Raw genomic sequence first — 72,089 nt, forward strand, 5'->3', positions numbered from 1 at the left:
CAGCAGCTCTCCAGGTTTTTAGTTTCAGCCATCTGGTTGCTAGGGTCCACATTACCCTAGCAACCGTGCATTGGTTTTAATAAGGGAATGACATATGAATAGGAGAGATCTGAATAGAAAGAGGAGTAATAAAAAGTAGCAATTACAATACATTTGTAGCCTTGTAGAGCATTTGTTTTTTTCTTTCTAGATGACCCCAGTTTGAAAGCTGGAAAGAGTCGGATGAAGAAGGCCAATAATTATAAAGCCGTTAAAAAGAAAAAAACATGAAGACCAGTTGAAAAGTTGCTTAGAATTGGCCTTTCTGTAATATATTAAAAGTGAACCAACTGATGGGAGTTGTTTCTTAACAACGAAAAGCAGAATCTTGGCTATTTTTATTGAAGGGGAAATCATGGAAAGATTCTTTTCTCTGGCGAAGCAGAGTTTTATTTAAGGATTTTATAAATAAGTTGTGGCTGTGATGTGGGGGTTAATCCTTTATTTCATGTGCCGACCAACGGATAATTCCCTTAAATTAGCAGCCTATTTGCTCAGGAAAAGCCCTGTATATAGTGGGACAAAAGGCGGAAGTGATGCCGGGGATATGTGCAGTTATCTTTGCCGTACACTCGGCAAATCATGATGACTGCTCCTAATTCTCACTGTGCTCAGACCGGAAACACTCATCTCTGCTGGCTCTGTTCCTGCAGTTGTGGGCCGCCGCTTTCTGTATCTGTGTATTGGCCCCATCCCTTCCCCTGGGCATGAATAGCAAAAGCTCTAACTCTATGAGATGGGGTTAGTGCAGCACAAGGTTGGGTACAAGGGCTGGCCATTTCTTGTTGTTTGGCACAGATAAATAGATTGGCATTGCAAGTTGTAAGACTGGAGTCTTCCCTTCAAGGAACAACACACTTAAAGTCAAATATATGTGTTATAATAATTATATACAGATCTGTTAAACAGAACTCCAGCAATAGAAGGGATAAGTGCTCCGAGCAAAGATTTCCTATACATCATTCTAACTCTCTCCTGAGTTCCATTCTTCTATCTGTCACTGGGCGGCCACTCCAGGATCAGGCACTTTAGGGATATCCCGTTTAGCTTCCCTGATAGGAAACCGCATTGGGTATCAAAGCCTGCGTCTGGGCTCAGAGCTGCTACTCCTATGACTCAGGCCCATCTGCCAGTTTCACTTGCCTCTTAGTGACGGCAAGAGCCATGGGTTCTGTATCTCCATCCGACTCCTCAAGCATCAAAGGCACGGCTCATGGTATTGTTTGGATCCAGATCTGCAGATTATCTACTTGTTATACCTCAAATCCATCAATAACCTGTAAACAATATCCTAATAGTTATAAACAGTGATGTCAGGTTACTCGTTCAAATTTGTATAAAAAATGATGTAATAATGTACAATGTGGGGAGATTTGAAGTCACTTTCTACTTTGTATTTTACAATAGAGGGTATGTTGTTTCCTATGTGACACACAGCTAAATGTATAACTGCTACTCCACAGTCACACTCCCTTCCCAGAGACTATTATCCACTGTTACTATAGGCACCATCTCTCCCTACTATACCTGCTATCCCACAGTCACACTCCCTTCCCAGAGACTATTATCCACTGTTACTATAGACACCATCTCTCCCTACTATACCTGCTATCCCACAGTCACACTCCCTTCCCAGAGACTATTATCCACTGTTACTATAGGCACCATCTCTCCCTACTATACCTGCTATCCCACAGTCACACTCCCTTCCCAGAAACTATTATCCCACTGTTACTATAGGCACCATCTCTCCCTACTATACCTGCTATCCCACAGTCACACTCCCTTCCCAGAGACTATTATCCCACTGTTACTATAGACACCATCTCTCCCTACTATACCTGCTATCCCACAGTCACACTCCCTTCCCAGTGACTATTATCCACTGTTACTATAGGCACCATCTCTCCCTACTATACCTGCTATCCCACAGTCACACTCCCTTCCCAGAAACTATTATCCCACTGTTACTATAGACACCATCTCTCCCTACTATACCTGCTATCCCACAGTCACACTCCCTTCCCAGAGACTATTATCCACTGTTACTATAGGCACCATCTCTCCCTACTATACCTGCTATCCCACAGTCACACTCCCTTCCCAGTGACTATTATCCACTGTTACTATAGGCACCATCTCTCCCTACTATACCTGCTATCCCACAGTCACACTCCCTTCCCAGAAACTATTATCCCACTGTTACTATAGACACCATCTCTCCCTACTATACCTGCTATCCCACAGTCACACTCCCTTCCCAGAGACTATTATCCACTGTTACTATAGACACCATCTCTCCCTACTATACCTGCTATCCCACAGTCACACTCCCTTCCCAGAGACTATTATCCTACTGTTACTATAGGCACCATCTCTCCCTACTATACCTGCTATCCCACAGTAACACTCCCTTCCCAGAGACTATTATCCACTGTTACTATAGGCACCATCTCTCCCTACTATACCTGCTATCCCACAGTCACACTCCCTTCCCAGAGACTATTATCCACTGTTACTATAGACACCATCTCTCCCTACTATACCTACTATCCCACAGTCACACTCCCTTCCCAGAGACTATTATCCACTGTTACTATAGGCACCATCTCTCCCTACTATACTGCTATCCCACAGTCACACTCCCTTCCCAGAGACTATTATCCACTGTTACTATAGACACCATCTCTCCCTACTATACCTGCTATCCCACAGTCACACTCCCTTCCCAGAGACTATTATCCTACTGTTACTATAGGCACCATCTCTCCCTACTATACCTGCTATCCCACAGTAACACTCCCTTCCCAGAGACTATTATCCACTGTTACTATAGGCACCATCTCTCCCTACTATACCTGCTATCCCACAGTCACACTCCCTTCCCAGAGACTATTATCCACTGTTACTATAGGCACCATCTCTCCTTACTATACCTGCTATCCCACAGTCACACTCCCTTCCCAGAGACTATTATCCACTGTTACTATAGACAAGTAAACTTCTATAGAAGTATAGAAAAAGTACAGGTGGAGAGGTGTATATTCTTCATGTAATCCAGAGATGCTGGTATGGGATTAATGTAACCCAGTATGACATGAAAGTAAGTGAAACCAGTAGAAGCGAGTAGAGTTTTTCCATCATTCATGCTGTTATCTCAGAATCCCATTCTTCCTGTGTTTGGCTGAACAAAGGCTTTAGGCATGAGGGGGGCAGAGGGGAGCCCTGATCTAAAACTATTAACAGCTCTCAGGAATGTCAGAAGGAAAGGCCTATTACTGTTCATTGCTCATTGCAGATATTTCCATATAAACCAGCATTTAAACAAATTTTGCAGCAGCCCTTACTGATTGTAGATCAGACTGTTCTGCTGAAGGAATAAAGATGGATTTCAAGTTATTTGTAAAGATAACTGCTGTTCTGATTAGTATCTGTCTGACCCTTTCTGCTTTTGTGGTTCTGACTTTTGAAGCGGGTTGCCTTCTGCTACATTGTTTCAAGAGTCAGAACCTGCAGTAGCGAAATGGACTGCTTTCAATAGCCATTGCATTCACAAATAACCTCCTAAATATGTAATGAATGTTTGTTGAGAGGTTACCTTATTAGGCAAAAATTTATTTTTCAATTTCTATGATCTCTGTGCTACCCCAGTGCAGACTTTGGGACACTTGTTTTGTATATGTTTTGAGCGTAACATAATATTGGATCTCTTTGTTTCCCGGCTCAGTGTTTAACTGATACTAAATGGTTGAAAGTATCACTTAGTAACCAATGAGAATGTTTTATGTGAGTGTTACCCTTTAACACAATGTAGCAAAATCAGTCAGCACTATGAGCTGTAAGTGGGCACAATAGTGCAGTGCAATAGTTGTTGTGTTTGCCTTTTCTTGCTTAACTGACTCATCTGAATTTAGGGAACTGGTGTTTTATTCTTCTCTTTTCCCTGGCGTGTCTGTACCTCATGTAGGGATCTGTTACTTAGGATTTTACAGCCTCGGCTCTCACATTTAGTGGGTTCCTTTATTTGGAAGTCATGAGTATTTCGGTCGTGGGGTCAAGAGCATACTCAGCTGAGCGAGCAACTCGATTCTGCCCGGAATACCCCTCAGCACCTTGATCTTCTACATTCCTCTTTCATCAACACATTTCTGGGCCCTGTTTTAAGGGCACGTCTTAACTTTGGGACAAAGCTTTCTTAAAGGGGTTGTTTACCTTTAAATTAACTGTTAGTTTGAGATAGAGAGTGATATTCTGAAATAATTTGCAATTGGTTTTCATTTTTTATTATTTGTGGTTTTTGAGTTATTTCGATTTTTATTCAGCAGCTCTCCAGTTTCAGCCATCTGGCCGCTCGGGTCCAAATCCCCCTAGCAACCATGCACTGATTTGAATAAGCGACTGGAATATGAATTGGAGAGGCCTGAATAGAAAGATGAGTAAAAAAAGTAGCAATAACAATAAATGTGTAGCCTTACAGAGCATTTGTTTTTTAGTGACCCCCATTGGAAAGCTGGCAAAAAAAAACAAACTATAAAAAGGAATCAATGAAGACCAATTGAAAAGTTGCTTAGAATCAGCCATTCTATAACATACTAAAAGTTAATCCCTTTGAAGAGGTGGTAGTTAAAATTAGGGAATGCGCCGAATCCACTATTTTGGATTCGGCTGAATCCTTCATGAAAGATTCAGCTGAATACCGAATCAAATCCAAATCCTTCTTTGCATATGCAAAGTAGGGTGGAAAGGGGAAAACATTTTTTAATTCGTTGTTTTGTGACAAAAAGTCACTCAATTTCCCTCCCCGCCCCTAATTTGCATATGCAAATTCGGATTCGGTTCATGGGGAATCCGAATCCTGCTGAAAAAGGCCGATTCCCAAACCGAATCCTGGATATGGTGCATCCCTATTTTAAATGAACTTGTAATATGTTTAACAATAGCCCATTTTAAGCAAATTTTCAATTGGTCTTCATTATTTATATTCTATAGCTTCTGAATTATTTGCCTTCTTCTTCTGACTGTTTCCAGATTTAAAATGGGGGTCACTGACCCCCATCCAAAAACAAAAGCTCTGTAAGGCTACAAATGTATTGTTCTTGTTACTTTTTATTACTCCTCTTTCTATTTAGACCTTTCCTATTCATATTCCAGTCTCTTATTCCCATCAGTGCATGGTTGCTAGGGCAATTTGGAGCCTGGCAACCAGATGGCTGAAATTGCAAACTGGAGAGCTGCTGAATAAAAAGCGAAATAAGTCAAAAACCACAAATAATAAAAAATGAAAACCGATTGCAAATTGTCTCAGAATATCCCTCTCTACATCATACTGACAGTTTGTTTAAATGTGAATAACCCCTTTAAGGTGGAATGTAAGTCCTTCGTAATGTTTTGTAGTAACAGTAATAATGAATAAGCCCCAGAGTTGACCTGTAAGAGAGGGGGCAGCAGCACATAGCAGAGCCATGACATGAGGGGGTTACTCTGCAAGGAATTCAAATGAAAAGGTCACTCTCTTGTCCGTCCAGAAAAAAAGAACTGGGAATTTCCGCTTGACGCATGTCCCTTTCCTATCCCAAATGAGCTTTGTATTGTTCTGAGGCCCGCAGGCCAAATCTTGCTTGTGCACTCACTTCCTGTTTCCTGCCTGACAGGAAGTGCAGATTTGGGAGCTTGTGAACCCCATTCATTTCACAAAGCAATAAAACAGCCACAGGCCGACACAGTGTAATGTGCTGCGATTTTATTCTGCTGTGAAATGTTGCCGGCGAGGGGGGATGATAATGGTCCAGTTGGGCAGCACAGGGTTCTTTAAGCCTCTGTTTGTGAGGTTTATTCAATGGGAAATTGGGCAGAGTTTATCAACGGGCGCAGAAATAACCAAAGAACTGTAATCTATTTTGGGTTGAGCTCCTACGGAAAACAGGCTCTCAATTTCCTTTTCCTGACGTTTAGGACATAAAGGAGCCAATTTGTGCAAGAAGAGGCGAATTCCAAAAATATTACAGGCTGTTGTGTTGTTGTTTTTTAGGGAATCAGTGCCCTTACGGGTTGGACTTAATTTCTGGGACCTGTATAAGCCTTAGCCAGGGGTACTTGTAGGGTTGCCACCTTTTCCTGGAAAAAATACCGGCCTTCCTATATATTTATCTTTTTTCCCTATTAATTGGGATCAACCATCATTTTTACCGGCCAGGCCAGTAACATACCGGCCAGGTTGCAACCCTAGTTGCCTGACCCGTTCTTTTCTTTTGAACTAGAATATAGTTAGATAATTCATTGAAAGTGGATGTAAAGTTAAAGGGGTTGTTCACCTTTAAGATAAGTTTTAGTATGATGTACTAAGAGGGATATTCTGAAGCAATTTGCAATTGGTTCTTGTTTTTTACTATTTGTTGGTTTTTGACTTATTTAGCTTTTATTCAGCAGCTCTCCATTTTGCAGTGTCATTCATCTGGTTGCTAGGTTCCAAATGCGCCTAGTAACCATGCATTGCTTTGATTATGAATAGGAAAGGCCTGAATAGATAGAGGAGTAATAAAAAGTAGGAATAACAATATATTTCTAGCCTTACAGAGCATTTGTATTTAGATGGGGTCAGTGACCCCCATTTGAAAGCTGGAAATAGTCAGAAGAAGAAGGCAAATAATTTAGAAACTAACGAAATAGATAATGAAGACCAATTGCTTAGAAGTGGACATTCTATAACATACAAACAGTTAACTTAAAGGGATACTGTCATGGGAAAACATGCCAGTAAAAAAGCTATAAAGAATAAATAATGAAGACCAATTGAAAAGTTGCTTAGAATCGGCTCTTCTTACATACTAAAAGTTAACTTTTAGAACCACCGCTATAAAAAGCTAATTCTTATCAACTTTTCAATTGGCCTTCATGTTTTATAGTTTTTGAATTATATGCCTTCTTCTTCCAGCTTTCAAATGCTCTGTAAGGCTACAAATGTATTGTTATTGCAACTTTTTATTCCTCAGCTCTCTATTCAGTCCTCTCCTATTCATATCCCAGTCTCTTATTCAAATCAATGCATGGTTGCTAGGGGACTTTGGACCCTAGCAATCCTTGCTGAAATTGCCAACTGGAGAGCTGCTGAATAAAAAGCTAAATAACTGAAAAACCCCAAATAATGAAAAATGAAAACCAATTGCAAATGGTCTCAGAATTACAATCTTTACATCATATGAACAGTTCATTTAAAGGCGAACAACCCTTTTAAAGCGAACTCTATAAATAGGAAAAATTCTGGTGTTTTAATGGAAAAGGCAAGGGCTGTATAGTTCAGCCCTGCCTTCACTCTCACCCTATCTGTGTTTATAAAAGATGATATATTTCTATATACACCCACTGTTGGATAAAAGGATCCCCCTGATTAATCCATGAAGCCTACTGAGAAGTATTCAGTCTTATTTGTGATAGGCTGTGAGTCAGCCCCAGGTGGGATTCTAGTTATGGATTCCGAGAGTCTGACAGCACAATGAATGCTCCATAGACATTTCCAAGCCCTCATCTGTGCTGCCGGGGATGACTCCCAAATCAGTTTTTGAGTCTGAGCAGAACATCTGAGTGCTGAGAGTGGGTATTAGAAAGAGAGATAAGCCAGAAACCCACCTACGTTTCCATCAGATCCATTCCGATTGATGTGGAGCCAGTCCCTGCTGCAAATGGAATGGGTTCAGTATTTTACAGGGGGTTTAGATTAGGAAATGTACTGAGGATATTATTGCCTATTAGTCAGGGTGCACAATTAATTACTTACTTGATAGGGGAATGTTATATGACATCATAACTTGGTTTTGTCTTTTTTTTACACGGGCCTGCAGGCTTTCAGCATGATTAAGAATGGAAGCCAATACCTTCTAATTGCACTGATATTCCAGAACATTTCTACCTGTTTTCACTGGCCAGGTGTCACTATCCCCAGCATCATGGGAAATGTAGTTTTTTTTTTTTAAAGTTTTTATTTTTGCATTTTAGATTAACACAAAACAGCGAATTAAAGAGAAGAAAGCAGGAAAAGAAAGAAGGAAGAAGAAGTGGAGCAGGGAGAGGAGAAGGATGTTCATACAGTTATACATCACATGTCAAAGTTGATTATGTTAAATGACAATAGTCGTATTGTTCTCGTCATGAAATGATACCCAAGTGCCCCAAACTGCATCAAACTTCTGCGGGCAACCTCTGGCAAGATATGTCAGTTTTTGGTTAGACAATGAGTTATTTATAAGACTTCGCCAGAAGTTTAGCGATGGTGGGCCAGTAGCTTTCCAGTTTAGGAGAATGGCCTTCTTTGCGTAATAAAGAAGTTGAAGATAACACAGTCTAATGTGGTTATTGATGTCCATGTCCTCTTCAACTCCGAGAAGGCATATCAGGGGCGATAGAATTCTTGGTAAATCAAGGACATCAGATATATAGTGTACAACAGTTCTCCAAAATGACTGGATTAGTGGGCAATGCCAAAACACATGCATGTAGGAACCAATTTCTTGTTCACACTTAATACAAATATCAGATGTCTGGGGGAATATTTTCGAGAGTCTATATGGGGTAAGGTACACCCGATTGAGGAATTTTATTTGAACATACCTGTCATTCAAGGATATTGTTAAGTCAGGTACTTGTTTCAGAGCCTCCTCCCATAAATCCTCAGTCAGGTTTGGAATATCTCTTTTCCATTTCGCAAAAGTTTTTGCCAGGGGGTCTTGGGAGGTCTGCCCTAGGATAGTATATAGGCGGGATAGAGGTTTGGTGAGGTCTTCTCTCCTGAGGTACTTTTCTAGAGTTGTCTCTAGAGTAACTAACGGCCTGGTCGGGAATTGTGCTCGGAAGGCATGAGATAACTGGAGGTATCTGAAGAACATGGATTGGGGTAAATGGTAGGTCTCTTTGAGGGCCTGAAATTGTTTTATCTCCCCTTCCCATACAATATCACCCAACATTTTGATACCTCGCGAGGCCCATACATTAATGTCAGGGAGGGAGGAAAAATGGGGCAGAGACTTGTTACCCCATAAGGGTTCCCATTTGGACCATACCAAAGCCCGCCCTTGTGCTAGTTTAAGAGCCTTTTGAAAGGCTGCGATCACAGTTAACATTGGAGTAGTACAGGCTTGGAGTGGTGGAGGTCCCGGTATGGGAGGTTGGCCAAGGCTTCTAGGGATCCCATTATATTTGCCTCTAGAATAATGGAGGTATTGTCAAGGTGGGGGGATAACCACCAGTGTGCGTATGTCAATTGACTAGCGAGAAAATACATTTTTAGGTTAGGTAGGGCCAAACCCCCACGTGTAACTGGGGCCTGTAGAATCCTGAAATTGAGACGGGGGTGTTCCCCAGCCCAAAGGAATCGTCTAATTATTCTATCAAGGTAATTGAACCAGTGGGATCGCGGGGTTATCGGAGAGTTGTGCAGGGCGTATAGAAACTTGGGGAGAAATACCATTTTAAAGAGATTTACTCTACCAGGTAAGGTGAGGGGAAGTTGTTCCCAGATATCAATCTTTGTGGATAAAGCTCTAACTATGGGTTTAAGATTAGTTTCCTCATAATCTTTGCAGTTTCGTGTAACTATAACCCCCAAGTATTTGAAGGAGTGCACCACTTTTAGTTGGCCTACATTAAGTGTCTGATCAACAGGGAGTTGGTCAACAGGGAAAATTACCGACTTAGTTTGATTGATTCTCAATCCAGAGTAATTCCCAAATGCTTCCACCAAGTTAAGTGCAGAGTCTAGTTCCCCCCTGGAGTTGGCCAGGTACAGTAACATGTCGTCGGCATATAGTGATACTTTTTCCCTCAAGTTACCAACCTGAAATCCTACTATGGTGGGTGAGTTACGGATTAGGATAGCCAACGGTTCAATAGCTAGGGAGAAGAGAAGGGGAGATAAAGGGCAACCTTGCCTTGTGCCCCGATGAAGTGTAAAGGGGTCAGAGAGCACACCATTCACCGATATTCTAGCTGTGGGGTGTCGGTACAAAGCCTTAACCCAAGTGACAAAGCGATACCCAAAGCCAAACAATCGAAGAACTTCCCAGAGATAAGGCCATGAAACAGTATCAAAGGCTTTGGCGGTGTCGAGTGATACTATAATTCTGTTACCTTTATTTTCGTGATTAGTCTCAAGATTATTGAATAGCCGTCTGATATTTATATCAGTGGCATTATTAGGCATGAAGCCCGTTTGATCTGGGTGAACTACTCCCCTCACAGTCCGCTTCAGTCTGTTTGCAAGTATTTTTGCAAATAATTTAATATCACAGTTTAGGAGGGATATGGGGCGGTAAGAGTCGCAACTGTGGGGAGGTTTACCATCTTTGTGAATTAAAGTAATATGCGCCATGAAGCATGATTCGGGTAGTAAGAAGTCCTCTGAAATGTTATTGAACAGAGATTTGAGTTTGGGTGTTAGTGTAGGGGAGTTAGCTTTGTACCACTCGGAGGGGAGACCGTCTGGGCCTGGAGTACGGCCAGTGGGCATCTCTGCTATTGCTCCACCGATCTCTTCCTCAGTGATATCACTGTCTAGGTATTCCAACATGTCTTGTGGAATAGTTGGGAAATCAATATTACCTAGGTAGTCTAAGAGCTCAGCTTGCGGGGGTGAGGGGCGGGCTGCATATGTATCACAAAAATGTTCCTTGAAACATTCAGCGATCCCTATTCTATCTGATATTGTATCCCCATTTACCCCAACAATGTTGGCCACTGCCGTACGAGGGGTGTCTGCTTTTGCAAGTATTGCCAATAGTTTGCCATTTTTATTGCCTTTGTCAAACCAATTCGCTGAGCGATAGAGTTCCTTTTGGGAAAATTTTTCTACAGTTAGTAGGTCTATATTTATTTGGGCATTCTTCATGTCATCCTTTGTTGTGTCATTGGGGTCGTTAATAAGTGCCTGCTCAGCCACACTGAGGGTTGCTTTAGCATTGGCAAGGGCGGCCTCTGTCTCTTTCCTGGCTGCTGCGATAAGGGAAGTATAAAGACCTCTGGTGTGAGCCTTGCAGGCATCCCAGACTACTTGTTCAGGGGCAGAATTTGCGTTCAGTTCCCAGTAATCTCCCAATTGCGTGGCATAGGGATTCGCTACCTTAGGGTTGAAAATCCATTTAGGGGAAAGTCTCCAATTGTTAGGGGGGTTGGGGCCCTCGCCTTCTAGGGTCATCAAAAGGGGGGCATGATCGGAACAGATACGGGAGCCAAAGTATATATTGGAAACTACCTTGAGCAAATCCGAGGTGGTCAGGAAAATATCTATTCTGGATAAGGCCGACGTAGCAGTTGTGTAACAGGAAAAATGCCTGAGGTCAGGATGTTTCCACCGCCATACATCCGTGTAGCTAGTGGAGTCTAACCAGTTTTGGAATATTCTGGTGTCATTATCGTTAGGTTTTAACCTATCCTTGGATGGGTCCGGGACCATATTAAAATCTCCGCCCCACACTGTGGGGAGAGGTCCTAGAGAAGCTACTTTTTGAAACACCTCACTGAGAAAATGGATATCGGCGGGTGGAGGTAGGTAAACATTAACCAAGATGAGGGGAGTGTCATTAAGTCTGCATTTAAGGATTATGTATCTTCCATTTCTGTCAGTAAAGATTTGTTCAAAGTGAAAGTTCAAGGTTTTCCTAACTAGAATGGCCACTCCCCTAGAGTATGTAGAGAATTCAGAGTGGTAATGCTTGGCTACCCAGTATCTATTCAAAGCTCTAACCTTCAGACCTACTAAATGGGTTTCTTGAAGCATAATCAGGTCAGCCCCTGATTTCCTTAACTGTCCCATTACAATTGACCTTTTGATTTTGTCATTTAATCCCCGGACATTCCAGGATAATAAAACAATTTTACCGTCAATCATTTTGAAAGACAAAACATGTTTACCTTGGTGGTGAGAGTAGCCGCCCCGGAGCCGCCTCCCGCAAAGATCGGACATGTATGGGTTATAGAGGTTACCGAGGTGGGTTTCAGGCCCGGAGCAGCGCGTGTCAGTAGTACCTTGGCATGTTCTTTTGTACAGTAGTAGAGTGCTAAAGACCCCCTCTCCCTAAGCTCCAAAAAGAGAAAGATGCAGGTAAGAAAAAAGAGAAAAAGCCAGAAATACAATTCCCCGTCAAAGTTCCCCACCACCCCGTATCCCCCCCCAACCTGGAGATACATATTTCCCAAACCAAACATTTTGCAATCAGGGCGTGGATAAGACCACTTTCAAAAATTTAGGTAGGAATCTCCGAATATCTGGGAGATAAAAGTCCGGCAGTGCCTGCCTGTAGGTGTCCCGTGCCTATTAGAACAACACCTGTCGGGAAAAATGGAATTTGGATTATCAAACAATATCTGTTATATTTCTCTTCTGGGAGAATTTCTCCTCCTCAACTCAAGCCATGAAAAAACCTCTTCTGGTCTTTCAAAAAAGTGTGCTCTCCCTCCCTCTAGGACTCTCAACTTGGCGGGGAAGAGCATGGCGTAGGGCACATTTTGTTGGCGGAGACTCTGCTTGGCTTCGGAGAATTTCGAGCGTAATTTCCTAACTTCTACAGAAAAATCAGGATAGATGGAAATTCTCACATTTTCATGAAGAATTTGCTGTTTTTTCCGGGCTTCCGATAGTATCTTATCTCTATCCCTGTAGTTAAGGAGCCTGGCAATAAAGGATCTTGGGGGAGCTCCTGGAGGTGGAGGTCTGCTTGGTATGCGATGAGCTCTCTCCACGACAAATGAAGGGGAAAAGTTGTCGTTGCCAAATTGGTTGCGTAGCCATTGTTCAAGAAAGAGTTCTGGGTTGTTTCCTTCTGCCCTTTCGGGAAGACCAACAAGTCTGATCTTATTTCTGCGTAATCTGTTCTCTAGATCATCTGCCTTGGATTCTAGAGCTTGGATCTTACGCGTCATAGAGGTTATACTCTCAGGAATAGGTGCAGTTAGATCTTCCAGCTCGCTGATACGACGCTCTGCTTCAGTAGTGCGGTCCCTGACATTTTGCACATCATGTTTTAGGAGTGCCAGGTCAGACTTCAGATCATCGAACTTGCTTATGGTAACTGTGTGGTTGCTGGCTATTAGCTGCATAATTTCAGCAAGTGTGGGCTGAGGAGGAGAGGCCTCCTGTGTGTCTTCTGGTGCATATTGCAGGGGAGGCACGGGGGAGGTATTTGAGGAGCATCCCGGAGAAGCTGCCATCTGTGCGCCCTGACTCTCCGTATTCTCACTTTGGCCCCTGGCGTAACGTTGCAGTTTTTTTGCCACGTCTGAGCCCGCTTTCTGCCTGTCCGCAGAGTTGGTAGTGACGTGATGCGGGTCGGGGTTTCTGGATGATGTGAGTGGGGAGGTTGTTTCCGCACTTTTCTTGGAGAATGTGGAAGAGGACCCCGCACTTGGTTTGTGGGTCGGAGCTTTGTTTCTTTTCATGTCTACCCCTATGAAGATGGATGCAGGTGGGGCCTTGTAAATAAAGGAGACAGGAAATAATGTTCCCGGTAGAGTGCAGGATGATAAGCAGGATAATGAGGGCACGGGCACTAAGTCAGGCTACAGCACCGCCATATTACTTAGGCCATTGCTTAGATGGAAGTCTTGAAATTGGGTTGAGCATGCAAGATCCGAAAGTCACTGTCTGTGCTGCCCCTATACTGCCGCCGCGCCAACACAGTGGGCCAATAGGCAGTCGATCCAGCTAAAGAGTTAATTTGCGGCCAGACTTGTGGGTAACGGTGGATCAGGTGCAAAACTGTTTGCCATATGTGGTAAAACAGGGGTCAGGTATGGATGCTGAGTTCAGGAATCACCTGGGTGCACATCCACATTAGCAGTGGGTCAAAGTCTCTAGCACAGGCCTGTGGCTGATTAGTATATAGGGCCCTGGGTACAGCACCGTGGCCGTGGTATGGGCTGCAAAAGGGGTCCCAGGGCTCCAACTCCACTCACCCCTCTTCTGGTGTCCCCTGCCGGATCAGCAGCAAAGTCCTCTGTGCCTTCCGTGTGTTCTTGTAGGGAACCGCGCCAAAGGTATCGCGCAGGCGGGAGTCGCAAGTACGCGAGGCCGCGGCTCCGCACGTTGTACTAGGCCGCAGTAGGAACTCAGGCCGGCGACGTGCTGGGAGACCGGGGATTGCTGCAACAGGTGGCGGACAGCGTTCCAGCCCTCGTGGGCTTACTTAGCAGTTGGGGATTTGAGCCTGTGTGGGTGGATGGGGCGCCGGGGTGGTTGGAGCCCCAGGAGCGCCACGAGATGCGTCTTGCCAGCAGACCAGGCCAGCCACGCCCCCGGAAATGTAGTTTTAATGTGTGGGTTCTATATAGCATGTGCTGTACCTGTGCCCAAGCCCTCCCTGCTACACCTGCCCACACTGCTAAACAAGTCAGTAGTTGTATCACGCTGCTTGGCTGGAATACACAAGATTCTTGAGAAAATAATGGCAGGAATGTCAGCCGGAGAGCGTTTAAGGGGGGGGGAGTTTCACCTTTTAGTTAAAATGTAGTATGTAAGCAACTTTTCAATTGGACTTCAGTATTTATTTTGTTATAGTTTTTGAATTATTTGCCTTCTTCTATTTCCTTTTCTCAAAAGAGCAAACACATTTTTTATATTTAAATTTGTGTCATGTGACTTGTGCCTGCATGGAACTTCTTTCTGGCAGGCTGTTATTTCTCCTACTTAGTTTAACTGAATCAGTATCAGTGGGACTTGAGCACAAGTCACATGACTGGGGGCAGCTGGGAAACTGACAATATGTCTAGCCCCTTGTCAGATTTTAAAGGGATACTGTCATCGGAAAACATGTTTTTTTCTCAAAACACATCAGTTAATAGTGCTGCTCCAGTAGAATTCTGCACTGCGATCCATTTCTCAAAAGAGCAACCCACTGGGTACTCGACCCGCAGCAGGACTATGAGCACGGAGTAGGGTTGCCACCTCACCCCTTTAAAACTGAACACATATGGAATCTACATACTGCATGGCTAAAAAGCTGGAAAGTGGGTTTAGCAAATGTAGGCAAGGCTGCATTGTATTTGGGTGGGCATGGTTAATAAAGGAGTAAAAAGGGGATGGACAAGGCTGCACTCTATTTGGGTGGGCATGGTTAATAAAGGAGTATTAAAGAGTTGAGCAAGGCTACTATACATATTTAAAACAGGTATTCATAATAATCAGGGGTATGAGGCTAATGAAACTCTGATCTAGAATTCTACATACCCTCCTGGAGTCAACGTGCCATTGCCCATAACTATACAACTCTAGGTGCCATCTTGTTCTGAAAAGTAGAAAAGGATTAGGAGCACTGGTTGTTTTAAGGAAGACTTGGGCCATTACTTTGTGATCCTGGGCTTTCTTCTTCTAGTATCATCCAACAAGTCTTCCCTTGCTCTGTAGGGGATTCTACCAATCTGTGTGCCAAATGATGGGCCAAGAGACCTCTGCCATTGACTCCTACATGGCCTCGACAGGTTTTAGATGGTGTGTTTATGGATTCCAGCTATTTCCAGACCATCCACAGACCTACAGGAATTGTGGAGAACGGGTCGCAATGAGAGGAAAAAATAAGTGATGAAATGGCAGAGACGGTGGAGAAACTCATCAGCAAGCCCATGAATTCTGCTACCATCATGGAGGTCCTGCAACTTGATACAGACTCACCACTGCAGCCATCGGTAGAAGCAACTCCAGAGGAAAGTCAGCTTCCACCCAACGTGGGAGGAGGAGACCCATCTGACCAGAGTGGTAATGTATAATGGTAACGCCAATGAAAAATAAAAGAATAAACCTCGAAAACTTGAGTGAAAACACAACTCAATCCTTAATAATTCTGCGCCATAGTATATGTAGAGAGGGATATTCTGAGACAATATGCAACTGGTTTTCTTTTTCTTGTATGCATGTATGGTTGCTAGGGTTACTAACACTTGCACAGAGCAACACACAATGTGGATTCTGTCCATCCCATCCCAGAAGCTCTGTCTATAATATATAGTGGTCCAGGCAACATTGTCTCACTCTTGGTTTAGAAGTGTTGCCTAGACCCTAGGATTCTATACTGGACAGTGAATAAAATGTCATCACTTATCAGTTGTATTATTGTAAATGTAGTCATGGGGGAGTGGCCCCTCTGTGTGTATAAAGGATTGTCCATGGGGCTATGGGGAAAGATTGAGCCTATGGGAACCACTAAGGTCTGTAAATCCTGGTACAGTTACAACCAACACAAACCTTCTGTGGTCCATCTCCAAACATGCAACATGCAACCTATATATTATTATTATTATTATTATTATTATTATTATAGTGCCAACAAATTGCGCAGTGCTGTAAATCAATGTGTTTATACAAAGAAATCACATGAATTACATATATAGAACATACAGAGTTACATACATAATGACCAGTACAAAAGGCCCTGTGCAAAAGAGCTTACAATCTAAAAGGGGAAGGGAATGAGAGAAAGGTGTGGGAGTGGCACAATCAGAAATAAGCAGGTGAGAGATGTAACGTATGGTATTGTATTTGGTGGCTAAACAGAGTGAGGGGAGGCTTCTCTAAATAAGTGGGTTTAAGAGATCATTTGAAAGCAGAAAGATGGGGAGAAAATCAGATTTAGATTGTAAGCTCCATTGGCACAGGGGCTGATGGGAAGTTGTCTGGAAGCAGCACAGGACACTAACTTTATTACATATCACTGGCGGCAACAATAGAAACAAAGTCAGTGTAACCCTTTCATTAGGCAGAATAGTGTCACTATTAACCTGTTCAGTGCTGGTGCACTCCACCACTGGGCTGAGCAAGGGAGGGACTGGCTGGACAGGTTAATAGTGAGGCTAAGCAGGGAGTAGGGCAGCAGTCAGGGGGTACTGGGAGTTGTAGGTGGAAGAGCTTTTGGATAAGCATTAGTCAAGCTAAAGGTGCAGCTAAGGGCTAAAGTGAAACAGTGACAGGAGTGAGGCTACAGATGGGCTAATAAGTCGGGGCCCAGTCACCTTTTTACCTTGTAGCCCTAGAGACTTATCAGCTCTAGACTGGGACTCAAAATAGGCCCTGGCATTTCAGCTACACAGAGGCCCAAACACCCCCCAATAAATAGTGACTGACAACTTACTGCAGCCCCTCTGGCATTTGCCACAACTCACACATTGCCAGTCCAGGCCTGGTTGTTATTACACAGAGCAAAGCAGAGCTGGCACAGCCCCAGTCAGACTGGCCCTAAACTAAATAGCCATTCATTCTCCATGTTGCACTCGTTTCTCTGCAGCCCGTCACTACACATAGTCTATATTAAAAGATCAGTAAGACCAAAACATGACTATTTCTATCCAATGCACTGGTAATAACTGTGTGTTTGCTTCACCAGCACTGCTTCAATTTATTGGCTCCCACAGTAAAGTCCGTTTAGTTTAACCAATAGGAAAATAGCTTGTACTGTGTATATATACATATGTATTACAATGGAGCGGATTTGGGGGCATAGAGGTGAGCCAACAAAATATTAAATATATTCAATACCACACAAGCTTTAGCAGCCGGTGCCTCTGGCCTAATTCAGAAGCTGTAACTATTCTGTGGGCCGGAGAGGGAGTAATTAATTTCTCTGTTCCATGAGTTGTTCTGCTCACATGCTGTGGGAATCCAGACTCCAGTAATATTCCATATTCCATCGCCGACTTATTTGGGGAAACAGCTAATTGAAATAACATTGATATTTGCACTGTATACGTGAGCGTGTGTTTAACCAGCAAATAAAATGGGAATTATACAGACAAACCAGATTAGAACTTGTACGCGGCGGTTACACGGGTTCTGTTCCACTAATGAAACTCATTGGAATTCCATTGTTCCTCTGTAATCAGGATCAGGGGGGACTTTAAAGACACTTAACTGGAGGGTGGGGAACAATTAGCGCACAGAGAGGGGAAATTGATTGTAGTAAAGCAAGGGCCGAAATATTGTACTCTGGAATTCCTGTTTGTGGGAAACGGAAAGGTCTTTCTTAAAGAGAACATACACCCAAGGGTTCATTCTTTGTTTCCTTTAAATAGACTTTAAATACAGTACTCGGGTAAAGCTTATAATGTCCACAGAACACGTTTTCTCCTTTGCTTTCCCATACACAATGTGCAATATATTTAGGACCTGCCTTGGCGAGCATGCTGAGATTTGTAGTTCATCTAACAAGCTGCAAAGCTGACTTTGTATATGTAAAATGTTTCTCAGGTCACTTGTTGTACTCTGGGATAATCAGACATTTAATAACCAGTATCTGTGGGCCTGTATTAGAACACCATCGCTGAGTCCAGCTTGGAACTGTAAAGGAATAACAAACACATTCCAACAAATAACTCCCATAAATCAGCAGTGAGCCCTGTAACCACACGCAGTCCCATCCATTCCTCCGCTGCTCATCCGTGCCTCTGTTAGTCTTGGGAAGAGAGGGGAAAGTTAATAGGCTCCAAAAATCTAATTTCAGAAGCATGTAAAGTGTTTTGGTTGCCAAGTCCAAGCTAAACATATGTTCCAGCTCACCTCTTTCCTCCTCCTTACCTATTGTACTGAAAATTTTCTGTTATACAGATAGCTAGAATCTCAGCTGCCATAAAGCAGGACAGGACTGCTGCTTACAATGGGGATCAGATAGGATCTGTGCAGCCACTGGGACAGAATGTTCTGTTATACAGATAGCTAGAATCTCAGCTGCCATAAAGCAGGACAGGACTGCTGCTTACAATGGGGATCAGATAGGATCTGTGCAGCCACTGGGACAGAATGTTCTGTTATACAGATAGCTAGAATCTCAGCTGCCATAAAGCAGGACAGGACTGCTGCTTACAATGGGGATCAGATAGGATCTGTGCAGCCACTGGGACAGAATGTTCTGTTATACAGATAGCTAGAATCTCAGCTGCCATAAAGCAGGACAGGACTGCTGCTTACAATGGGGATCAGATAGGATCTGTGCAGCCACTGGGACAGAATGTTCTGTTATACAGATAGCTAGAATCTCAGCTGCCATAAAGCAGGACAGGACTGCTGCTTACAATGGGGATCAGATAGGATCTGTGCAGCCACTGGGACAGAATGTTCTGTTATACAGATAGCTAGAATCTCAGCTGCCATAAAGCAGGACAGGACTGCTGCTTACAATGGGGATCAGATAGGATCTGTGCAGCCACTGGGACAGAATGTTCTGTTATACAGATAGCTAGACTCTCAGCTGCCATAAAGCAGGACAGGACTGCTGCTTACAATGGGGATCAGATAAGATCTGTGCAGCCACTGGGACAGAATGCTCTGTTATACAGATAGCTAGAATCTCAGCTGCCATAAAGCAGGACAGGACTGCTGCTTACAATGGGGATCAGATAAGATCTGTGCAGCCACTGGGACAGAATGTTCTGTTATACAGATAGCTAGAATCTCAGCTGCCATAAAGCAGGACAGGACTGCTGCTTACAAAGCATTTACAATTTAATGTTATATCACTGTTGCCTGAAGGCTCATGATATAGTGTAAAGACCTTCTAGTACAGAGTTGTTGAAGGGAATTTAGAAGAACAGAACTGATAAAGTGCATCATTCTTAATAAATATGAGCCGTTATCCTCTTTCCTTAATTCCCACTATGTACTGTCAGGAAAAGTCCTGAATTAACCCTTGATGGACAACTGTATTGTGTTCTCACTGCAGATATGTAATGGTTACTGCATAGCTCTGTATTTATGTGCATATAAATGCCTTTCTTTGTACCAGGTTTGTGGGCTTTGTGGGCAATCGTTTTATTACATAGGATTATAGGAAATCTGTGTTCCAAACCAGGGGAAGATGATGTCGGGGGGCTTCCTGTGTCAGTAGGAAATGGCTTTTGCTGATGGGACATGTTGCCCACAGACGTTTCCTCTGCACCTCGTTTGCAGTAAAACAAACATGGAAGTGCTTTGAGTTTGGAAAGATGATCCCTGTCCCCCCCAGTAGCAGCATGGCCGTGCTAAAGGCTTGGGCAGCGGGTGCCATCGGGGTAGGCCCAGACCCCATGTGTGCAGACTTAAGTGTTTGTTCTAGCAGAAGTCTTTATCAGCCCCAAACACACACAGGATTTCCTCTCCAGGATTGTCCAACCCAATCCTGATTTATACAGGAAGAGCGGCATAAAAAGCTTCCCTTCACTCATTCAACCTAACACTTGAGTGGCAGTATTACAGGGACACAGCCAGGAGGAGCTCAGGGTGCTAAGAAGTGGAGTCTGCTCCTTAAGACAATGGTGATGCTACAATCACAGGCTGAGGAGCCTTGGATCCCGGCTAACTGCCTGCAATCAACATGGCAACTCCCAGTCTGGAGGCACAGCCTGCACCCTGTCTTACACCCAGCAGGTAAATATTTCATTACTGATTCCCACCTCCTCTATTTACTATACCTGGCACCCACTCCTCCTTCCACCAATAATTCCTTGATTTTATTTTTATTCAATTTTAGATTTTCTTTGTCAACTTGCAGACTTGGATTCTGCCCTTACTGCCAACTGATCTATAGATAGATCCTGATACAACTTCCCAAGATCCATTCACTCATTTATAGTTCTGTGTAACTGTCATTGTGTCTGTCCCTTTCTCTGCACTGCTGCCTCTGACTCCTGATACAACTTCCCAATATCCATTCATTCCTCATTCTCATTGGGTTTATAGTTCTGTGTAACTGTCATTATGTCTGTCCCTTTCTCTGCACTGCTGCCTCTGACTCCTGATACAACTTCCCAATATCCATTCATTCCTCATTCTCACTGGATTTATAGTTCTGTGTAACTGTCATTGTGTCTGTCCCTTTCTCTGCACTGCTGCCACTGACTCCTGATACAACTTCCCAATATCCATTCATTCCTCATTCTCACTGGGTTTATAGTTCTGTGTAACTGTCATTGTGTCTGTCCCTTTCTCTGCACTGCTGCCTCTGACTCCTGATACAACTTCCCAATATCCATTCATTCCTCATTCTCACTGGGTTTATAGTTCTGTGTAACTGTCATTGTGTCTGTCCCTTTCTCTGCACTGCTGCTTCTGACTCCTGATACAACTTCCCAATATCCATTCATTCCTCATTCTCACTGGGTTTATAGTTCTGTGTAACTGTCATTGTGTCTGTCCCTTTCTCTGCACTGCTGCTTCTGACTCCTGATACAACTTCCCAATATCCATTCATTCCTCATTCTCACTGGGTTTATAGTTCTGTGTAACTGTCATTGTGTCTGTCCCTTTCTCTTCTCTGCACTGCTGCCTCTGACTCCTGATACAACTTCCTAATATCCATTCATTCCTCATTCTCATTGGGTTTATAGTTCTGTGTAACTGTCATTGTGTCTGTCCCTTTCTCTGCACTGCTGCCTCTGACTCCTGATACAACTTCCCAATATCCATTCATTCCTCATTCTCACTGGGTTTATAGTTCTGTGTAACTGTCATTGTGTCTGTCCCTTTCTCTTCTCTGCACTTCTGCCTCTGACTCCTGATACAACTTCCCAATATCCATTCATTCCTCATTCTCACTGGGTTTATAGTTCTGTGTAACTGTCATTGTGTCTGTCCCTTTCTCTTCTCTGCACTGCTGCTTCTGACTCCTGATACAACTTCCCAATATCCATTCATTCCTCATTCTCATTGGGTTTATAGTTCTGTGTAACTGTCATTGCTGTTGTCTGCCACTGTCTGTCTGGCCTGGGGAAGAACTGAGTTCAGCTACATTGTTTCATAGGTTAGAACCAGAGAATAGAAATGACCAAGTTAGAAATAACTCTACGCCCAATGAAAATGAAGAAGAAGCTGCTTAGGATAAAAAAATAGCTTTTTTCCCCTTAAAATAGTTGTATCCTCCAGTCTGGGTAGTGAAGGAATCCGCATATTTAATGACATATTTCACCTTGCAAATTATAGGTGTTCCAAAACAATTTCCCGAAACTGTAAGAAACCATTTTAACTGTTGCAGTTCCAGTTTATCTGTGGCTGGGGATTACCAGGGTTTTTAAAAAGCAGGAATATTTATCACATCCACCCGAAAATATAATTCAAAGCCACTTCCCGATAGACATTGTTTATCCTTTATCTCTCCTCTGACTCTTGAAACAATGTAGCAGGAGTTGGTTCTCCTCCAGGTCTGTTAATCAGCCGACTTCTGCTACATTGTTCCATTTATATTGAGCACTCACAGAGAGTCGATCAACCTGCATCTCATACACAAGAATTCCTCTCCAGCCAATGGTTGACTTTGGGGGAAATAGATTGGATTTAATCACCCCCCCCCCCCACACACACACACACACTCTTTTTTTATTAGGTGTGATTCCCACATTATTTCTTTACTTTAGAATGTTTTTGGCCATTGCAGTTTTCTCATGGCCCCCCCAAGAGACCTGGTTTGTCAGTAATAGGCTTTTCCTGGGGCTGAACTCAAGTGCTCTGCCTAATTGAATCCATATAGAGAGGAGTGTGTGGGACATGCACGGGATTGTTTGCAGTGACTTGGTGGGCGAGTGTGAAACCCATGGAGTTTGTCGCTCTACCTATCTTACACCTGTATATTTGTATTTATACATATGGGAGGAGGTGCCATATTGATTCCCTTAGACAGTACAGTATGAGGGTATAGCTTATTGTGTGCCCAGAACATTCCTTCTCTGTATATTTGTATTTATACATATGGGAGGAGGAGGTGCCATATTGATTCCCTTAGACAGTACAGTATGAGGGTATAGCTTATTGTGTGCCCAGAACATTCCTTCTCTGTATATTTGTATTTATACATATGGGAGGAGGAGGTGCCATATTGATTCCCTTAGACAGTACAGTATGAGGGTATAGCTTATTGTGTGCCCAGAACATTCCTTCTCTGTATATTTGTATTTATACATATGGGAGGAGGGAGGTGCCATATTGATTCCCTTAGACAGTACAGTATGAGGGTATAGCTTATTGTGTGCCCAGAACATTCCTTCTCTGTATATTTGTATTTATACATATGGGAGGAGGTGCCATATTGATTCCCTTAGACAGTACAGTATGAGGGTATAGCTTATTGTGTGCCCAGAACATTCCTTCTCTGTATATTTGTATTTATACATATGGGAGGAGGTGCCATATTGATTCCCTTAGACAGTACAGTATGAGGGTATAGCTTATTGTGTGCTCAGAACATTCCTTCTCTGTATATTTGTATTTATACATATGGGAGGAGGAGGTGCCATATTGATTCCCTTAGACAGTACAGTATGAGGGTATAGCTTATTGTGTGCCCAGAACATTCCTTCTCTGTATATTTGTATTTATACATATGGGAGGAGGAGGTGCCATATTGATTCCCTTAGACAGTACAGTATGAGGATATAGCTTATTGTGTGCCCAGAACATTCCTTCTCTGTATATTTGTGTCTATACTACAAATCACTTTCCCTTTCATTATTCCTAGTGACATATGGTAAAATTAAACTACATTTCATCGCTGAAGCCAAAAAGCCTAACATATAGAATGAAATAAATGTACATCCCCGACTTGACCTGAGCTGGTTAGTGGGCAGGTGCCAAGTATTTCAGTCTGGCCAAATTTGGGCCCTGGGAATAGACAGAGCAGCTCACTCACTGGGAAGAACATGGGACTCCTCAGACAATGAAAGAGAGCTGCGTTTTTATCCAGGACGCAATCCCTTCGCCTAATTCTGTGCCGTTACCTGCTTTACCAGAATCCTATAGGTAGAATGGGGTCATTCACCCCTCTGGTCCAATACCTGTTCCCATAATTAATTAAAGCTTTTCTAACATAGACCCGAGGTGCACAGAATAACCCCATTTCTGGCTTTCTCTCCCCTTCTCAGGCACATGAGAGGCATCGGGTTATGGCGCCGTCCTGCCGATTCCTGGGAAAATGAGCAAATGGAAAAGGTAAGTTTTTTTTTGTTTTTTTATATATCTCACTAACAGACATGAGTTTGTAATTAGCGGTGAGTACATGGTATTTTTCTCTCTCTCCAATGAGCCTCATTAAAGGGAAACTCTGCCTGTTTATAAGCAGCCCTACCTTCAGTTTATATCCCTGTATACACTGCCACCCCCAGAAGTCTCAGCTGGCTTGTTTCTCAGGGGTATACACTTCTTTTAAAGGGGTTCTTCACTTTTGAGTATGTTATAGAATGGCTAATTTTAAGCAGCTTTTCAATTGGTCTTTATTTATTTATTTTATCGTTTTTGAATTATTTATTATCAGTCCATGGTAGCGAGGGTAATTTGGACCCTAGAATCCAGATCAATAAAAAGCTAAATAACTCAAAAATAATAAAAAATGAAAACCTGTTTGGGAATATCGCTCTCCACAACAGTTAATTTAAAGGTGAACGATCCCTCCCATGTACACCATACATAATAAATACACAGTTTTACACAGTACAAAACCAAAACCAGTCAAAGTAATTGTAGGGTCATCAGCTGCTGCGACACCTCTTTAACGCCTGTGTTTATAGCGTATTAACCCTCGCCATTCCCATCTCCCATCCCGCCGGACCAGGGAACTCTCTTCAAAAGCAAAAAACCACCCATTAACTTAAGCGCAGAAATATTGGGAGCTGGGGTGGGAGGCTCATAATTAAAGGGTAAAAGGGAATTCCAGTTGGAACAGACTGTTATTACCCCTGTTACAAATAACTGGCTCACCCAAAATAATGTGCAAGGGCCACTTATGGGCAGAATTGAGAGGAAACTGCCACCTGTTAATCCCCTTTGTTCCCAGAATAAATTGCTTTATGGCCATTGGAATGAATTGGGAAGCAGCACGAATTTCTAACACATTTAAGGCAGAAGGGAGACTCACATCCACTTGGACAGACTCGCTCTCTTTTTTCATTTTAATATTTTAAATCCGCCATCACTCCCTTAGGGGGTTCTGACTCCATGGGAAGGGTTTCAGGGCTGCTACATTAGGTAAGTAATTCCATTAATGTGTAATTGAAATACTAGGTACCCATTAATTTATTACAGAGAGGGTTATGTTTCAGCGTGGGGCCCCCCAGCTGCTGGGTGGTAGGGCCCTTTGTGCCTATGTTAGAAATGCTATTGGCACTGAAAGATGGAAAATTTGATTGTAATTGGATTTCTTAGGATTCCACATATTTTATAAGCCCAAAAATTTACATTTGCCTAATGAAAGACAATGTAACTCAAATCCCAATATCCATTTATGCCTCATGGGGCCCCTATACCTCCTGGGGCCCCCCTGCAGCCGCAGGGCCTGCTTCCTCTGTAGTTACGCCCCTGAGCTGCTGGTTCTGACTCTTGCAACAATGTAGCCTGCTCCTTCGTGGATCGCTTCTGCTACATTGTTTCAGACAGTAGTTACACTTGTGCAGAACTTTAAAATCGCTGAATTTAAAGAAACCAGTGTAAAATAGTAAATTAGTTGGGAACTTTCCCTTTTTAAAGGGGAAGTAAAGTCAAAAACCCAAATACTACTTAGCAGAATAGAGATGTAGTGCTTTGTTTACATGAGAAACAAGTTTCTTGGGGAAGCTCCATGTGGCCGAGACTTTGCCCAGAGGCTGTAAGCTCTGCGGATCTATCAGAGTAGCAGATCTAGGGCTTTGCTTTCCCTTTAAAGATGCTCCTGTCCTTTTACTAGTAGCTTGCTCCGTTCACGATCTGCAGTTTAACCCTTCCGTTCCCCCCTTCTCAGGTGATGGGTGAATAGGGGGGACAGCAGTGTGGGGTCAGGTGGGATAAATTCCATATGATGTCAGGGGAAAGCATCCAATTGGAAGAGGGAAGGGGGGCTTTCCTCCGGGCATGTGGGGGATGGGATCCCCGGGAAGTGCCTGTCAGATCAATGTATATTCAGATTGCACGAGCAAAGTGCAAAGAGGCCATTTCCCCAATGCACCGAGGCTGTCTGTCCCCTTACAGAGACACATGTGGGATTTAAAGGGACCCAGGCATCGCAGCAAGGAAAATTAACCTCTTCCTGTCCACTTTAAATGGAGCTCTTCCCTTTGGAGTATCAGTGAGTAAGCTGTACATTGCATTGTAGCATTGTAGGAATCGGCCATGGAAAACTACAATTCCCAGCATTCCCAGCCAGGTGTCTTCAGTTAAAGTGCCTCTCTTCTATAGGGTTATTCTTGTCGGCTGCCTGAAGGAAGGGGTTAAAGGGGTTCAGCAAGCCGCCCTACCTTTGGGACCTTGATCCTTTTGCTTCTGGGGAAAAGTCCTGAGTGAGTGCTAATCTGCAGTGGAGAGAAGTTTTCAGCAGTTCCCTGATTGGTTTGACTTGCATGGGGCCCCCCCTAGTGGCGAGACTCTGTGAGAACAGATCTGCACCCATACTTTTATTACTGCACCCTATTAAGTGCCGTCAGTTGACCCCTGTGTCATAATCAGATGCTTAAATATCATTCGTTGCACTTTGGGCTGCGGACTTTCCCTGGGCTTGCGCATGTTTAAAGGGGTTGTTCGCCTTTAAGTTGACTTTTAGTATATTATAGAATTAGCCATTTTTAGTAACTTTTCAACCAGTCTAGATATTTTTTTTTATGAATTATTTGGCTGCTTCTTCTTCTGTTTTCAGTTTTCAAATGGGGGTCACTGACCCCAGAAGCCAAAAAAACACTTGCTCTGTGAAGCTACAACTTTATTGTTACATTTTCTTACTTATCACCTTTAAGTTGACTTTTAGTATATTATAGAATTAGCCATTTTTAGTAACTTTTCAACCAGTCTGCATATTTTTTTTTATGAATTATTTGGCTGCTTCTTCTTCTGTTTTCTGTTTTCAAATGGGGGTCACTGACCCCAGAAGCCAAAAAAAGACTTGCTCTGTGAGGCTACAACTTTATCGTTACATTTTCATACTTATCACCTTTCCTAATCATCTTCCAGTCTCTCATTCATACCACTGCCTGGTTGCTAGGATCATTTGGGCGCTAGCAACCAGAGGGCTGCTGATATTCTAAACTGGAGAACAAAAAAAATAAAATTAAAAAAAATGAAGACCAATTGTAAATTATCACAGAATAGCACTCTCTACATTATACTAAGAGCTAATATAAAGGTGAACAGCCTCTTAAGGACTGGATATTTGTCCAATATCTAATTGAGTCTTTGTTTAAATTCTAGTAATGATAATAATGGCACAAAGAGGCCTGTTGATTGTCTGTTTATGTATTTGATGATATTATTAGGAATGGAAGCAATGAAAGCAATGAAAGAGTGCCCTCTGTAGGTGGAAAGCTGTTACTGGAAGTTTGTGCCATAGTAACCTGCAAGTAGTAGGGCAGCTCCCTCCCATCACTAAATACTAAAACACATAGATCAGGCTATTGGCTTAGAATAAAGACATTTTTAATAAATTGTACCACTGCCCCTCTCCTATCATACCTGTTTGGGACAGATTTAGGTACACTAAACTTTTCTAGAGGCCCGTTAATAACCGCAGGCGTTTAATTAAATGTGCAGAGGAGATTGTGATTGGCTGCTCTGGTACCTGCTTTATGCTGCAGTGGAAACATGCGTTTTTATGAAAGGGGTTGTTCACTTTTAAGTAGTGTATGTTATAGAATGGCCAATTCTAAGGAATATTTCAGTTGGTCTTCATTTTTTTCATAGTTTTTGAATTATTTGCCTTCTTCTGACTCTTTCCAGCTTTAAATGGGGGTCATCGACCCCCATCTATAAACACAAATGCTCTGTAAGGCTACAAATGTGTTGTTATTGCTGCCTTTTATTACTCATCTTTCAGAAGAAGGCAAATAACTAAATAAAAATATAAAAATTTGCTTAGAACTGGCCATTCTATGACATGCTAAAAGTTCTCTTAAAGGTAAAACACCCCTTTAATAAGTTGGCTTCAAAGGTCAGAACCAGCAATGCAGAGAACATTAACGGACACAGCTCTCAATAGCAACGCCATCTATAAATGCAGCGAGAAGTAGGAATCAGTAGATATTGGGGCGTTGCTTAGAATGAACGTTCATTCGACTTTGTTATTGACGGTTTATATCCCCTTTAAAGGGGTGGTTCATCTTGAAGTTAACATTTAGTATGTTATAGAGCTGCCAGTTCTCAGCAACTTTCCATTTGGTCTTCTTTTTTTAAAATTTTTGAATTATTTGCCTTCTTCTTCTGACTCTTTCCAACTTTCAAATGGGGGGGTCACTGACCCCATCCACAAACAAGTGCTCTGTAAGGCTACACATTTATTGTCATTGCTTCTATTCAGGCCTCTCCTAATCATATCTCACTCTCCTATTCATATTATATAGCATGGTTGCTAGCGGAATTTGGACCCTAGCAACCAGACTGCTGAAAATGCAAACTGGAGAGCTGCTGAATAAAAAGCTAAATAAGTCAAAAACCACAAATAGTAAAAAATGAAAACCAATTGCAAATTGTCTCAGAATATATATGTGCGCACTCATACTGCACCTTTCCAGGCAAATTCTCACGTTCTCTCATCAGTATTATAGGGAATGGGAAACCATGTTTTTTGTATCAGTTAATAGTGCTGCTGCAGCCAAATTTTCTCAAAAGAGCAAACAGATTTTTTTATATTTCATTTTGAAATATGACAGGGGGCTAGACATATTGTCAGTTTCCCAGCTGCCCCCAGTCATGTGACTTGTGCTCTGATAAACTTCAGTCTCTTTTTACTGCTGTACCGCCAACAGCCTAACAACAGAACAATGGGAAGGTAACCAGATAGACGCTCCCTAACACAAGATAACAGCTGCCTGGTAGATCTAAGAACAGCACTCAATAGTAAAATCCAGGTCCCACTGAGACACATTCAGTTCCATTGAGAAGGAGAAACAACAGCCTGCCAGAAAGCAGTTCCATCCAATATTACAACTAAATACACTTGCTGGTTCAGGAATGACATTTTATATTGTACAGTGAATTATTTGCAGTGTAAACAGTGTCATTTAGAAATAAAAACAACATCAAAAAAATCATGAAAGAATTCCTTTAAGCGTCCAGCATGGCCGCCGTGCAGGGGATTCTGGGAGCCGTAAGCATCCGAGAGTGCTGACAAGGTCTCCAGATGGGCAGATTCCAAAGCTCACACTTGGCCTTTCTAGAATGTGACGTTTATGATCCATTTCAAGGCTCCCAAAAAACCCCCAAAAAACTATTTATCTGTTTCACTGCCAGACAGGAGCACCACCTCCCCCTCTAAGGCTGAATAGCAGACACCCCTCTACTAGCCCAAATCACGTGCCTTCGCAATGAACGACAGGGTTTAATTGTGTAGAAGTAAAGCGGGGAGACCCCCACGGGGCCCAGATAAATATGAATTGAAACAAGTTCTTCTGTTGCTTTGTGTTCCAGGGAATTCCATTGAAGCCTCGGCTATAGGAGCAGCGGAGGGGACAGAGCACGGAATTCCTTTTTTCCTATTGCACCGGGGAGGTCAGACCATGTGGAAAGTCAGCTGTTTGGTAACGGGATTCCTCCTCATCCTCACAGTCATCAGCACCCCCGCTGCAGAGCATTTGTACCGGACAGGGTAAGTGCCGGCAAAGAGAACCTGGGGGGCTTCTGTCTCTCCCTGTCCTGGGACTCTGGGGGGGATGAAGGAGACAGGGAGTTGTGGAGTCAGGTGAGGAATCAAAGTGCTTTGTGCTCAGGAGCTTGTATCTAGGTGTGCGTGCATACATCCCTGCCTTATACAATAACATATATAGCACTCCGACCCTCAGAGCTTGCCAGATATATAAGGTGACCCTACACAGTCAGTTCCGCTTGTTTGGTGAGCTCATCTAATGAGTGGATCTGGACCTGATTTCCCCACTATAATGCTGGGCCTAATCAGGCTGATCTGATCAGTGGCTCTAATTGACCCATTGGATGAAGCCCCGCACCAACACTCACCAATGTGTTCCTCCCTCCTCCCATATGTATAAATACAAATATAGAGAGAAGGAATGTTCTGGGCACACAATAAGTTATACCCTCATACTGTACTGTCTAAGGGAATCAATATGGCACCTCCCTCCTCCCATATGTATAAATACAAATATACAGAGAAGGAATGTTCTGGGCACACAATTAGCTATACCCTCATACTGTACTGTCTAAGGGAATCAATATGGCACCTCCTCCTCCCATATGTATAAATACAAATATACAGAGAAGGAATGTTCTGGGCACACAATAAGCTATACCCTCATACTGTACTGTCTAAGGGAATCAATATGGCACCTCCTCCTCCCATATGTATAAATACAAATATACAGAGAAGGAATGTTCTGGGCACACAATAAGCTATACCCTCATACTTTACTCTCTAAGGGAATCAATATGGCACCTCCTCCCATATGTATAAATACAAATATACAGAGAAGGAATGTTCTGGGCACACAATAAGCTATACCCTCATACTGTACTGTCTAAGGGAATCAATATGGCACCTCCTCCTCCCATATGTATAAATACAAATATACAGAAATGGCAACCAATAAGCAATACCCTCATACTACACTATAATAGAACGCTGCTGTAAATGTGTTTGTTTTTTCACTCAAGGCAGTTAAGAAGAAAGCCGTCTCATAAAGGCAATTAGCAGTAACCATTCCCTAATTCCTTCCATTCCGGCTGGTTATTTGCAGCCTGTTTACTTGCATCAGTGGCTAATTGAGAAGCAGCCATTTAACTGTAGAGGTGATTACTTCTCTTGCGTGGATTTAATTAATAGTTCAGCCTTGGACACAAACAGAAACGCATGCTTTAGGGGCGCCCAGAGGCGATAGGGTTAATAAAGGCAACCTGTATTCTTGCCATCTGGTCTGTGTTTCCTTCACATAACGGCCGTGGAACATTTGTTACCTATTTGCCGTCAGAGCCCATAAACACCCCCTGATTTCAGGCACCAGAGACTCTGCCTAGAGCATATAGTGTGATCACTTATACAAGACACGGGCTGGGTATTTTCTTCTGAACCCCTATAAAAGCCCTTATTATAAGTGCCCAGACTGTGGGTGGGTCGAATGGGGAAGCAATAACTTGGTACAGACCCTTTCCCCCTTAGTACAACCACATGTTGTCACCGTCAGACCAGGACTTGCAGCATGAGTGAGCAGGGAAATATAGATCAAGCACTAATAAAACATGACATATCTACAGAACTATATATATATATTATATATAATATATATATATATATATATCAATCATATATTTCAAAGCTAAATATCTGGAGGGCCACAGGTTGCTCTCAGCTTCAGTCCCTTCCATCTACTGCACATTATACTCTCAGGGGTGCAGGCCGATATAGTTAAAGGTGTTCTTCACCTTTAACATAACTTTTAGTATGACGTAAAGAGTGATATTCTGAGACAATTTGCAATTGGTTTTCAGTTTTTATTATTTGTGTATTGTATTACTTATTTAGCTTTTTATTCAGCAGCTCTCCAGTTTGCAATGTCAGCCATCTGGTTGCTAGGGTCCAAATCCTGGATTCGGTGCATCCCTAGTAATGGCACCCGCTGCCATCAGGCTCCAGATTTCAGGGCCGAAACAATAGTTCTGATAAGTAAACAGATGGGTGCAAACTGAGCCTGGTTCACAAGAGTGTAAGCACCTATGGGTGCCTTTCTGTAGGTAGCACCTAGCACATACATTTTAGCACCTATTGATTGTAAACAAGCCCTCGTGGTTGAACTACAAGTCTCCTGACAGATATCAGTTGCTGGCCTTACATACAGGGTTCCACTAGCCATTGTGGCTTGGGAGAAACCAGTCCATACTCACTGCCGGTACCAGCCGTGTTCTGGATTATCTTTCCCGCAATAAATCGAGCGAGCGCCAGAATTGATTCATTTATAAAGTGGTGGCACATTACTACTCCCCTGTTAGCAATCCTATCCAAGTACATTAATTGTATCTGGCTCTATCGTCGACGCACTCTAAATAATAGGCCTCGTCGTTTGCCTTTGATATATTGTCACTCTGTATCCACAGCCAAAGAACCAGCAATCTGTATGCTCCAATTGTACCCAAAATCATGACTTTTTAATGCGTTTTCTTTCTCTTGACGTTGGCACCCGGGGTAATCAGGATTTCTTGCACGTTCCAAATCATTTGTCTAAAAAGGAAGTCGAGTGATTGTGCTCCGTGCGTCAGCTCTTGTTTTACATCCCTATTCTAATGAGTTCTCTTTATTCTCTTAAAGGCGCAGGATCTGCTCGGCCGCTGGGCACCCTGGCACCGTGTCAGTTACTCAGTCCTTTGTCCAGCCGGTACACAGCCCTATTATGACTCTGTGTGAGGGGCATAGGATCTGCAGTACGTACAGGTAAGAAGGAGTGATATGAAGTGGCTTAAGGTGCCAATATAACAAGGCCTATTGTGTATGGTATCAGAGCAATGCAAAGTGCTTTTATTAAAAATGTCTATTATTATTTGTCCCAGAACGACCTACAAGGTTTCCTACCGTCAAGTCTCCAGGAGAACATCCTTCCCCCTTTACTCTTGCTGCCCCGGCTGGAGGAGAATCGAGGCGCCCACTCACAGTTGCGGCCAAGGTACCCAATAAACACACCAATGATTCTGTCATGATTGTTATGATGTTACATTCCCAAGCATCATTGGGGCACACTGTGCTCTATATAATCCATAGAATCTTTAACTATTCACTGCCCTTTCTATGGTGTCTTTGTGCTGATGGATATCTCCAAGATTATTGCCCTGATGACAGAATGAGCAATAGGGGGCGCGACCCCATGTTCTAAATAATTAGAAATGCATTTCCCACAGATGCTTCTAACAGGCATCAATATTAAATGCTTCCACCCTTGTGTCTCTCTCTTTAGTGCTGTGCCGACTGCCATGTCAGAATGGAGGGACATGCGTCGGTTCTAATAAGTGTGAATGTCCAGCTGGATGGAGAGGGATCCATTGCCAGACGGGTAATTCCTTTATTTCCTATGGTTATTATTAACAGGAACGTACCAAGCAAATTGAACCGGCAGGTATTCGGGCAGCATGAAATCTCGAATAGAAGCAGGCACTCAAGGGCAAAAACTTCCACCAGGCAGATGTTCCAAAAGTGAAAAAGTTTATTGTGTCAAAACAGCCTGACGCGTTTCGTGTTCCAAACGCTTAATCATAGGCAAATTGAACCGGCAGGTATTCGGGCAGCATGGTCAATTACATTTTTATTTAGGACAATCTGACATACTCTAGTTATTTGGTGAGTTCCACCAAACTGTCAAATCAGTCAGTGATCACTTTAAGGACAGACATGCCTGTGTGACTAGCAAGATAGATGCCATGTTGATTTAGAATTGCCACCTCACCCCTTGTAGGGCTCTTACACACGGCCGTTCCGACCTGCGCTCCCCTGCGTTCCGTTTTTTGGCGTTCAGCCGCAGGGGAGCGCAGGAATAGACGCAAGTAATGATTTGAAATGGGGCTGTACTCACTCAGGCGTGTGTAGGCGCCGAACGCAGGTTCAGACGCAACATGCTGCATTTTTCCTGCGTTCGGCGCCTACACGCGCCTGAGTGAGTACAGCCCCATTCAAATCATTACTTGCGTCTATTCCTGCGCCCCTGCGGCTGAACGCCAAAAAACGGAACGCAGGGGAGCCCAGGTCGGAACGGCCGTGTGTAAGAGCCCAAAAACCGAACACATATGGAATTCACAGCCTGCATGGCTAATTAGCAACTCATTTAGATGTGTGATGCAGACTGAACTGATTAAGGGCTCTTACACACGGCCGTTTTTACCTGCGCTTTCTTCTGCTCAGCCGCAGGGGAGCGCAGGAGTAGACGCAATCAATTATTTTGAAGGGGGTGTTGTACTCACACAGACACATATATGTGCCAAACGCAGGTTGGGATGCAGCATGTTGCATTTCACCTGTGTTTGGCGCATACATGCGTGTGTGAGTACAACCCCCTTTAAAATAATTAAATGCGTCTACTCCTGCGCTCCCCTGCGGCTGAGCGGAAGAAATCGCAACGCAGGTGAGTGCAGGTAAAACCGGCCGTGTGTAAGAGCCCTTAATCAGTTCATTCTGCAGCATGCATCTAAATGAATTGCTAATTAGCCATGCAGGCTGTGGATTCCATATGTGTTTGGCTTTAAAGGGGTGAGGTGGCAACCCTACATTGAGTTGAGATGCCCCCTAGGATTTACTATAGCTGGATGAAAGAGTAGTAGATTCCAATCATATACACCCAGTCCATAAGGTAGAGACAGTTAAAGGGGTGGCTCACATTTTAATTTAACTGTTAGAATGATGTAATATTTTGAGACCATTTGCAATTGGTTTTAATTAATAAATTATTATTTGTGGTTTTTGAGCTATTTAGCTTTTTATTATATATTATTATATTATATATTATGATATATTTATTTATATATACTGTATATCAGATTACAGCAGGGAGGGGAGAAGGGAGGGGAGGAGCAAACTGAGCATGCTCAAGCCCTAGCCCTGGAGGTTTAAGCTGAAAACAGGAAGTCTGATACAGAAGCCCATGAGTACACAATAGAAGGAAAGAAATGTGCTGTTTGTTTTGACAGAGGACTCAGAGCAGCTTTATATTGAGGGTTTACTAGTGTATTTATATAGACCTTTCTGATAAAGCTTACTGAGTTTTAGCCTTTCCGTCTCCTTTATAGATGTGGACGAGTGCAGCGACAGAACCCATCAGTGTTCCCAACTGTGCATCAACTCTGCTGGAAGCTTCCAATGCGAATGTCTTGAAGGCTACCGGCTGATGGCTGATGGAAAGGTGTGTGATAACGTGCCCAAACCCACCGTGCCCCCCGCATCACCCACATCAGTACAAGAATCAGGTAATGTTTAATCTTAATACAGTGGGTATAGTCAGGGCTATTTATAGTTTTGGCACAGCAGTGTGTGGTGGGAACCATCTGCTTTGGTTAAACTACAACTTCTAGCACTCCCTACAACTTCCAGCACTCCCTACAACTTCCAGCACTCCCTACAACTTCCAGCACTCCCTACAACTTCCAGCACTCCCTACAACTTCCAGCACTCCTTTCAACTTCCAGCACCCCCTACAACTTCCAGCACTCCCTACAACTTCCAGCACTCCCTTCAACTTCCAGCACTCCCTTCAACTTCCAACACTCCCTTCAACTTCCAGCACTCCCTTCAACTTCCAGCACTCCCTTCAACTTCCAGCACTCCCTACAACTTCCAGCACTCCCTTCAACTTCCAGCACTCCCTACAACTTCCAGCACTCCCTACAACTTCCAGCACTCCTTCAACTTCCAGCACTCCCTACATCTTCCAGCACTCCCTTCAACTTCCAGCACTCTCTACAACTTCCAGCACTCCCTACAACTTCCAGTACTCCCTACAACTTCCAGAATTCCCTACAACTTCCAGCACTCCTTCAACTTGCAGCACTCCCTACAACTTCCAGCACTCCCTACAACTTGCAGCACTCCCTACAACTTGCAGCACTCCCTACAACTTCCAGCACTCCCTTCAACTTCCAGCACTCCCTTCAACTTCCAGCACTCCCTACAACTTCCAGCACTCCCTTCAACTTCCAGCACTCCCTACAACTTCCAGCACTCCCTACAACTTCCAGCACTCCCTACAACTTCCAGCATTCCTTCAACTTCCAGCACTCCCTACAACTTCCAGTACTCCCTACAACTTCCAGAATTCCCTTTCAACTTCCAGAACTCCCTACAACTTCCAGAACTCCCTACAACTTCCAGAACTCCCTACAACTTCCAGCACTCCCTACAACTTCCAGCACTCCCTACAACTTCCAGCACTCCCTACAACTTCCAGCACTTCCTTCAACTTCCAGCACTCCCTACAACTTCCAGCACTCCCTTCAACTTCCAGCACTCCTTCCAACTTCCAGCACTCCCTTCAACTTCCAGCACTTCCTTCAACTTCCAGCACTTCCTTCAACTTCCAGCACTCCCTACAACTTCCAGCACTCCCTACAACTTCCAGCACTCCTTCAACTTGCAGCACTCCCTACAACTTCCAGCACTCCCTACAACTTGCAGCACTCCCTACAACTTGCAGCACTCCCTACAACTTGCAGCACTCCCTACAACTTCCAGCACTCCCTACAACTTCCAGCACTCCCTACAACTTCCAGCACTCCCTACAACTTCCAGTACTCCCTACAACTTCCAGAATTCCCTTTCAACTTCCAGAACTCCCTACAACTTCCAGAACTCCCTACAACTTCCAGAACTCCCTACAACTTCCAGCACTCCCTACAACTTCCAGCACTCCCTACAACTTCCAGCACTCCCTACAACTTCCAGCACTTCCTCCAACTTCCAGCACTTCCTTCAACTTCCAGCACTCCCTACAACTTCCAGCACTCCCTTCAACTTCCAGCACTCCTTCCAACTTCCAGCACTCCCTTCAACTTCCAGCACTTCCTTCAACTTCCAGCACTTCCTTCAACTTCCAGCACTCCCTACAACTTCCAGCACTCCCTACAACTTCCAGCACTCCTTCAACTTCCAGCACTCCTTCAACTTGCAGCACTCCCTACAACTTCCAGCACTCCCTACAACTTGCAGCACTCCCTACAACTTGCAGCACTCCCTACAACTTGCAGCACTCCCTACAACTTGCAGCACTCCCTACAACTTCCAGCACTCCCTACAACTTCCAGCACTCCCTACAACTTGCAGCACCAGCACTCCCTTTAACTTCCAGCACTCCCTTTAACTTCCAGCACTCCCTACAACTTCCAGCACTCCCTACAACTTGCAGCACCAGCACTCCCTTTAACTTCCAGCACTCCCAGACAGCCTTCAGTGGTCAGTAAGTGCTGGGAGTTGTGCTTCAACAATAATAGACTGGCCACAGATTGACCAACACTAATATAAAGCATTTCAGGTCACTCATTCGACCCGCAGCATCCGTGATTATAGAAAAAAAGTAAATATTCTCCAGGGTGCACCAACTTATTTACTGTACAGCTTTTATTTTAGCAGAGACTCTATAAAATGCTTAGCAGGTACATATTTCCTGGGAAAGACTTTTGTAAGCAGAAAGTTATTGCTACGTTAAAGTACGTTAATTAAAAATAAACCAGCGTGCTAAATTATTCAGATTTGTAATTCTCATGGAATCTGTTGTTGTGTTTATCTAATACACAGAAATGCAAGAACAGCTGCTTGTGGCTTTTATACTTGATAGATTGTCAGCTCTACTTAAGGGTTGCATAGGAATCTGTATACTATACCTAACTCATTTGATTTGCAGCGTTTAATTAACCTCAGAAGACGGCCATGCTGAAGGTTGGTGGCTGTGCATTATTACTTTTGGTACGCGCTGTGTCACATCAAACTCGTACCGTGAGTAATAATGCGCGGCTGCCAATAATTCCGACGAGGATGGGTCAATGGACCGTGGGGCAGTGGGCGGAGTCATTTAGATGCATGGGGGCTGCAGCAAACACCACCTCTGACTGTTGTTTTCTCTACTCTAGGGGTTCCACATTCTGTCAAGGAAGAAATGGCGGAACTGAGGAGCAAGATAGACGTTCTAGAGCAGGTGAGTTGCTTTGCTTTGGGAATCTCTATACCAGAGATGTATACAATATATTGTGAATAAAGTACCCCCTATTGTAAAATATAAGGATCTTATAATTTACTGAGCCATATACAGGTCATGGAACTCCGAGATGACTTCTATTATCCTTTTGTACTTCATTTATTATAATCAACAACAGTGATGAGTGGGCCGACCTCGCATGCTTCTTCATGGGTGGCCACCATCAAATGGTGACTTCCGGCTTCGTCTTTTATAGACGATACGTCTGCTCGCTCAACGTTTCGGCTCCATCACTCGGGCCATCCTGAAGACTGCCTGAGTGATGGAGCCGAAACGTTAAAATAAATTTCTTTATTTTTTCACTTAACAAGTCCTTGTAGTGCGGTTTGTTGGTAATATATATATATTTATTTATACTGTATGTGTATATGTATAGCCACTAACGATTGCCCTGTCTCTTTTTATTGCAGAAGCTTCACTTGCTGCTGACTCCGTTTCAGGGTTTATCCACCTCATCCCCGGACGATCGCTCCGACCCCATCGCTTTACTGACGCACTCCCTCCAGCAGCTCGATAGGATCGATTCATTGAGTGAGCAGATCTCCTTCTTAGAAGAAAGGCTGGAGACGTGTGAGTACGGCTGGGTGCAGTTTCTACCACCACAAGGGTCTATGAAGCAATTAGGAAACCATCGACTTGTCTGTGTTTCTTGCATTATTTTACAGACCCTTGGGGTATCCAGTTTCTGATCTCTACATGTGACCATTGGTTAGGGTACAAGCTCAGAATCTAAAAGGGCATCCTGGGACTTGTAGTTCCACCTCCACCTGGTCTGTGACTGCTCTCAAACCCACACCAGCAGCCTCCAGTCAATCACTAGCTTCATCTCAACAGGAGACCTGTGTTCATTTATACCATCTGGCCCGTCGGCTCTAAAAAAAAAAAATTAGAAAAAAAGGGCAGAAACGCAGTTTTACAAACAAATCATCACTTGAATAATTTTCCAACATCAGTTTTCATTTACAAAGACATACAAATAGCCGAAAAATGTCCGCCCTATAACATCCCTGCATGCGCTGGTGTTTAATCTCACGCACACGATTTGTCTGCATTGTCATAACAAAATCCATCGGAGAACCACGCTAATTGCCTCAGGCTGTTACGGCCGCAGGACGCACTGCTTACGCTTCTAGAGTAATTCACACAGGCCTTAATGGCTTCTTTTCTTAAATTTATTCCACTCAGTGTTGGAGTGCTCTACCCCTGTCTTCCTTCTTTCGGGATCAGGTGCTAGACAGCGTATTACCCAACCTGCCTGGGGTTGGTAAGTCACATACAGTCCAAAAAGCTGCTGCACACTGATAAAGTGAATCAATTCTTTAGTTGTGCAATTTTATTGGCTGATGCAAAATAGACAAGGCAACGCTTATTGGCACAAGCAAACAAATCCACGAGTGCAATTTTCAGCTGAACCCATTAAAGTCAGGCTGCATGTTTGGGGCTCAAGGGGGTTAAACAGCATGGCTATCAAGCGAGCAGAACAAATCCCAGGTTTCTTTGCTTTCAGTGAATTTGCATCACTAATCTCAAGTTCCTTCGCCCCCTTTTAATGAGCCGCCGACTCCCGGCTCCATGCGACAGCAGCAGAGAGTAAACATTCGAAGTGTTCCTCGTTGTGCGGCGGAATTCCAGCACAAAGGAAACTCTGCCACTTGGGTTATTTTCCTTTCACTTTCAAAGAAAAAAAGCAAATATTATGTTGCTTAGCGCTCGAGTGGTTCTTTATTCCAAAGCCGTTATGGAATTTGAAGGATTTGCCGCTTGCAAATTGCAAAAGAGTTCACCTCTTGTCTCATACATTAGTCAGAAAGCTCAACTCCAAACTATATGGATATAGCTGTGCAATCTTCAGCCCTAGAGGTGTTGTTGAACTACACGTGTCCTCCAACATTATCACTTAGCCGAAGTGGGAACCTACTACCATGTATTTTGGGAATGCTTTTTGGAGGGAAGCGTTGACAAACATAGAGCAGACACTCGATATTCCTAATATTCTTTCTCCCAGCCTATGCCTCCTGGGAATTTTTGGAGACCTACCTATGAGCAACTATACTAAACTCTGCTATCTACAACTGTTCTGTTTTGCAAAGAAAGCGATGCTACTGCAGTGGAAATCGGTGTCTCCACCTACACTGGGATGTTGGAAAAAAATTGCTAAATGATTCTCTGTCCAAGCAAAAATTTTTATAAATAGCACGAAAATTGGAAGGGATCTGGGGCCCTCGGTTAGAACATAATACTCCAGGGCCGGATCAGCAACCCTTTCCAATGACTGGGCTTTATATAACCAACTGGGCTCACTACCTCGTCTTGTCCTTTACTCTTGTTTTGGTATGTAATGTTTATTGAAAATGTTAAATAAAAACTTTTTTTTAAAGAAAAAAAAAAGCGTCCTCCAACATACAAAGGTATGGAATATATCTTGTAAGTAGTGCAATACCCCTTTGCTCTCCTTATTTCCTGCTTAGAAATATAAGGAACATTCTTTTTTGTGGCCAGTTAGGTAATATATAGTGAATAAAGTACCCCCAGTTGTAAAATATAAGGATATTATAAGTTACCGAGGAGTTTCATGACCATGAGTGTTTTTATACAGGTCATGGAACTCCGAGGTAACTTCTCATATTTTACAACTGGGGGTTCTTTATTTATTATAATACACAAGTTTCAGTGAGTCATTGGACAGAAATGACATCAGAACTCACCGTTTATAACTGATGACATCAGAACTCACCGTTTATAAGGATATCATTTACAAGATATCCATGGCTTTTGTGTATTATAAGTTCATATCACTCCTTGGGGCAACCAAAATATATGGAAACCTTTTCCATTAGACTTTGTCAGTGCTGCTACCTCTTTAAGTATAATAAATCCCCTGTCATTTGTTCTGTGTTCTAGGTTCATGCAAGACTGAGCTTTGATTGGCAGCCACACTCCCCCCCCCCATGGACAATCACTGATGTACTGCACTTGGGAGATCCGAGGAATGCGGGCGCTTCTCTATTGGCATTCCGAGGATAGAATCCATAATCCGACTGCTACACTTCCATGTCATAGAATGTGACAGGTAACCGCATTCTGGATTATACTTCCACCAATCCACCAGCGGCTTTTATAATATATATGTTCCAACCACCCACAGCTGCATTTGGCTCAGTATCACTGACATTCCCCCCAACACAGGTACAGAGAATTAACATGGCGGTTATTAAGAGTCAATAAGCCTTATTATCATCGGCCATATTTAATTCTTCAGTAGCAGAATTTGACTGAGGTTAAACTAGGGATAAAGTAGACCGTCCCTTTTCTGGATGAGATGCATTTGATCAGACTTAGAGTAGGTGCACCAAGGAAAATTGTTAGAATAGACATTAATCAATATATCTATAAATATTTCTACAAAACGGTGTATATTGCTTCACTTACTTTCTTGCACACAGGCTGGTTTGTCTTTCAAGCTGAAACTCTTCTGCTCCTTCCAGAGCTATAGTCACATGGTCACCACTGAAACATTTGGCTGGGCTCAGCCCACAAGCAGCAGGGAAAGATGCCTAGCGACCATTGTTTACATTTTACAACCATTGGGATTAAAGCAAATAAGCTTCTTAAACTCTATTGGTGCATTAAAGGGGATGCAGAGTTGTGTAGCCCCTTCTTACAGTGCAAAGCATATACAGGCCGGCACTGAGGCTGCTGAGAGTGCTGGGACATTCTGCATGGCAGCTACTAGCGAGGCACAGAGTATATGCTGTTGTCCCATAGGATTTGATTGAACTACTACATTGCTATATATATATATATATATATAATATATATATATATATATATATATAACTGTATATGGTACCAGCAGCCGCCTTATTGCCTATATTTTGTAATGTGTGTTTCTTAGCAGATTCATATATTTTTGTGTCAACTCACAATAAAGCAACGTGAAGAAACTGGAATGTGCTGTTTGTTTTGCAGTGTCAGTAGATTAATCACCAGGGACCGGCCTCCATTGGCCTATTGTGTGCTCAGAACCTTCTCTATATATTTAGATATAAATATATAAATATAAATATACACAAAGCAAGGCAACGGCAGACTCCCAGTTGGTTGAACCATTTGGCTGAGCGCCAACCCACTGATCCTACGGGTACAGCAAGCAGGTGATAACCCAAATGTTTATTTTGCAAATTGAGTTTAACTATATTACAGCTTATATTTAAAATGCTAACTATGCAGAGACAAGATAAGATACCCACCAACACCACTGGTTATTGAATTAAACTGCCAGCTTTGACTGTTACAGGTAGGTCCTATTGAATTTTACTGTACAGGCCTTTCCCATGATCTATACGCACAATAGGAGCTCACCTCGGACACACAGTTGCTGCACATCAGAAAGAGAAAGGCATTATACAATATCTTATCTTATATAGGGGATAATGTTCCCTTACTGTAATTTATAAGGATATTATAGGTCACAGAGGAGTCCCCATGACCAAGGCTGAAGGCCGAGTGCCTTTGTAAAGGCCATGGGACTCCTAGCTTGTATAATAGTACAATATTTCTTCTAATACACAAGTTTCAATGAGTCATGTGATACAAATGACATCACTAAGACCTGATAACTGGTGACATCACTAAGCTCTGTTTATTAGGATATCATTTACATAGTAACACTGTAAAACACATGTTTATCAAGTTCAACATAACCCTATATAACCTTATTCATGGCTCTTGTGCATTATATTTTTAATACTGTACCCCCTATTGTAAAATATATAGTGGATAATGTACCCCCTACTGTGATTTATAAAGATATTAGAAGTCACTGAGGAGTTACGTGACCATATAAAAGCACAAGGCCGCAGGTCACGTAACTCCGAGGTGACTTCCAATATCTTTATAAATTACAGTAGGGGGTGTATTATTCATTATAATCGACAGTCTTTCTATGTGCAGTGTTTCCCTGTAGCCCATTTGCTGTAGGTTAAATTGGTTGTTCAGAGAGGAATATTCTGAGATCATTTGCAATTGGTTTTCATTTTTTATTTGTGGTTTTTGTTATTTAGCTTTTTATTCAGCAGCTCATTAGTGTGCCGTTTTAGCAATCTCGTTGCGAGGGTCCAAATCCCCCTAGCAACCAGGCATTGATTTGAATAAGAGACTGGAATATGAATAGGAGAGGCCTGAATAGAAAGATGAGTAATAAGTAGCAATAACAATAAATCTATAGCTTAACTGAGAATTTGTTTTTTAGATGGGGTCAGTGACCCCCATTTGAAAGCTGGAAGGAGTCAGAGGAAAAAGGCATATAATGTAAAAACTTTTAAGAATAAATAATGAAGACCAATTGAAAAAAGGGTCGAAGATGCAGGGGGGAGGCCAACAGTAGAGATGAACAGAGAGTGGGAGAGAGAGGAGACTGGAGAGGAACCTGGGTGGGAGGGAAAACTGAAGTTTGCCGTTTATAAGGATACAATTTACAGTCTGGTCCCATAAGGAAATGACCAGACTGTAGATTATAAAGATATTAGGTTATATTAAATAATGTAAGGCCTGTTGTAAAAATATGAGGATATTAGAAGTCACCCATATCCTTATATTTTACAAGAGGAGGTACTTTATTTACTATATGCGTATCTCCATGTGGGCATCACTCCGCTTGTGAAGTTTGCCTCGGGTGCACGGTAAACAATTGAAATATCACTAGAAAGGACCAGCAACACCGAGATATCTTGTGAAATGCTTGAAAGTGTATTAAACATTTTAAAAAGGTCATGGAACTCCACGATGACTTTAAATATCCTTATGTTTTACAACAGGGGCTACTTCATTTATTAGAATACATGAATACAAATTACATCACTAAGCGGTGAATATAACTGATGACATAACAAAGCACAGTTTATTAGGATACAATACACAAAAGCCATAAATATCTTGTAAATGATATCCTTATAAACGGTGAGTTCTGATGTCATCAGTTATAAACGGTGATGTCATTTCTGTCACATGACTGTGTCAATTGAAATTTGTGTATTATAATAAATAATACACAACTGTGTCACATGAAATTTGTGTATTATAATAAATAAAGTACCCCCGGTTGCAAAATATGAGGATATTAGACGTTACCTCGGAGTTCCATGACCTGTAGAAAAACACTCGGCCTTCGCCTTCGTGTTTTTATATGGCCATGAAACTCCTCAGTAACTTATAATATCCTTATTATTTACAAGAAGGGAGTACTTTATTCATTATATAATTTACAGGATATTCATTATGCTTTTGTATTATATAGTGAATAAACTACCCCCATTGTAAAATATAAGGATATTATAGGTTACTGAGGAGTTCCATGACAATATAAAAGCACAAGACCGAAGGCTAAGGTGACTTCTAATATCCTCATATTTTGCAACAGGGGGTAGTTTATTCACTCAATAATACACATGTTCCAGTAAGTCATGTGACATCACTAAGCTCCGATTAGGACTGATGACATCACTAAGCACCATTTATTATAATTTACAGGATAGATCTATATAATCTGCAAGGAAAACAACCTTAACCTAAAAAAACAGCGATTTATTAATGATTTTATAATTTCCTTGATTTACAGGCCCAGACATTAGATACAAATCACAAAATATAATCTTCTGAGACAAGAGGGAATGTTGTTGAAGTTTTATTGTATATTACATGCAATAGTTGCATAGAAATACCCAGAGGCCCCTGGGATGGTTGAGGAGATAGACCATTCATGTGGCTACTGGTTTAATTAGATGCAGCATCTCATATGTTGATAAAGCTACAGAGTCGGTTGATTGCTGTGCCGGGGCTCTAAATCAAATCTGGGGCTCTTGTTAAATCACCAGGTGGTCCGTGTAGGAAGCACATTCTGTTGGCGCTCAGCTGGGGGTACGAGGAATGTGTTCCGCTGTCTGAGAGATGAATAATGAGCAATGTGTCTGCCTCTGTTGGCTCACAGTGTGACTACTGTCTGCATTACATTGCAGCTCATTGACTTGGCTTAAAATCACAGCGGCTTGCGTAGGCAGGCATCTACTTCTAGCTCGCTGAGGATGATGGGACACTGAGCAACATTAAATCAAGTGATATACACAAATACTTGCCCCACAATTTTAGTACTGTTGATAAACAGGCACGTTTAGTAAGCATTACTCATATACTTTATTTATTGGACTGTTGGACATACAGTCAATATAAATCAACACCTATAAAATACTTTTTAGCATCCCCTGTTAGTGATATAACAAGCATGCCCCTGATAAGGACTAAGCATGTCCAGTAACCACCTAGAGCAAACCAGAGGCACCAGGAAGGTGGCACGGCAAATAAGCATTAGATCTTCCCAGAGCCATTTAGCATAACCAGTGAAAAGGTAAGAACCAGAAAGACTAAAGGTGGCCATAGACGCACAGATAATATCATACGAAACAAATTTTCGTACGATATTCGGTGCATGTATGGTGGGAAAAGAGCCGACCGATATCGGCAGAAGACTCGCCGATTGGGCTGGATGGAAAATCTTGTCCTTTGAAGGCACCCAAACATCGACCATTGTTAGTGCTGAATCGTACACGTGTGTATTGAAACGAAGATCTTTCTTGGAAACCTTAAGGGAAGGTCTAACCAAGACAATATAAAGAGCTACAGAATTATGGACAGCCTGATCCTGTTGGGTTTTAGCTGTCACCATAACTGCCCTCAATATATCCAAATCAAATATTCTTTATGCAAAAAAAAAAAAAGTAAAGTGGGAAGAATATGCCTTCAGGAATGTGGGCACAAGAAGCCTCCTCGATCCACTCTCATAGAGTCTGAAACTTTGGCAATTTTAAACATAATACAAAGAAGTGTACAAGTGGTGCTTCAGCAGAAAAGAAAGAACATCAAGGAGGCCAATGTTCCCCATTCAACGTATAAGTGCTTTCTAAAGAACCCTTCCCCCCCCATGGCAACTTCCTTAACTACTGGTGCAATTCCATCAACGTTTCCACTTGTATGAGGACTATCCTATCAACAGTTTCTCTCATGAAGCCCCACATACAGTAGGACACAAACATGGATCATAAACAGGTGTTGGTGCTATTATAACATTGATAGTTTGGGAAAAATCCAATAGAACCTTTCTTGGTTTATCCTATCTCCCTAGAGTAACATACTAACTGTATGCTACTTCTATCTGGTGATGGAACATCTCTACTCTAGAACGTTTTCAGTTCCATCATGTATGGAACCCCATTATTGCTCCACACTGAAATGGATCATGGTTGGGGGACACCCGACATCAGAGAAATAACTACTGCTGAATCCTAAAGATGTTCTAGGGGAGTGATATTGTATGTTGAATAGTGCGTGGCCATTGTGGCTGTCTTTAGCTGCATGAAACATATTTTTCCCCATCTGCAAACTGGAGGTCATGTTATTAGATAGCAAGAGCAGCATCTGCCATCCAAACTGAGCTAAACCCAAGAGAACCAAGATGCTTTTCAAGCACAAGGACTTGCATTTGGGAATACCCAGAAGAAGGTGTAGTTCCATTGATATCTTTCCCTTACTGGGGGTGCAGATCATCTACTGCACCAAAATATTATCCGAGAGACCTTCGATTCCCTATAGGAAGATGGCTTGTGCTTCAGGGTATGTGCAAATAACACAGAAGTCTGGACATGGACAAGCCCACTTTATGTACATTGTGCGAATCACTAGCTTTGAGAGTTCTAGAACTTATCTTGCATGTTCCTGGGTGGCACTTTGGTGGCTTAAATAATAAGAACTTTAGCCCTGGAACGTTCTTTGGTACCTCAAGTCCCATTGCGTCTAGCCCGCTACTGGGCACAGTTACTTTGTCCGTTATCCTTGTAGGGTTTATTGGAGAGCCTGAAGAAGACCTGCCTCATGGTCTGGTGGCACTTCTCCGTCAGATCAGTGATGTCTTTTTCTGTGAAGTCTGATGTGTCAATTTTGGGAAGGATCTCGACTTTGATGGTGCCTGGAAGGGAACGACAAAGAGTTCAAGATGGTTAAAGTTGGTCTGACACAGTAGACAAGGTTTCCTTCAACAGTTTAATTTGAGTCATTAAATTCTTGATTTAATAAACGAGGGAGAGTTGGGTGTAAAGAGAACCCGCTTTGGCACTTGAAAGCCAAGGGTCTTCTTTAACTTATTCACCAAACGGGACGAAGACTGTAAATTGTGGATCAGCACTGGAAGGAATATCTATCCCTGCTCAATCCCTACCTATTTTTAGAGTGTATCTGACCTATTTTTCGGCACGTGTCTATCCGAGCACGTAGCAGGGCCCTATAGATGCAATGTAATAGTGACACATTAACACTTATTGTCTTGTGAAGGTAAAAAAGCGACCTGGGTGACAAGTTAATCTTTATAAATCTGCCCCCTTGCTCTGTGACCTATTAAACAGAAAGCAAGGATCCCCCATATGACCAGCAGGTGTCCGTAACAGATAAATCCCAATAGAGATGGGGGGGTACAGGCCAGTTTTTTAAACAGGAGGACCCTTGGCATGTCCTATTATTAGCTCAGTCAGCTGTTTTATGAGAGCGGGACTTGGCAGCTCCCTAGAGCGGCTTAAAACGTTATTGAGTTCCTGGGGACAGTGCTGCTTAAATCAGATAATCCCCCATCTCAGTATAAGCTGGAGATCTAGATAGAAGCTTCTACCCACCCAAGCAGCTCAGAGTATCCAGGCTGAGAGAAAAGTGCAAAATGCATTCAGAGATCACATGATTGCCAGAACCTTTCATATAAATCAGGATTTTACTGAGGTGCATCAATGGCGGCTCAATGGCAGGACCAAATAGCTTGCTTGGAAAGATCTGCTGAGCACCTCTATAAAATCCCCGTGGGACAGAGGAAACAATATTCAGAGCCGCGTCTCATGGGTGACACCACCTCCATATTAAAGGGACCTGCCACTGGCACGGCAACTGTCATATAGATTCCCTTTATTTACCTACCTCCTGTGAACAGGTTCTTTTTTTGGTTATAAAAGCTGGTGAAGGAGGAATATACCACTGGAATTATCGGCACCTAAACACAAGAAAAGAAGACGTTTTACTTTTTTTCCCTAAATGATCAAGCTTTTCTCATTTACAGGCCAGGCTCATGTGCCTTAAAAAACAAAAAAGTGTTCCCCAATTCTTTTAAAGGAATATACCACTCATACAAAAGTATCCTTTTAGTTTAGGTGCAGGAAGCAGTTCTCCTTTGCACTCGCCATGTCCTGGGCACTTCCTGTTTGCCTACTCTGCAGAAAATAGCAGAAGGAAGTGAGCTTCTCCTGCATTTTAAAGCAATACATACAAACAAAAGCTGCAGGAGAGATTTGTGGATGTTGCAATTGTATATATTGCAGTTCCCCTTTAAGCTTGGAATGGCACAAGACATGATTGAGAGGATGGTTCTTTTATTTTGTAATAAGCTCAGCCGCCTGTCTGCTGAAATGACACAGAAGCTGCCGATTTATTTCATTTAGAGATCTCGGCAGCTACATGAGGGTAATGATGGCCGGTCAATTCTTATTATACTCCGGCAACACTTGCCTGATAGACTATACGCCTTCTCTGACCCACATTGCCTCATGGGTTGGGCTTTTGTCCTGGTTGATTTTGTTACAAAGTGGGATTGGTATAAGCAGTGCATTATGTGAGTGCATTAGTATAAAAGCTTGGTGGCACGGCCATTGCTTGCAGAATAATAAGGATGCCAGTACCAGTGGGTTAGTCCATAGAAAATAATGCTTGTACTATTGTAAATATGATCACAGCACTCCCTGGTTTCCAGGATCTTCCACTCCTGATGTTTTCTCACGGGTTATAATAAACCGCTTTCAACAAATGATCCTGCTGACACAATATATGGATCAGGGTTCTGTAATACAAAATAAAGGGGCACTCACCTGAGACTGCAGCGCCAGGTGGAAGGCGCCCTTCTTGAAAGGCAGTAAGTCGCCGGTGTTGTTCCTGGTACCTTCAGGATAAACCCAGACCTTTAACTAGACCGAGAGTGGAGAAGGAGTGTTACTGGCAATTGTCATTGAGATCTGTGCTGTTAATAACCCTAACTGACCCGGAACTGTTCTGTAGATCAGCACTGAATCTGGGCTGTGCCACATACCAGCATTGATCCGGGAGTGTCCTGTAGCTTGGCCCTGAACCAAAGTTGGTTCTGTAGGCTCACACTGAGCATGGGCTCTCCCACATATCAGCACTGACCCAGGACCGCACCTGGGCTGTCCCAAATATCAGTATTGAGCCAGTAATGTCCTGTAGATCAATACAGAACCTTGGTGGTCACAGATATCAGTACTAACCCAGGAATGTTCTGCAGATCAGCATGGAACCTTGGTGAGTCAGATATTTGCATTCACCCAACACTGTCCTATACTGTAGATTGGGATTAAACTTTGTCTATCCCAAATAGACAGACTTGGTTGTCCCAGATTATCAGCATTGAACCAGGACTGTCCTGTAGGTTGGTAATGACTGAACCTTGACTGTCCCAAATATCAGCATTGACTCAGGATTGTCCTGTATATCTTTACTGACCATGGGCTGTCCCAGATATCTGCATTGACCTAGGATAGTCCTGTAGATCATTACTGACCCTGAACTGTCCCAGATATCTGCATTGATCTTTCATGGTCCTGTAGATTGGTACTAACCCTGGACTGTCCCAGATATCTGCATTGATCTAGGATGGTCCTGTAGATTGGTACTGACCCTGGACTGTCCCAGATATCTGCATTGACCTAGGATAGTCCTGTAGATCATTACTGACCCTGGACTGTCCCAGATATCTGCATTGATCTAGGATGGTCCTGTAGGTTGGTACTGACCCTGGACTGTCCCAGATATCTGCATTGTACTAGGATGATCCTGTATATCATTACTGACCATGAACTGTCCCAGATATCTGCATTGACCTAGGATAGTCCCTTAGATCATTACTGACCCTGGACTGTCCCAGATATCTGCATTGATCTTGGATGGTCCTGTAGATTGATACTGACCATGGACTGTCCCAGATATCTGCATTGACCTAGGATAGTCCTGTAGATCATTACTGACCCTGGACTGTCCCAGATATCAGCATTGATCTAGGATGGTCCTGTAGGTTGTTACTGACCCTGCACTGTCCCAGATATCTGCATTGTACTAGGATGGTCCTGTATATCGTTACTGACCATGGACTGTCCCAGGTATCTGCATTGACCTAGGATAGTCCTGTAGATCATTACTGACCCTGGACTGTCCCAGATATCTGCATTGATCTAGGATGGTCCTGTAGATTGGTACTGACCCTGGACTGTCCCAGATATCTGCATTGATCTAGGATGGTCCTGTAGATTGGTACTGACGCTGGACTGTCCCAGATATCTGCATTGATCTAGGATGGTCCTGTAGATTGGTACTGACCCTGGACTGTCCCAGATATCTGCATTGATCTAGGATGGTCCTGTAGATTGGTACTGACCCTGGACTGTCCCAGATATCTGCATTGATCTAGGATGGTCCTGTAGATTGGTACTGACGCTGGACTGTCCCAGATATCTGCATTGATCTAGGATGGTCCTGTAGATTGGTACTAACCCTGGGCTTCTAAGATATCAGCAATGACCCAGCCCTGTCCTATAGGTCGGTACTGAGCCTGGACTGGACCAGATTCTAGCTACAAGCCTGGAATAGCCTGACAATTGCTGCTATAAGTTCTTAAATTCCCATGACTGCCCCACTCCCTAGAGCCTTTATGTCTCTAAAAATATTTATTGTATAAATGGCACCTCCCACATTCCCCAGAGGGGCAAAAACTCACATTTCCAGATCATCCTCTAAGTGTCCCCAGATGCACTCGGCTAAAAGTGCAGAAGAAATATGTGCCACACACTAAATCTAGTGACTAATGGCTTCCCCAGCGCCCGCTCACACGGCAAATGGGCAATAACCATAAATTAAAATACAAATTTCCTTTTTTTTCCCTCTGTAATGAAAACCCCTCTTCCCAATAAATAAGAAAATATCTAGAATCAGACGATAAATTTGTTTTTCCCAGGGGAGCCATTATTTCTGCCCAAAAGGCACTCTGTCTGGGGTTCCATCAAATTAATCCAGTGACACGCGGTGCCATTAAACCCTCCGCTTGGCAGGACTTACGTTATCACTTATCATCGCCTGGGCAACGGCTGCCATTATGCTCTTGGCATCGCTCGTGCGTTTCCTGTTGATGTAAATGACACCCCCGAGATAAGTGAGCAGCCCGACGGAGCCGGCATACATCAGTTCCTTCTTGGCTATCTGAACACAGCGGTCCGGCAGGATCTCCATCAGACCTGGACACAACAGAAGGACATTGTTATCAGCAATTCTCATTATAACAAGGGGACAGAATATGTACTCATCCCCATTGTAAGCAGCAGTCCTGCCCTGCTTTATGGCAGCTGAGATTCTAGCTATCTGTATAACAGAGCATTCTGTCCCAGTGGCTGCACAGATCCTATCTGATCCCCATTGTAAGCAGCAGTCCTGCCCTGCTTTATGGCAGCTGAGATTCTAGCTATCTGTATAACAGAACATTCTGTCCCAGTGGCTGCACAGATCCTATCTGATCCCCATTGAGAGCAGCAGTCCTGTCCTGCTTTATGGCAGCTGAGATTCTAGCTATCTGTATAACAGAGCATTCTGTCCCATTGGCTGCACAGATCCTATCTGATCCCCATTGTAAGCAGCAGTCCTGCCCTGCTTTATGGCAGCTGAGATTCTAGCTATCTGTATAACAGAACATTCTGTCCCAGTGGCTGCACAGATCCTATCTGATCCCCATTGTAAGCAGCAGTCCTGTCCTGCTTTATGGCAGCTGAGATTCTAGCTATCTGTATAACAGAGCATTCTGTCCCAGTGGCTGCACAGATCCTATCTGATCCCCATTGTAAGCAGCAGTTCTGTCCTGCTTTATGGCAGCTGAGATTCTAGCTATCTGTATAACAGAGCATTCTGTCCCAGTGGCTGCACAGATCCTATCTGATCCCCATTGTAAGCAGCAGTCCTGTCCTGCTTTATGGCAGCTGAGATTCTAGCTATCTGTATAACAGAACATTCTGTCCCAGTGGCTGCACAGATCCTATCTGATCCCCATTGTAAGCAGCAGTCCTGTCCTGCTTTATGGCAGCTGAGATTCTAGCTATCTGTATAACACACGCTGTTCTAAACAGTCCACAACATATTTTTCAGGCAATTTCGCTCAACATCCAATTAGCATTAATGTGCCTGCAAGTAACAATTACGGGTTTTGCCTGGTTAAAATAAAATGACTACAATAAAAGTCACACGGAATTAACGACATGTGTGTTGGGTTGATTAGTAAGGAGACCGGGATGGGGCTCAGCAAATAGGTCAGTAACGAGCACAACACTCATAATTACTGCATATTGTAAAGTATCGGAATTGAAAAAGTCACATTGTGGCGGCCCAGGGAGAGGCAAGGGTTCTACCTCTCTATAAAGTGAAGGGTTCCAACGTTTATATTGCTGTACAAAAGATTTCTGTGGCTGGCAGGGATTTGGAGTGTTTTCCAACAGAACTCTGTGGGCGGTTACAAATAGAACTACAGTGAATGATCTTATAGAAAAGCTCCTCACTAAATAGGCTGGAATTAAACTAAATCACTCTCCCTTGTACGTATATATCCTTAGTTAAGTCTTATACAGGTCTTCTATTTACAAAAAGGTTCTTAAAGATTCAACATTATGAGGGTATAGCTTATTGTGTGCCCAGAACATTCCTTCTCTGTATATTTGTATTTATACATATGGGAGGAGGAGGTGCCATATTGATTCCCTTAGACAGTACAGTATGAGGGTATAGCTTATTGTGTGCCCAGAACATTCCTTCTCTGTATATTTGTATTTATACATATGGGAGGAGGTGCCATATTGATTCCCTTAGACAGTACAGTATGAGGGTATAGCTTATTGTGTGCCCAGAACATTCCTTCTCTGTATATTTGTATTTATACATATGGGAGGAGGTGCCATATTTATTCCTTTAGACAGTACAGTATGAGGGTATAGCTTATTGTGTGCCCAGAACATTCCTTCTCTGTATATTTGTATTTATACATATGGGAGGCGGTGCCATACTGATTCCCTTAGACAGTAGAGTATGAGGGTATAGCTTATTGTGTGCCCAGAACATTCCTTCTCTGTATATTTGTATTTATACATATGGGAGGAGGAGGTGCCATATTGATTCCCTTAGACAGTACAGTATGAGGGTATAGCTTATTGTGTGCCCAGAACATTCCTTCTCTGTATATTTGTATTTATACATATGGGAGGAGGGAGGTGCCATATTGATTCCCTTAGACAGTACAGTATGAGGGTATAGCTTATTGTGTGCCCAGAACATTCCTTCTCTGTATATTTGTATTTATACATATGGGAGGAGGAGGTGCCATATTGATTTCCTTAGACAGTACAGTATGAGGGTATAGCTTATTGTGTGCCCAGAACATTCCTTCTCTGTATATTTGTATTTATACATATGGGAGGAGGAGGTGCCATATTGATTCCCTTAGACAGTACAGTATGAGGATATAGCTTATTGCGTGCCCAGAACATTCCTTCTCTGTATATTTGTATTTATACATATGGGAGGAAGGAGGTGCCATATTTATTCCCTTAGACAGTACAGTATGAGGGTATAGCTTATTGTGTGCCCAGAACATTCCTTCTCTGTATATTTGTATTTATACATATGGGAGGAGGAGGTGCCATATTGATTCCCTTAGACAGTACAGTATGAGGGTATAGCTTATTGTGTGCCCAGAACATTCCTTCTCTGTATATTTGTATTTATACATATGGGAGGAGGGAGGTGCCATATTTATTCCCTTAGGCAGTACAGTATAAGGGTATAGCTTATTGTGTGCCCACAACATTCCAGACAGACACTAATAGACAACAGTTCCACATAACTATAAATCCAATGAGAATGAGGAATGAATGGATATGAGATAATAATAAAAGCTTAAATTTATGTTAAAAAATAGAAAAAGCCAGTGCCCAAGTTCTTACCCATCATGTCCAGGATACTCTGATGGTTGGATATAATGACGCACGGCCCATCAATCTGAAAATTCTCCAAACCTTTCACCTCAAAGCGTATGCCGAAAAAGTACTTCAGGCTGCGAACAACTCTGCTAATTATCCTATGGGAGAGAATAATGGGTTTAGCCAAGACTGAGACTCCTGATGGGCAGCTCCATAGGTATAAATACAAATGAAATACAAATATACAGAATGCTCTGGCCACACATATGACTATACAAAAATATAATATTGAATTGTCCTTGTTAATAAAAAAGTGATCACTATCAATTCCTTACATAACAGATCATAAATCGTCACATAACAGTGACTCACATATTACATGAGCACTTATATCTCTGGACTTTGCATTGTATCTCATTGACTTGTGGAACTGATAATTTATATGGTCCCACTTTATTCACTAAGGGCTTTTTGAATACATAACTATGATATAGATTTGTATCTTATAGTGAGGTCAGTAAGATAAATATACTGAATAAGTATAATTTACTATATATATTTTACAATAATGCCTTACATTATCCCTTATAATAGCCTGCAGCCTTGTGCCTTTATATGGGCACAGAACAACCCCTCAGTGACTTCTAATATCCTTATCATTTACAGTAGGGGGTACATTATCCCTTATAATACATGAGTGATACTCAGAGTTCCCTGTATAACTCAGCCTGCAGCCTTGTGCCTTTATATGGGCACAGAACAACCCCTCAGTGACTTCTAATATCCTTATCATTTACAGTAGGGGTACATTATCCCTTATAATACATGAGTGATACTCAGAGTTCCCTGTATAACTCAGCCTGCAGCCTTGTGCCTTTATATGGGCACAGAACAACCCCTCAGTGACTTCTGATATCCTTATCATTTACAGTAGGGGGTACATTATCCCTTGTAATACATGAGTGATACTCAGAGTTCCCTGTATAACTCAGCCTGCAGCCTTGTGCCTTTATATGGTCACAGAACAACCCCTCAGTGACTTCTAATATCCTTATCATTTACAGTAGGGGGTACATTATCCCTTATAATACATGAGTGATACTCAGAGTTCCCTGTATAACTCAGCCTGCAGCCTTGTGCCTTTATATGGGCACAGAACAACCCCTCAGTGACTTCTGATATCCTTATCATTTACAGTAGGGGGTACATTATCCCTTGTAATACATGAGTGATACTCAGAGTTCCCTGTATAACTCAGCCTGCAGCCTTGTGTCTTTATATGGTCACAGAACCCTCAGTGACTTCTAATATCCTTATCATTTACAGTAGGGGGTACATTATCCCTTATAATACATGAGTGATACTCAGAGTTCCCTGTATAACTCAGCCTGCAGCCTTGTGCCTTTATATGGTCACAGAACAACCCCTCAGTGACTTCTAATATCCTTATTATTTACAGTAGGGGGTACATTATCCCTTATAATACATGAGTTGATACTCAGAGTTCCCTGTATAACTCAGCCTGCAGCCTTGTGCCTTTATATGGTCACAGAACAACCCCTCAGTGACTTCTAATATCCTTATCATTTACAGTAGGGGGTACATTATCCCTTATAATACATGAGTGATACTCAGAGTTCCCTATATAACTCAGCCTGCAGCCTTGTGCCTTTATATGGTCACAGAACAACCCCTCAGTGACTTCTAATATCCTTATCATTTACAGTAGGGGGTACATTATCCCTTGTAATACATGAGTGATACTCAGAGTTCCCTGTATAACTCAGCCTGCAGCCTTGTGTCTTTATATGGTCACAGAACCCTCAGTGACTTCTAATATCCTTATCATTTACAGTAGGGGGTACATTATCCCTTATAATACATGAGTGATACTCAGAGTTCCCTGTATAACTCAGCCTGCAGCCTTGTGCCTTTATATGGTCACAGAACAACCCCTCAGTGACTTCTAATATCCTTATTATTTACAGTAGGGGGTACATTATCCCTTATAATACATGAGTGATACTCAGAGTTCCCTGTATAACTCAGCCTGCAGCCTTGTGCCTTTATATGGTCACAGAACCCCTCAGTGACTTCTAATATCCTTATCATTTACAGTAGGGGGTACATTATCCCTTATAATACATGAGTGATACTCAGAGTTCCCTGTATAACTCAGCCTGCAGCCTTGAGTCTTTATATGGTCACAGAACCCCTCAGTGTCTTCTAATATCCTTATCATTTACAGTAGGGGTACATTATCCCTTATAATACATGAGTGATACTCAGAGTTCCCTGTATAACTCAGCCTGCAGCCTTGTGCCTTTATATGGTCACAGAACAACCCCTCAGTGACTTCTAATATCCTTATCATTTACAGTAGGGGTACATTATCCCTTATAATACATGAGTGATACTCAGAGTTCCCTGTATAACTCAGCCTGCAGCCTTGTGCCTTTATATGGTCACAGAACAACCCCTCAGTGACTTCTAATATCCTTATCATTTACAGTAGGGGGTACATTATCCCTTATAATACATGAGTGATACTCAGAGTTCCCTGTATAACTCAACCTGCAGCCTTGTGCCTTTATATGGTCACAGAACAACCCCTCAGTGACTTCTAATATCCTTATCATTTACAGTAGGTAGACCCAACTATGATTGCACCCCTACTGTACCACATGGAACACCTATACAGAATACAGTACCCGGGGCACAGTAAAGCCCAATAGAACTATAAAGGCCAGACCGAACCAGCAGAGTCAGGAGTCAGAACTGACAGTTCTATATAGATATAGGCCAGTGCATGGGCCCTGGCATATAATTATGGCACTCACCTCATGTTGTCCACAGTCCGGCCGCCGTTTCTCAGGAGACACATGGGTGCTGCCAGGGCAGAGATCAAGAGGCAGAGGACACAGTAGGAGACAAGTTTGAAATGGAATTTGAAGGAGCTGCTGATCTCCATCAAGATGAAAGGAACCAGGATCAGGAAGGAAGTCCACAAGAGCCACCCGAGGTCCATAGTTAGTGCAAGGGTGCAGGGAGTTGGCAGCTGGTAAGGGGCAAGTGGGATGGAGTGAGGGTCAGGGAGCGTTTGCGGGAAGGATGATGCCAGGCAGATGGCACAGACACGGGGACTGAGGTACAGACAGATCAGGGGAGGCAGAAGCAGGTAAGGACTTGTGTGCACAGGTGTTGCACAGAGAAATTAAAGGTATGGGTTACCATGGAAACCAAGGAGGGGTCAATATGAATGAGCAGCAGTAACTGGTAGAGGAAAGGTAAACTGGGCACAAGAGGGGGAACTGTAACTGTGGAGAGAGAGAAAAGTGGCAGGGCACAGTAGGAGTTAAGCTGGCGGAGAGAAAGAGGCAAGTGGCAGGGCACAGTAAGGGTTAAGCTGGCGGAGAGAGAGGCAAGTGGCAGGGCACAGTAAGGGTTAAGCTGGCAGAGAGAAAGAGGCAAGTGGCAGGGCACAGTAAGAGTTAAGCTGGCGGAGAGAGAGGCAAGTGGCAGGGCACAGTAAGGGTTAAGCTGGCGGAGAGAGAGGCAAGTGGCAGGGCACAGTAAGGGTTAAGCTGGCGGAGAGAGAGAGAGGCAAGTGGCAGGGCACAGTAAGGGTTAAGCTGGCAGAGAGAAAGAGGCAAGTGGCAGGGCACAGTAAGAGTTAAACTGGCGGAGAGAGAGGCAAGTGGCAAGGCACAGTAAGGGTTAAGCTGGCGGAGAGAGAGAGAGAGGCAAGTGGCAGGGCACAGTAAGGGTTAAGCTGGCAGAGAGAAAGAGGCAAGTGGCAGGGCACAGTAAGGGTTAAGCTGGCGGAGAGAGAGGCAAGTGGCAGGGCACAGAAAGGGTTAAGCTGGCGGATAGAGAGAAAGAGGCAAGTGGCAGGGCACAGTAAGGGTTAAGCTGGCGGATAGAGAGAGAGAAGCAAGTGGCAGGGCACAGTAAGGGTTAAGCTGGCGGATAGAGAGAGAGAGGCAAGTGGCAGGGCACAGTAAGGGTTAAGCTGGCGGATAGAGAGAGAGAGGCAAGTGGCAGGGCACAGCAGGGATTAAGCTGGAGGGCACAGAGAGGCAAGAGGCAGAGGGCACAGTAGGGGTTAATCCAGAGGGCAGGCTGTGGGCACAGTAAGAGGCAGTGCCAGTTTGGAGAATTCACACCTGCTGGGGGCTCCTTGGCAGTGTCCTGTGGTGCAGGGGCCAAAGCTGACAAACACGAGCTACAGATCACGGAAGAACACGGGGAGGGGTAGGGCTATGGGATGGGGCGGGGCTTTAGAAACTTCACGTACAGTGACAGAATAGGGAGTATCAGGGAGGGGCATGTGTAGCATTAGAGCAACTGGTCTATTGAGTCAGCCATTAGTCTCTTTCTGCCTGGTCACCCTGCACTACACCTCCGCCAGGGGAACTTCAGTTATACCAGGAGTGCCCGTAGTTTACTAATGTGAGATCTACTTTTAGTAATATTGTCCCAATAAGAATTTATATTATTATATTTAAAAGACAACTAGTTCTTATGTAACCTTAACATATTAAATAGCTGAATGAAAAGCACAAAACAGGAGGAGAAGTTGTTTGTTGACAGAGTCTTGAGATCTACTGATCACCAGCTAAAGGTCTACTGGTAACTCCTGATATACCTTATAGGGCCCCCCTGAGTTATATCATGTGACACAGCACAGTATGGCAGCTTCCACATACATGAACTGACATCTACAGAGAAGGAATGTTCTGGGCATAAAGATATAGCCCTTACTGTAAGTACAAGCAATGTGGCAGCTCCCACTTCCATAGTGCTCTAACTATATTAAAAACAAAGTATAAACATGCAGGTGTAATAGTCTCTGGGAAGGGAGTGTGACTGTGGGATAGCAGGTATAGTAGGGAGAGATGGTGTCTATAGTAACAGTGGGATACTAGTCTCTGGTAAGGGAGTGTGACTGTGGGATAGCAGGTATAGGTAGGGAGAGATGGTGTCTATAGTAACAGTGGATAATAGTCTCTGGGAAGGGAGTGGTGACTGGTGGATAGCAGGGTATAGTAGGAAGAGATGGTGTCTATAGTAACAGTGGGATAATAGTCTCTGGAAGGGAGTGTGACTGTGGGATAGCAGGTATAGTAGGGAGAGATGGGTGTTCTATAGTAACAGTGGATAATAGTCTCCTGGGAAGGGAGTGTGACTGTCGGATAGCAGGTATAGTAGGAGTGAGATCAAGGTGTCTATAAGCTAAACAGTGATACTAGTCTCTGCGTAAGGGAGTGTGACTGTGGATAGCAGGTATAGTAGGGAGAGATGGCGGTCTGCCTATAGTAACAGGGGATAATATGTCTTTTGGAAGGAAGTTGGTGACTGTATTGGATAGCAGGTATAGGTAGGGCAGAGATGGCTGCCTATAGCTAACAGTGGATAAAGTCTCTGGGAAGGGAGTGTGTCTTGGCATAGCAGGTATAGATAGAGAGAGATGGTGCTATAGTAACAGTGGATTAATAGTCTCTGGGAAGGAGTATATGTGACATGTGGGATAGCAGGTTATAGTAGGGCATGAGATGCGTGTCTATAGTAACAGTGGATAATAGTCTCTGGAAGGGAGCATGTGACTGTGGATAGCAGGTTTATAGTAGGGAGAGATGGTGCCTAAAGTAACAGTGTTATATCTCTGAAGGGAGTGTGACTGTGGGATAGCATGGTATAGTGGAGAGCATCGGTGCTCTATAAGTAAACAGTGGATAATAGTCTCTGGGAAGGAGAGTGACTGTGTGGGATGCAGGAATATAGTTAGGGAGAGATGGTTTTGCCCTATAGTAACAGTGGATAATAGTCTTTGGGAATGGGAGTGTACTGTGGATAGCAGGTATAGTAGGGAGAGCATGGGCCTATAGTAAACGTGGCATAATAGTCTCTGGGAAGGGAGTGTGTCTGTGGATAGCAGTATAGTAGAGAGAGATTGGTAGCCTATAGTAACAGTGGATAATAAGTCTCTGGGAAGGGAGTGTGACTTGTGGTGATAGCAGTATTAGTAGGGAGAGATGGGTCTATAAGTAACAGTGGATAATAGGCTCCTCTGGGAAGAAATTATATTCATAAAAACACATATGAGAATACATGGGAGTGGTGACTGTGGGATACAGGGATAGTAGGGAGAGATGTGCTATAGTAACCAGTGGATTAATAGTCTTTTGAGCTTGCAGCGAGTGTGCACTGTGGCCGATAGCGAGGATTATAGTTAGGGAGAGATGGCTGCCTATAGTAACAGTGGATAATAGTCTCTGGGGAAGGGAGTGTGCACTGTGGGATACAACGGTCCTATAGTAGGGAGAGATTGGCGACAGCTTATAGCTAAACAGGGATAATGAGTCTCTGGGAAGGGAGTGTGACTGTGGGATAGCATGGTTATAGTTAGCGACGAGATGGTGCCTATAGTAACAGTGGGATAATAGTTCTCTGGGAAAGGAGTGTGACTGTGCAGATAGTCAGGATAGTAGGGAGAGATGGTGCCTTTTAGGAACAGTGGATAATTAGTCTCTGGGAAGGAGTGTTTGACGATTTGTGGATAGCATTATAGTAAGGAGAAGATGGTGCCCTATCAGAACACGTGGCATAATAGTCTCTGCGGAAGGAGTTGACTGAGGGATAGCAGGTATAGTAGGGAAGAGATGGTGGTCTAATAGTAACAGCGGGATAATAGTCTTTGGGAAGGCGAGTGTGACTGTGGGATAGCAGGTATAGTAGGGAGAGTGTGCTATAGTAACAGCGGTCGATAATAGTCTCTTGGGAAGCGGAGTGTGATGGGATAGCAGGATATATAGTAGGGAGAGATGGTGCCTACTAGTAACAGTGGATAATAGTCTCTCGGAAGGGAGTGTGACTGTGGGATAGCAGTATAGTAGGGAGAAATGGTGTTATAGTAACAGTTGGCATAATAGTCTCTTTGGAAGGGAGTTGACTGTGGGAGTAAGCAGGTTATAGAGGAGAGATGCGTGCCCTTATGAGTAACAGTGCGAATAATAGTCTCTGGAAGGGAGTGTGACTGTGGGATAGACAGTATAGTAGGGCAGAGATGGCTGATGTCTATCAGTAACAGTGGGATAATAGTTCTCTGGGAAGGGAGTTGTGACTGTGGGATACAACGGGTATAGTAGGGAGAATTGGCTGCCTATTAGTAACAATGATAATAGTCTCTAGCGGAAGGGAGGGGTGACTGTGGATAGCAGTTATAGCAGGGAGAGATGGTCCTATGAGTAAAGTGGATAATTAGTCTCTGGCGAAAGGGACGTGTGACTGTGGGCGATACAGTATAGTTAGGGAGAGATGGTGCCTATAGTAACAGTGGATAATAGTCTCTGGGAAGGGAGTGTGACTGTGGGCTAGCAGGGTTATAGTAGGGAGAGATGGTGCATAGTAACAGTGTGATAATAGTTTCTGGGAAGGGAGGTTGTGACTGTGGGATAGCAGGCTAGATGTAGGGCAGAGATGGTGTCTATAGTAACAGTGGAAATTAGTTTCTGGGAAGGAGTGTTGACTGGTAGGATAGCAGGTATAGTAGGGAAGATGGTGGCTATAGCTACGAGTGGATAATAGTCTTTTGGGAAGCGGAGTGTGACTGTGGAGATAGCAGGTATAGTAGGTGAGGAGATGGTGCCTAATAGTAAACAGTGGATAATAGTTCTCTGGGAAGGGTGTGACTGTGGATAGCAGGTTTATAGTAGGAGAGATTGGTGTCCTAAAGTAACAGATGGATTATAGTCTCTGAAGGGAGTGTGAACTAGTGGATAGCAGGTATAGTAGGGGAGAGATCGGTTGCCCTATAGAACAGTGGATTAATAGTCTCTGGGAAGGGATGTGACTGTGGTGATAGCAAGGATATAGTAGGGAGAGATTGGTGCCTAATAAAGTAACAGTGGATAATAGTCTTGGAAGCGAAGTGTGACTGTGGATAGCAGCGTATAGTAGGGAGAAGATGGTGCCTATATGTAACAGTATGCATAATAGTCTCTTGGAAGGGAAGCACCATGTGTCTGCTGGGATAGCAAGGATAGTAGAGAGAATGGTGCCTAAGTAACAGTGGATTAATAGTTCTCTGGGCAAGGGAGTGTGGACTGTGGGATAGCAAGTATAGTAGGGAGAGATGGTGTCTATAGTAACAGTGGATAATAGTCTCTGGGTTAAGGCGAGTGTGACGTGGGGATAGCAGGTATAGTAGGGAGAGATTGTTGCCTATATAAACAGTGCGATAATAGTCTTGGGAAGGAGTGTGACTGTTGGAATAAGGCAGGATATAGTAGGGAGAGATGGTGCCTATAGTAACAGTACGATAATAGTCTCTGGGAAGGGAGTGTGACTGCTGGGATAGCAAGGTTATAGTAGGAGAGATGTGCCTATAGTAACAGTGGATATAGTCTCTGGGAAGGGAGGAGTGTGACTGTGGGATAGCAGGTATAAGTAGGAGAGATGGGTGCCTATAGTAACAGTTGGATAATAGTCTCGATGGGAAGGGAGTGTGACTGTGGGATAGCAGGTATTAGTAGGGAGAGATGGAGATGCCTATAGTAAACAGTGGCATAATAGTCTCTGGTAAGGGAGGTGTGACTGGGATAGCAGGCTATAATAGGAGAGATGGTGCCTTATAGTAACAGTGGATAATAGTCTCTGGGAAGGGAGTGTGACTGTGGGATAGGCAGGTATAGTAGGGAGAGATGGTGCCTATAGTAACAGTGGATAATAGTCTCTGGGAAGGAGTGTGACTGTGGGGATAGCAGGTATAGTAGGGAGAGATGGTGCCTATAGTAACAGTGGGATAATAGTCTCTGGGAAGGGAGTGTGACTGTGGGATAGCAGGTATAGTAGGGAGAGATGGTGCCTATAGTAACAGTGAGATAATAGTCTCTGGGAAGGGAGTGTGACTGTGGATAGCAGGTATAGTAGGGAGAGATTGTGTCCTATAGTAACAGTGGATAATTAGTCTCTGGAAGGGAGTGTGACTGTGGGATAGCAGGTTATAGTAGGGAGAGATCGGCTGCCTATTAGTAACAGTGGATAATAGTCTCTGGGAAGGGAGTGTGACTGTGGATAGCAGGTATAGTAGGGAGAGATTTGGTGTCTATAGCAACAGTGGATAATAGTCTCTGGAAGGGAGTGTGACTGTGGGATAGCAGTATAGGTAGGGAGAGATGGGTGCCTATAGTAAACAGTGGATAATAGTCTCTGGGAAGGGAGTGACTGTGGATAGCAGGTATAGTAGGGGAGAGATGGTGCTATAGTAACAGTGGATAATAGTCCTGGGAAGGAGGTGTGACTGTGGGTAGCAGGTATAGTAGGGAGAGATGGTGCCTATAGTAACAGTGGATAATAGTCTCTGGGAAGGGGAGTGGACTGTGGATTAGCAGGTATAGTAGGGAGAGATGGTGCCCTATAGTAACAGTGGATAATAGTTCTCTGGGAAGGAGTGTGACTGTGGATAGCAGGTATATAGGGAGAGATGGTGTCCTATAGTAACAGTGGGATAATAGTCTTTGGGAAGGGAGTGTGACTGTGGGATAGCAGGTATAGTAGGGAAGATGGTGCCTATAGTAACATGGATAATAGTCTCTGGAAGGGAGTGTGACTGTGGGATAAGCAGGTATAGTAGGGAGAGATGCGTGCCTAAAAGTAAACAGTTGGATTATAGTCTCTGGGCAACGGAGTGTGACTGATGGAGCATAGCAGGCTATAGTAGGAGAGATGTGCCTATAGTTAACAGTGGATAATAGGCTACTGGGAAGGTGATGTGTGACTGTGGGATTAGCAGGTATAGTAGAGAGATGGTGTCTATAGCTAACAGTGGGATAATAGTCTCTGGGAAGGAGTGTGACTGTGGGATAACAGGTATAGTAGGGAGAGATGGTAGCCTATTAGTAACAGTGGATAATTACGTCTCTGCGGAAGGGATTGTGATGTGGAATAGCAGGTTATAGTGGGAGAGATGGTGACCTATCAGTTAACAAGTGGATAATATCTTTGGGAAGGGAGGTGACTGTGGGATAGCAGTTATAGCTAGGGAGAAGATGGCATTCTGTCATATAGTAAACAGTGGGATAATAGTCTTCTGGGAAGGAGTGTGGACTTGTGGATAGCAGGTATAGTTAGGGATGAGATGGTGTCCTATAGTAACAGTGCGCATAATATCGCTGGGAAGGAAGTGTTGACTGTGAGATAGCAGGTTTATTAGTAGCGAGAGATTGTGTCATATAGTAACAGTTGGATAATAGTCTCTGGGAAGGAGTGTGACTGTGGATACAAGTATAGTAGGAGAGATGGTGCCTATAGTAACAGTGAAATAGTCTCTGGGAAGGGAGTGTGACTGTGGGATAGGAGGGTATAGTAGGCGAGATGATGGCCTGCCTATAGTAACAGGTGGTATAATAGTTCTGGGAAGGGAGTGTTGACTGTGGGATAGCAGGTATAGATCAGGGGAGATGGTTGCTATAGTAACAGTGGGATTAATAGCTCTTGCGGAAGGGAGTGTGACTGTGGGGATAGCAGGTATTAGTAGGGAGAGGATGGTGCCTATAGTAACATGGATAATAAGTTATCTGGGAAGGGAGTGTGACTGGGGGATAGGAGGTATAGTAGGGAAGCAGATGGTCTGTCTATAGTAACAGTGGGATAATAGTCTTTGCGAAGGGAGTGTGACTGTGGATAGCAGGTATAGTAGGGAGAGATGGTGCCTATAGTAACAGTGGATAAGAAAAAGTCTCTGGGAAGGGAGTGTGGACTGTGGGGATAGCAGATATAGTAGGGAAGAGATGGTGCCTAAAGTAACAGTGGATTTATAGTCTCTGCGGAAGGGAGTGTGACTGTGGGATAGCAGGTATAGTAGGGAGAGATGGTGCCTATAGTAACAGTGGATAATAGTCTCTGGGAAGGAGTGTGACTGTGGGATAGCAGGGTATACGTAGGGAGAGATGGTGCCTATAGTAACAGTGGATAATAGTCCTCTGGGAAGGGAGTGTGACTGTGGGATAAGCAGGTATAGTAGGGAGAGATGGTGCCTATAGTAACAGTGGATAATAGTCTCTGGGAAGGGAGTGTGACTGTGGGATAGCAGGTATAGTAGGGAGAGATGGTGCTATAGTAACAGTGGATAATAGTCTTTGGGAAGGGAGTGTGACTGGGGGATAGCAGGTATAGTAGGGAGAGATGGTGTCTATAGTAACAGTGGATAATAAGTCTCTGGGAAAGGGAGTGTGACTGTGGGATAGCAAGGTATAGTAGGGAGAGATGGTGCCTATAGTAACAGTGCGATAATAGTCTCTGGGAAGGAGTGTGACTGTGGGATAGCAGGTATAGTAGGGAGAGATTGGTGCCTATAGTAACAGTGGGATAATAGTTTCTGGAAGGAGTGTGACTGTGGATAGCAGGCATATTAGTAGGGAGAGATGGTGTCTATAGTAACAGTGGATAATAGTCTCTGGGTAAAGGAGTTGTGACTGTGGGGGATTAGCAGGTATAGTAGGAAGATGGTGCCTATCAGTAACAGTGGATAATAGTCTCTGGAGGAGTGTGACTGTGGGATAGCAGCGTATAGTAGAGAGATGGGCTATAGTAACAGTGGATAATAGTCTCTGGAAGGGAGTGTGACTGTGGATAGCAGGTATAGTAGGAGAGATGGTGCCTATAGCTAACAGTGGGATAAATAGGCTCTGGTAAGGAGTGTGACGTGGGAAGCAGCGGTATAGTTAGGGAGAGATGGCTGCCTAAAGTAACAGTGGATTATAGGGAAGGGAGTGTGACCTGTGGGATGCAGTGTATAGTAGGGAGAGATGCCTATAGTAACAGTGGATAATAGTCTCTGGGAAGGGAGATGTGACTGTGGGGTAGCAGGGTTATTAGTAGGGAGAGATTGGATGTCTATAGTAACAGTGGGATAATAGTCTCTGGGGAAGGGAGTGTGTGGACTGTGGGATAGCAGGTATAGTAGGGAGAGATGGCTGCCTATAGTAACAGTGGATAATAGTCTCTGGAAGCGAGTTGACTGTGGGATTAGCAGGTATAGTAGGGGGAGAGATGGCAGTTGCCATATAGTAAACAGCTGGATAATAGTCTCTGGGAAGGGAGTGTGACTGTGGGGATAGCCCAGGTAATAGTAGGGAGAGATGGTGTCTATAAGTAACAGGGGGATAATAGTCTCTGGGAAGGAGTGTGACTGTGGAAGATAGCAGGTATAGTAGGGAGAGATCGTGGCCTATAGTACAGTGGATAATAGTCTCTGGGAGCGGAGTGTGACTGTGGGATAGCAGTATAGTAGGGAGAGATGGTGGTCTTATAGTAACAGTGGATAATAGTCTCTGGGAAGGAGTGTGACTGTGGGATAGCAGGTTATAGTAGGGAGAGAATGGTGCCTATAGTAACAGTGGATAATAGTCCTTGGGAAGGAGTGTGACTGTGGGATAGCCAGGTATAGTAGGGAGAGATGTGTGCTATAGTAACAGTGGATAATAGTCTCTGGGAAGGGAGTGTGACTGTGGGATAGCAGGTATAGTAGGGAGAGATGGTGCTATAGTAACAGTGGATAATAGTCTCTGGGAAGGGAGTGTGACTGTGGGATAGCAGGTATAGTAGGGAGAGATGGTGCTATAGTAACAGTGGATAATAGTCTCTGGGGAGGGAGTGTGACTGTGGATAGCAGGTATAGTAGGAGAGATGGTGCCTATAGTAACAGTGGATAATAGTTCTCTGGGAAGGGAGTGTGACTGTGGGATAGCAGGTATAGTAGGGAGAGATGGTGCCTATAGTAACAGTGGATAATAGTCTCTGGGAAGGGAGTGTGGACTGTGGGATAGCAGGTATAGTAGGGAGAGATGGTGCCTATAGTAACAGTGGGATAATAGTCTCTGGGAAGGAGTGTGACTGTGGGATAGCAGGTATTAGTAGGGAGAGATGGTGTCTATAGTAACAGATAATAGTCTCTGGGAAGGGAGTGTACTGTGGGATAGCAGGTATAGTAGGGAGAGATGGGTTGCTATAGTAACAGTGGATAAGTAGTCTCTGGAAGGGAGTGTGACTGTGGGATAGCAGGTATAGTAGGAGAGATGGTGCCTATAGTAACAGTGGATAATAGTCTCTGGGAAGGGAGTGTGACTGTGGAGATAGCAGGTATAGTAGGGAGAGATGGTGTCTATAGTAACAGTGGGATAATAGTCTCTGGGAAGGAGTGTGACTGTGGGATAGCAGGTTATAGTAGGGAGAGATGGTGCTATAGTAACAGTGGATAATAGTCTCTGGAAGGGATGCTGACTGATGGATAGCAGGTATAGTAGGAGAGATGGTGTCTATAGTAACAGTGGATAATAGTCTCTGGAAGGAGTGTGACTGTGGGGATAGCAGGTATAGTAGGGAGAGATGGTGTCTATAGTAACAGTGATAATAGTCTCTGGGAAGAGTGTGACTGTGGATAGCAGGACTATAGTAGGGAAAATGGTGCCTATATAACAGTGGATAATAGCTCTGGGAAGGAGTGTGACGTGGGATAGCAGGTATAGTAGGAGAGATGGTGCCTATAGTAACAGTGGATAATAGTCTCTGGGAAGGGAGTGTGACTGTGGCGATAGCAGGTATAGTAGGGAGAGATGGTGCCTATAGTAACAGTGGATAATAGTCTCTGGAAGGGAGTGTGACTGTGGGATAGCAGGTATAGTAGGGAGAGATGGTGTCTATAGTAACAGTGGGATAATAGTCTTTGGGAAGGGAGTGTGACTGTGGGATAGCAGGTATAGTAGGGAAGAGTGGTGCCATAAGTAACAGTGGATAATAGACTCTGGGAGGGAGTGTGACTGTGGGATAGCAGGCTATAGTAGGGAGAGATGGTGCCTAAAGTAACAGTGATAATAGTCTCTGGGAAGGGAGTGTGACTGTGGGGATAGCAGGTTATAGTAGGGAGGAGATGGTGGCCTATGTAACAGTGCATAATAGTCTCTGGAAGGGAGTGTGACTGTGGATAGCAGGATATAGTAGGGAGAGATGTGTCTATAGTAACAGTGGGAAAATAGTCTCTGGGGAAGGAGTGTGACTGTGGGATAGCAGGTATAGTAGGGAGAGATGGTGCCTATAGTAACAGTGGATAATAGTCTCTGGGAAGGAGTGTGACTGTGGATAGAGTATAGTAGGGAGAGATTTGCCTATAGTAACAGTGGATAATAGTCTCTGGGAAGGGAGGTGTGACTGTGGGATAGCAGGTATAGTAGGGAGAGATGGTGTCTATAGTAACAGTGGATAATAGTCTCTGGAAGGAGTGTGACTGTGGGATAAGCAGGTATAGTAGGAGAGATGGTGGCTATAGTAAACAGTGGATAATGTCTCTGGATGAGGGAGTGTGACTGTGGGATAGCAGGTATAGTAGGAGAGATGGTGTCTATAGTAACAGTGGATAATTAGTCTCTGGGAAGGAGTGTGACTGTGGGATACAAGTATAGTAGGAGAGATGGTGCCTATATAACAGTGGATAATAGTCTCTGGGAAGGGAGTGTGACTGTGGATAGCAGGTATAGTAGGGAAGAGATGGTGCCTATAGTAACAGTGGATAATAGTCTCTGGGAAGGAGTGTGACGGTGGGATAGCAGTTATAGTAGGGAGAGATGGTGCTATAGTAACAGTGGATAATAGTCTCTGGGGAAGGAGTGTGACTGTGGGATAGCAGGTATAGTAGGAGAGATGTGCCTTATAGTAACAGTGGATGTTATGTTGTCTGGGAGAGGATGTGACTGTGGCGATAGCAGGTATAGTAGGGAGAGATGGGGCTATAGTAACAGTGGGATAATAGTCTCTGGGAAGGAGTGTGACTGTGGGATAGCAGGTATAGTAGGAGAAGATGTGTCTATGGTAACAGTGGATAATAGTCTCTGGGGAAGGAGTGTGACTGTGGATAGCAGGTATAGTAGGGAGAGATGGTGTCTATAGTAACAGTGGATAATAGTCACTGGGAAGGAGTTGTGACGTGGTGATAGCATGGATAGAGCCGGAGAGCATGGGGTCTATAGTAACAGTGGATAATAGTCTCTGGGAAGGCAGTGTGACTGTGGGATAACAGGGGTAGGAGTATGGAGAGATGGTGTCTATAGAACAGATATTAATAGTCTCTGGAAGGAGTGGACTGTGGGATAGCAGTATAGTAGAGAGATGGTTGCCTATAGTAACACGTGGGAAAATAGGTCTCGGGAAGGAGAATGTGCCTATAGTAACAGTGGATAATAGTTAATATTAATAATAGTTAATAGTTAATGTTCCTATAATGAGTTGGAGTTGTTATTTTACACATTATTGGATGAAGAGCTTCCTTTCATGTGAAAATAGTGATTTCCGGTTCATTAGCCGGCAGTTGGTATCTCAGGCTGTGCCGGATGATTTGGCAGGGGCCACAGATAAATAAACATCACATCTCGCCTGAGCAGCTACAACTTCAAGAAAGAAATTCATTTCATATTGGCACATAAAGCCAAGTGTGAAATTGTACAATAGCCGGGTGCTCTCATCCCCTGCCCCGGGGCAACTCTGCCAGCTACTCGCTGCTTTATTTCTAGATTCCTGGAGAATTCATAAATACTGTCAGAAACTGATGCATAAATATGTCCTTTCTCTTATTATAATAGTGACATAAATGTCTGTACCCTCAGCAATCACCCCCTGTGCTGCACTGCATGATGGGAAAGTGAATGTACACACAGGATAAGCAACCGCAGATGGAGCCTGCCCAAACAGAGGGGAAGGTGAGGGGCACATACAGAATGAGGAATCACAGATGGAGCCTGCGCAGACAGAGGGGAAGGTGAGGGGCACATACAGAATAAGGAACTACAGATGGAGCCTGCCCAGACAGAGGGGAAGGTGAGTGGTACATACAGAATGAGGAACCACAGATGGAGCCTGCCCAGACAGAGGGGAAGGTGAGGGGTACATACAGAATGAGGAACCACAGATGGAGCCTGCGCAGACATAGGGGAAGGTGAGGGGCACATACAGAATGAGGAACCACAGATGGAGCCTGTCCAGACAGAGGGGAAGGTGAGTGGTACATACAGAATGAGGAACCACAGATGGAGCCTGTCCAGACAGAGGGGAAGGTGAGGGGCACATACAGAATGAGGAACCACAGATGGAGCCTGCCCAGACAGAGGGGAAGGTGAGTGGTACATACAGAATGAGGAACCACAGATGGAGCCTGCGCAGACAGAGGGGAAGGTGAGGGGCACATACAGAATGAGGAACCACAGATGGAGCCTGCCCGGACAGAGGGGAAGGTGAGTGGTACATACAGAATGAGGAACCACAGATGGAGCCTGCCCAGACACAGGGGAAGGTGAGGGGCACATACAGAATGAGGAACCACAGGTGGAGCCTGCGCAGACAGAGGGGATGGTGAGGGGCACATACAGAATGAGGAACCACAGATGGAGGCTGCCCAGACAGAGGGGAAGGTGAGGGGTACATACAGAATGAGGAACCACAGATGGAGCCTGCCCAGACAGAGGGGAAGGTGAGTGGTACATACAGAATGAGGAACCACAGGTGGAGCCTGCGCAGACAGAGGGGATGGTGAGGGGCACATACAGAATGAGGAACCACAGGTGGAGCCTGCCCAGACAGAGGGGAAGGTGAGGGGCACATACAGAATGAGGAACCACAGATGGAGCCTGCCCAGACAGAGGGGAAGGTGAGTGGTGGTACATACAGAATGAGGAACCACAGATGGAGCCTGCCCAGACAGAGGGGAAGGTGTGGGGTACATACAGAATGAGGAACCACAGATGAAGCCTGCCCAGACAGAGGGGAAGGTGAGTGGTACATACAGAATGAGGAACCACAGATGGAGCCTGCGCAGACAGAGGGGATGGTGAGGGGCACATACAGAATAAGGAACCACAGGTGGAGCCTGCCCAGACAGAGGGGAAGGTGAGGGGCACATACAGAATGAGGAACCACAGATGGAGCCTGCCCAGACAGAGGGGAAGGTGAGTGGTACATACAGAATGAGGAACCACAGGTGGAGCCTGCCCAGGCAGAGGGGAAGGTGAGTGGTACATACAGAATGAGGAACCACAGGTGGAGCCTGCCCAGACAGAGGGGAAGCTGAGGGGTACATACAGAATGAGGAACCACAGATGGAGCCTGCCCAGACAGAGGGGAAGGTGAGTGGTACATACAGAATGAGGAACCACAGGTGGAGCCTGCGCAGACAGAGGGGATGGTGAGGGGCACATACAGAATAAGGAACCACAGGTGGAGCCTGCCCAGACAGAGGGGAAGGTGAGGGGCACATACAGAATGAGGAACCACAGATGGAGCCTGCCCAGACAGAGGGGAAGGTGAGTGGTACATACAGAATGAGGAACCACAGGTGGAGCCTGCCCAGACAGAGGGGATGGTGAGGGGCACATACAGAATGAGGAACCACAGATGGAGCCTGCCCAGACAGAGGGGAAGGTGAGGGGTACATACAGAATGAGGAACCACAGGTGGAGCCTGCGCAGACAGAGGGGATGGTGAGGGGCACATACAGAATGAGGAACCACAGATGGAGCCTGCCCAGACAGAGGGGAAGGTGAGGGGTACATATAGAATGAGGAACCACAGATGGAGCCTGCGCAGACAGAGGGGATGGTGAAGCGCACATACAGAATGATGAACCACAGATGGAGCCTGCCCAGACAGAGGGGAAGGTGAGGGGTACATACAGAATGAGGAACCACAGATGGAGCCTGTCCAGACAGAGGGGAAGGTGAGTGGTACATACAGAATGAGGAATCACAGATGGAGCCTGCGCAGACAGAGGGGAAGGTGAGGGGCACATACAGAATAAGGAACTACAGATGGAGCCTGCCCAGACAGAGGGGAAGGTGAGTGGTACATACAGAATGAGGAACCACAGATGGACCTGCCCAGACAGAGGGGAAGGTGAGGGGCACATACAGAATGAGGAACCACAGATGGAGCCTGCCCAGACAGAGGGGAAGGTGAGTGGTACATACAGAATGAGGAACCACAGGTGGAGCCTGCCCAGACAGAGGGGATGGTGAGGGGCACATACAGAATGAGGAACCACAGATGGAGCCTGCCCAGACAGAGGGGAAGGTGAGGGGTACATACAGAATGAGGAACCACAGGTGGAGCCTGCGCAGACAGAGGGGATGGTGAGGGGCACATACAGAATGAGGAACCACAGATGGAGCCTGCCCAGACAGAGGGGAAGGTGAGGGGTACATATAGAATGAGGAACCACAGATGGAGCCTGCGCAGACAGAGGGGATGGTGAAGCGCACATACAGAATGATGAACCACAGATGGAGCCTGCCCAGACAGAGGGGAAGGTGAGGGGTACATACAGAATGA

The 72,089-nt window shown here is 43.9% G+C and overlaps 2 protein-coding genes across 2 annotated transcripts; one reads left to right on the plus strand and one right to left on the minus strand.

Moving 5' to 3' along the window:
- Positions 1–20,217: 20,217 nt before the first annotated feature.
- Positions 20,218–41,576, plus strand: egfl7.L (EGF like domain multiple 7 L homeolog; the record flags this gene model as incomplete). Its single annotated transcript, NM_001110717.1, is given in 11 exon segments — positions 20,218–20,401; positions 23,884–23,950; positions 29,378–29,555; positions 32,220–32,342; positions 32,459–32,571; positions 32,860–32,955; positions 34,679–34,855; positions 37,508–37,572; positions 38,043–38,202; positions 40,534–41,443; positions 41,444–41,576. Coding segments are annotated over 8 exon segments (846 nt in total).
- A 4,745-nt stretch (positions 41,577–46,321) lies between these two features.
- On the minus strand, positions 46,322–56,962 carry LOC121396858 (1-acyl-sn-glycerol-3-phosphate acyltransferase beta-like). The gene is made up of 6 exons (XM_041572349.1): positions 56,564–56,962; positions 53,748–53,881; positions 50,830–51,005; positions 48,576–48,671; positions 47,635–47,707; positions 46,322–46,645 (listed from the first exon to the last, which is right to left on the minus strand). The coding sequence occupies exons 1-6, from the start codon at positions 56,749–56,751 to the stop codon at positions 46,482–46,484; spliced, it is 831 nt and encodes a 276-aa protein (XP_041428283.1). The 5' UTR covers positions 56,752–56,962; the 3' UTR covers positions 46,322–46,481.
- Positions 56,963–72,089: the final 15,127 nt, after the last annotated feature.

The sequence above is a fragment of the Xenopus laevis genome, chromosome 8L (genome assembly GCF_017654675.1).
Source record: "Xenopus laevis strain J_2021 chromosome 8L, Xenopus_laevis_v10.1, whole genome shotgun sequence".
Taxonomy (NCBI): domain Eukaryota; kingdom Metazoa; phylum Chordata; class Amphibia; order Anura; family Pipidae; genus Xenopus; species Xenopus laevis.

What these genes read in the sequence shown, in the direction of transcription:
- LOC121396858 (XM_041572349.1), bottom strand. Translation starts at nt 56,751, where the DNA reads ATGGACCTCGGGTGGCTCTTGTGGACTTCCTTCCTGATCCTGGTTCCT. An exon ending in CGGACTGTGGACAACATGAG is followed by an intron (nt 53,882 to 56,563) that starts GTGAGTGCCATA and finishes TCTCTCCCATAG; the next exon opens with GATAATTAGCAGAGTTGTTC. An exon ending in ACCTGGCGCTGCAGTCTCAG is followed by an intron (nt 47,708 to 48,575) that starts GTGAGTGCCCCT and finishes TCTTGTGTTTAG; the next exon opens with GTGCCGATAATTCCAGTGGT.